This window comes from Malurus melanocephalus, unplaced genomic scaffold (genome assembly GCF_030028575.1).
Source record: "Malurus melanocephalus ecotype Western Australia unplaced genomic scaffold, MMel_1.1 scaffold_17, whole genome shotgun sequence".
Classification (NCBI taxonomy): Eukaryota; Metazoa; Chordata; class Aves; order Passeriformes; family Maluridae; genus Malurus; species Malurus melanocephalus.
Genome location: NW_026623249.1, coordinates 3,335,482 through 3,407,570, shown reverse-complemented (window position 1 = coordinate 3,407,570; position 72,089 = coordinate 3,335,482). Strand labels below are relative to the sequence as shown.

General features: G+C 40.9%; 2 protein-coding genes across 3 annotated transcripts in view; both read right to left on the bottom strand.

Annotated features, from left to right (window-relative positions):
- The window catches only part of FAM83F (family with sequence similarity 83 member F), a 20,959-nt gene extending 20,647 nt beyond the window's left edge, over positions 1-312 (bottom strand). The window contains exon 1 of the mRNA XM_057388792.1: positions 1-312. This exon is cut by the window's left edge and continues 217 nt beyond it. Within this exon, the coding sequence (XP_057244775.1) occupies positions 1-239 (239 nt within the window). The 5' untranslated portion in view covers positions 240-312.
- Positions 313-20,586: 20,274 nt separating this feature from the next.
- GRAP2 (GRB2 related adaptor protein 2) lies at positions 20,587-60,359 on the bottom strand. Of its 2 annotated transcripts, XM_057388775.1 has the most exons (8): positions 60,282-60,359; positions 34,744-34,910; positions 31,547-31,638; positions 29,160-29,279; positions 27,247-27,415; positions 25,487-25,618; positions 23,980-24,099; positions 20,587-21,801 (listed from the first exon to the last, which is right to left on the bottom strand). In XM_057388775.1, exons 2-8 carry the CDS (start codon positions 34,819-34,821, stop codon positions 21,628-21,630), a joined length of 885 nt encoding a protein of 294 aa, XP_057244758.1. In that variant the 5' UTR covers positions 34,822-34,910; positions 60,282-60,359; the 3' UTR covers positions 20,587-21,627. The 2 variants fall into 2 exon arrangements, with proteins under 2 accessions (XP_057244758.1, XP_057244765.1); XM_057388782.1 differs by lacking the exons at positions 34,744-34,910; positions 60,282-60,359 and adding an exon at positions 32,833-32,954.
- Positions 60,360-72,089: the final 11,730 nt, after the last annotated feature.

Below are 72,089 nucleotides of genomic sequence, written 5' to 3'. Positions count from 1 at the left end.
CCCTCACGGGGGTCGTCGTAGCCCCGCCAGCCGCCCCTCAGGTCCTGCAGCTCCCGGCCGGAGAGGAAATCGCGGAGCTGCTCCTTCCTCAGCGCCTCCCGGTACGCGGCCTCGCCGCGGGTCACCAGCGCCTCCAGGGCTCGGCGCTGCTCCTCGCTGTAGTAGAAGCGGGCCTGGGCCTCTGTCACCTTTTCGTTGACGTGCAGCTCGTCCAGCAGSAGCACCTGGGACTCCGCCATGCCGCCGGCAGCCCCAGCGCAGCGCCGGCCGGGAGCGAGGGCAGGAGCTGCGGCAGGAGGGAGAGGCAGGGCCGGGACCGCCTCACCTGGCCTGCCCGAGCCCGCCCCGACGGGTGGGGCGGCCGCTCCCCCGGGCCCTGGGGACACGGCTGTCACCGCCGCCCTTCCCCTCTCCCAGACCCCTGCGTGGCCCCGGCACGTACCCACAGGGATACGAGTTGCGGAGAGAAGAATTTCTGGGAAAAAAAGAGTAGCCTGACCTAAGMGGTGCAGAATGCGATGGAAGGGGAACAGTGGGATAAAGGGAAGAGAGTGGTTGTGTGGCGGCCTAAATCAGCTTCGGAGGGATGTGGGTTAGAGATCTTTAACTAACTTTGGAAATTGTATCCTCGGAGTGAACTTGGTGAATTGAAATGGGAAAACCGCACCTCTGAGGAAAGACCCTCACCCACTGAACACATGAATTTGGAGTGCCCTGTACCTTTAAACCGAGGCAGGGAAAGAGAAGGCAGTAGTAGCTTAGCCAGCTAGTGATGTAGATTCATTATGCAAATGTTGCTTGAATAGGATTGTATAAATATGCTTGCATATGTATACATTGTACATGTATGTATAAATATACTTCCTAGCTTTGTGGATTTACCACTTTGCACCCATCTCTGCACAGACATTAAATAAAATTGACTATTTCAATTTCTGTGTGGATCAGCTTCCCCACCAGGTGAAGGAACTCAGACTTGGGACAACACCCTGGCATGGCTGGCACCAGCATCCTGACTACAGTGCTTGGAGGAGAGCCTGGGCCATAGGTGTATTTTGGGGTACAAATGCCAAAATCTATTGAAACCTTCCCCCCCCCCCCCTTCCCCCCCCATATTTTAGTCTTGGCAGCCACCTTGGCAGCACATGAGGTGGTGGGTGGGGGCTGAGGGGAGGGGACACGACTGGGGCCAGGGAGGTGGGCAGAGCACCATGGTGGCCACAGGCAGTGAGTGGCCTGTTGGCTGCAGTCAGCTGGTTGCCAGCCCTCTCCTAATTCTCTCAGAATCCACTGGCAGCTCACTGACTCCAGAAAAGCAGGTGGTGTGGAGTACCGAGGTTGCAGAAGGGAAGATGACAGAGTGATGTGCCAGAGGCCACCCAGCAGGCTGGTGTCAAAGCTGGCAATAAAACAGCCCTGCTTCCCGTCTCTGGCTGGGAGCGTGAATAAACRCCCACACACATCCCATCGGAGGGACTGGGGGCTGCAATGATAAATTATGATTTTTGTGAGGTGTGTGATCGTTGCTAGGGGTGCTAATCAAGATTCCAGTCCCACTGCAGTTTGCATACACAAAGGATAAAAAGCAGCACATCCCCACTGCAGCCCAGGGAGGGACAGAGCTGGCAGGGAATGTGCAAGGAGACAAGGATAAAGTCAAARGCAGTGATGAAATACATTCAGAGGCATTTGCAGTGCTTTACATGTGTGATTAGCCCTAAGTGCTCACATGCACAAAAAACTATAGGGACAGAGCTGCTGGAGCTGCTCTTTGTTTCCTCTCTCTGAGCAATCACCTGCCCTCAGTGTTAGTTGAAAAAAACAAGAATCAGGTGGGCCACCATACTCATCCCATGCTGTTCCTCTCCTTTCAGGAAAAGGGATACTTTTAATATTCCAGAATGTCTTCGGTGGCTTTTCCTAGCATGAAATTCACTTAAAATTTGAAATTACACTTTGCAAAGGTCTACTCCTCTGCCTATCAAGTCTCCTTTAAAAATTCATTTCCATGTAAGTTCTTTTAGCCTTATTTCTGATGGAAATAAGACTTATGCGGTCATGGTGCCTGCATCTGTCTGCCTGTCTGTCCTTGTCTCTAATAACTTTTGAGCTCACTGATTTCAAACAAGTTTGGCAGAAGTGTAATTACATCCCTACAGATTTTGTGAAAAATAATCGGTCTAATAGCAAAAAGAGACTCTATCGCAGTCCCCAACAGTGAAAGCTACAACATGGGTTCATGCCTTATTAGATTTCAGATATTCCATAAAATTGAGAATGCTAATAAGTGCCTGATCTGTAGGAAGAGCTTCAAATTAATTTTATGCCATTTTAGACACCATACTCAATCAACCACAATATACAAACACACAGGAGATGTGACTTTCTTAGTTCCAGTGCTCACTAAATTACTTGTTGATTGTGTTTTTTTGTTTGTTTTTTTTTTTTTTCTGTACCAGAGGCTGCCATCAGATCTGCTATTTCATGTAGGGCTAAATAAAATCTCTTTACTCCTGGATGCTCTATTCATTTGTAGCTGCACAATGTAATCTTTTGTGTTCACATAAGGCTCCCACATGAAAGCAGCAGTAGGTTCGCAAATATATGTGTAGTTTTGTATTTAAAAGCAAGTGAATATTTCCCACATCCAAGTAAAWGCAGCAGAGATTATTTTCACTTTGTTGTGATGAAATGTTTAGCCCCCACCTTTCACTCTAGAAGACAAAGTGTTGTCTGTGTGTCAATATGATAAATAGGGAAAGGAGTTTTGCAAAAGCTGAGAGAGACCCCTTCCCAAAGCAAGCATGTGTCCCATCTCATCCCCCCCCCCGCCCCCCCATTCTCACAGCAATACATTCTAACCAAGTCTATTCTTGATATGGAGTTTTGATAAGATTGGATGATTCAGTTCCTTTTGATTTCCCCTGACCCTCTGGCTGACACCCTCAATTCAGAGTGGCAAAAAGGGCTGTGCAAAACCCAATTGCCCTCTCTGCTACAGAGTCAATCCAACCCTTTGGGACCAGAGAAGAAGATACTTGGCAGGCAGAGTAGGGGGAAAGTCTTGTACCTGGTGCTGCTCCTCTGGGATCAAGGAGTAAATTCTAGTTTCCACTCTAAACGAGAATCATTGTTTGAGCTCAGATTTTCCTCTCTGCCCATAGCACTGGCTCAAAAGAAACAAGAAAGGGGAAGGCCGATTTTGAATTGGGCTGAAACAGCTRCAAATCCGCACAGAACTGTGCTATCCATCACTGGATTTGTTTTGTTCCTGGGGATTACTTGCTGGAGGGGCTGCATGAGCAGAGGCAGGGTTGGGTCTCTTTACTTTTTGCCTCTGTTTGGGTGTTGTCCTAGGCCAAGTCCTGGTTAAGGTCTTGCTTACTTTTCTGGTCTGGTTCCAGAATGTTTTCCAAAGGATGTAAASTAACCTATCAGGAAATATTACCTGTTGTTGTAACCCTCCCCCAACACTATTACAGTGTTTTAGATCTGCCTTTAAACACCTCCCACGTATAATCTGGTTATTTGGGCCTAATTGCTTAACTTTCCTTTGCAAGGCAGTGCTGGCTGTGCATTAGATAAAGATATGACACCTTATATTTAGCATTAATTGCAACTGTGCTTGTCCTGAGTGCACATCTCTCTTGGTAGTCTTTCCTATGTAATTTCAGTCCCTAAATAGCCCACCTCCTGATATATTCTTTGATAAATTTCCCAGCAGTGTTTTTTCGTGTGGCATAAACTGCTACAAGCTCTTGTTATAAACCTTTGAGTGCTCAGCTCTTTAGGAACGAAATTCTGATGCTTTCCCCCTCACCTACATCTTATTTCGCCCAAAACCAGTTGCCATCACATTCAAAATGGGAGTAAAAATGGGCAGATATTGAAAGTATCAATTGTGATAAAGTGATTAAGAGCTGTATAGTAGAAGGTTTYTTTTGAGAGGTGCTACCCTCCAAAACAAAACAACATGATTTACCAAAATGTCTGTGATTCAACCATACTAATTTTTGGGTTTGTTTTTGTTTTGTTTTGGTTTTATTTGTTTGAGGAGTTCTTTTACCTCCATAAAAATGTTTAAGCAATTTCTTAAACATTAATTTTGCAAAGACAGCTTGTTGTTTATGTGATGCAGGATACAAGAGAGTGTTTTTCATTTCTCACTGTTTCAGCTGCAGGTTAGTCTGAGGTGRCAGGGCTTTGCTGTCTTGAAATAGAACAGTAAATGAATAGGTGCCTGTGCCATGGTTGTTATTAAACACTACACTCCTTCCCTATGCTGGCTGGCACCACGGCAAGACTCACAAAGGTTTGATGGAGATTGCACCTTCTTGACTCTCTTCTCTGGATCAGGATCCAGGAGTTTGTGGGGAGACTGCTACGTGCACAGTGAGCTCCGCTTGTCCTGAGTCTGACATTTCATTTACCAGGGCTGCCAAGCCAGCACAGGAATGGGTGCATTAGTCATGTCCAAGTACTGGCAGAGCTAAAAAGCCTGAAACAAGGTGATTTCAGGGTGGAGAGGAAAAAGCTCTGGCCTTCCCCACTCACCCTCCAGCAACCCAAAGAGCTGCAGGCGGTGGAAGGCAGGTGTGTCACTTCTGCAGCAGCAGTGACAGACTGCAATACCGAGAATGAAGAAATGCTTTCAGATACTTCCTTTCTGTCACATTACACTGCCTCGGGGAGAAAACCTAGCTGCTGAATTGGAGAATTGCCGCAAATGAGTCAAGTGCTTCTRGCCTCCCACTCACACGTTTCCATGTGAGAGTAAATAGGTAAGAGAGTCCTCTGAAGAGTGCAGAAAGGAGCAACTGCGTTCACAAGCTCATGTCTTGCAGCAAGGTATTTGCTGACTGAGCACGCACAMAAAGACCTTTAGCCATTTTCCCTGGCTGCTCCTCTTCACAGGGCAGTACTTTTAGACAGTTTCCTGTAAGAAACAGTGCTGACCTTGGTCTCTTCTCTTTCAGCACCCATACAGGTTGCAGTTCAGCTGAGCTACCCTGAGGGGCCTTGGCTAAGTTGTCTGCTGCGCCTCAGTTCCCATTCTCTAAAATGAGGAAAATACTACTCTACTTCACAGGGCTGTTAGAGAGAAGAGCTTAAAAAAACCCCACCCCAAACCAACATCACCCACATTTACTTTGGTTTTTCCTGCAGGGGGAGGGGGGAAGAAATGAAAAAAAACACAGTTATAGAGTCTCTTTATACATGGTCCAAATCCCGAATGGAAGCTCTTTGTAAAGAAAAATAGTGAGAAATCAGCAATGCAGCCTCTGAATAGGATGCTTAATTGCAGCTGTATTTATGTAGCTCTCAAATTAAAGTGTGCTTTATGGACAAAGGAACACCAGGAATGGGAGCAGTGAAATATTAAGATAGCAACATGTCTGCAGCACCATGCACTTACTGGCCACCTACCAGTGTGCATTGCTGTCAGCTCTCTGGGGAAGAAAATGCTCAGGTGAGAGCTAACAGGAAGAGGAGTGGAGCAGACAGGGAAGTCTGGGATGGGTGTCCCAGGCAGAGGCTGGAGGGAGGAGTAACAGACTGGCAGRAAGTGATTAATGAAACTATCTGGATATTGTGGAGCAGACCTCCAGCCAGGCAGCAGGAGCAGGTGGGAGATGGAGTCACGTGCTGATGATGATGGTGACATGTGCCAATGTTATGTGGTGGGTAAGTCAGTGGAAGGGATTCAAGAGATACATGAGGTGTTCAAGAGTGAACAAATTCATTTGAAAAGCTGCATATTCAGTGGAGGAAAGGAAAGCAGCTGGAAGCAGAGATGAGGCTCCAGTAACTACAAAGTTTTAGACATTCTGGAAGATGGCTAAAAAAAGCCATGGCAAAATAGGAAACTGTTTTTTATAAGGAGGGGGAAATAATATAACTGCGAGGATTGAATAAGGGGGAAAGAAGTTAGAAGTTGGCCCTAAAAATACAAAAATTAACAGTTAGGAAGCAGTTTGGCCCCCACAATAAATGCAAAGCTGTGTGAAAGGAGTGGCCCAAGAAAGAAAAAGGGAGATGCAGAAGGCTGAAGCATAGGCTTAGACCTGGAGATGGAACAAATCAGTCTGTGATTCATGAATATAAAGATACAGCTAGATTTCAAGATGTGGTAGARATGTGTTTATTTGGTTTTGAAGATACCCTTTACTGATCAGCATAAATGGGACTCTGATGTGCATTTAGCTTAAAAGCATCCAAAGAAGTAATGCAAAAGAGAAATCAGCTGCTCATGACCTCACCAGAAGCACTGCAAGCTCCAGAAGATCCCCACCTTTTCACTTGCCARTGCTTCTGTCCAGCAGTGCCACAGAGCAGGCGGATCGAGTGGGTGCGAGTGACTCCCGTGAGTCAGAAAGCAAATAAAAGGAGCCGACCAAACCTCCCTCGGGAAAGGCCCTTTCCAGACAGACATGTTGGAGGTGTGAAAGCAAAACTTTACAGGGAGTCATGTTCAAAATTTGCTGTTTATTTTTTTTGCTTTATAAATGCAAAGAACTAAGGTAATARAAAAAGTACCAGACCACATTCGCTGCCTCTGTTCCAGCTGCTTTTTGTGTGGCCAAACCACCGTGTGGTTTGACTGAGAAATTGCACAGCAGCATCTATCCCAGGCCATAGCACTGCTCCAAGTAGGGGGTGCACTCTGGGCATCCCAAAGCCACACCATGAGAAACCAGCATGACACCTTCATTTTGATACAGGATGTACATTACTGCTTGGACTTAGCAGGGAAGATCTTCTCAGAAGTTTGGCCAGCCAACCAGAGGCACAATGATGGTCCTGGTCCTGAGATGGTGTCACAGGAACAGTGACCCAGGCTGTCCCTCCCTGGGTCTGTGGACACCTGAATTCAGGCTTGGAATATTTTAATTTCAGATCAGCACTGGCAATAACATCTGGTTTTGAATTCTTCCAAAAGCAAAAACCAAATGCATAATGCACTCATGTTCCTCCAGTGCCTGTTTTAGATCAATTTCTTTTGCAACTCAATTAATCGAGATTTTGCTGCTCATTTTAAAATAAATGGCATTTCTCTTAGGAAGGTTTACATCTTTCAGTCTTAGAGATTTAAAAATAATCAGATGGATTCTGAGCTAATCCAGATTCATAAACCAKTCTCATCTGATAATATCTGAAAACTTTGATCATAATATTTAAGAGATTCTTTTTCAGCAGAGGGGTGTTTTTCTGATAGATTGTCCCCCACTACTCTATTTTGAGGCTGTGGCAGGTTACTGTGCTGCATCCTCTTGCAAAGCACACAGGAGGAAAGGAGAGGGAGGAGAAGCTGCAGCAGAAATAAGCCACAGCTCTGAATTTATCCATGTTCCTTTTCCCCCTTTCTCCTGATGATGAAGAATCCTTATCTCTCTCCTTGTGTTTAGCTTATCCTACTCACCCACTGTTTTCTATTTGCCCTGTCATGCCTAGGTGGAATCTTTTAAAATTCTTCCCTTGAGAGTGACCCCAGACATTTTTCCTTTTACTCTTCCAGCATGGCTGGCTCAGGAACAGTTTTCTGTGTGACAGACCCCCACACCTTCTTCCTACCCTCCTGTATTCCTTCTGKACAAGCAGCTGCATCCCCCAGGGAAGAGTGCAGCCTGTGGCAGATYCCCATCCCTACCATAGCATTTCTGCTCTGACAAGCAGAATGAGAGAGTCCAGTGTTCATGGCTCTAATTCCACTTTGTTGAGGCTGTCAGTTAGCAGAGGAAGCAATGATTGGATTTTTTTTTTTCCCCTGATGCTGGCAATTGACCTAAGTAACAGTAAATGCTATTAGACAGCAGATGATCTTGGGAAGGACTGMAACCAAAGGCTTAGCATTTTGCATTTCTCACAAGTATTTAATTTATCCTTCTACTCTTCCTGCAAGCTGCATATAGGATGTAGTGGGGTCATTGAATACCAGTCAGGTATTGAGGTCATTGAGCTCAGGTGAGATAAATTACCTTGTGAACTTATTCCAACACTGCGGAGAAATGTGAAAAGCAAATCACAGCTCAGCTATCACTCACATCACTGCCCAGGGTAACACTGTGACAAGCCATGTGGGGGATGTACTGGTGGCCTTGGTCACCAGGTAGCACAGTGGCTTTCTAGCTTCTGAGGGGCATTAGCTGCAGCAAGGCTTCTTTGAGCTTGAGGATAAATCTACCACGGCAGCCTCTACAACACTCCAGCCTCTGTCCACCATCTCCAGGATGCTGCGGCTGGCACTCGGCATCATGGAACGAGAAGATCCATATGTAAATCCCAGCATAGGAGACTGGGAAGCCTGACATTTAGGATGAGAAGCATCTGGCTCTGAGTGTCCAGGACATGCTGCTCTCCACTGCTATGGAACTACACAGCAGTGCTGGCGAATTGATTCACTTGTCTGAGGGACAGTGAGGTTGGATTGGGTTGTTTGCCTGCAGCACAAGGTAACCTACTTCTGTGAACACTGACTTGACAAATTAGTTAGATCATGGTGATTCCCTGCCTTTATCTCCTCATAGGCCTGCCAGTCCTTTTTGTTCTGAGTTCATCTGTGTTTGGAAGGTAAACACATGCTACAACTCATGGTGACCTTTAGAACTAGGACTTTTACAGTTTGCATAACACTGCAGATACATATGCCATGATAATACATAAGCTAGAGCAATTATGGAACAAATCCTTGCCCCAAAGAGATACCCAGATGCAAAGGGTAGAGCATGCTGCCAAACACCATATGGCTCAACAAGAGAAACCATACTTTATTTTTGGTTRCAAACACCCAGATTTTTCAAGAGGAGGGAAGAAAGGCTAGCCAACATGAGTAGGCTCTGAGGGTAAGCTGAAAGAAGTCAGAAAGCCAGAGCATATGAGAAAGAAAGCAAAGGAGATGTTTAACCACTGTGTGAGGGCCCAAAGACAGGAGYTGAAAGAGGTGATGAGAAATGCCATGCTGGCATGAAGGAAGTAATGGAAGAGAGGCTTTGAGTCTGACACCTACAACTCTGCCACTGCCCTGCTGGGCTACCTGTAGCTAACTTCACCTTCATCTAACTTCCCTTCTCCTCTTTCCACATTGTGGCACTCTGACTTGCAAATTCTTTGGAGTAAGACTATAATTTCTACAGGTACAGGAAGTGCCCAGTGCAAATAGGCTCTGAACTCAGATGGTGCAGCTCTGTGGTGAAGGACAGGAAAATCCAGTAGAAGATGAAAAGCTTTTGCATGGGCTTGGGCACGGCAYGGCTTGGCTGTTAGCAGGGATCAACAGCCTGCACTGAGGGGATGAAGGAGAACAGGGTACTGGAGCAGAGAGGGCAGCACTACTGAGAGCACAGCTTGCTCATGGCAGTGGGATAAGTGAAAGAGCAATGAGGAGAAAGGAATGTTAAAATCATGGTATGTGGGTGGAGGTGGGGAAGAGACAGGCATTGGTTCGGTAGAAAAGGCAGGTGCTATTTTAGTCAGACTGTGTTAATTTCAGCTCTGATGTAACTCCATTTACGTCAGTTTCAGTCAGTTGAATTACACAAAAGATTAATTTAGGCCAATGAGTTAAGAGTGATTCAGCCCGAAATAAGTTTTGGGGTGCAAGGAAGAGATGTGAAAGAAGGTGATGAACTGGAGCCATTGTGGATTTGGAGAGACGTTGCAGTAAGGAGGGCGGGGATGAGAAAAGGCAAACCAGAGGGAGTGAAAGCAAATAGGCCATAGGACCCTGCAAGGATGTTCATTGTAATCCAGGACAATTTGCAAAGAAAGGCAGTCTGCTCCCTGAACATTGCATGTGCTGGTTATTTACACATTTCTCATGTTCCACCTCCCCTTGCCACTCCTCTGAGCAGCCTGCACACCAACATACCATACTCAGAGTGTCCGTAACAATTAAGCTTTTGTTTCRTTATTTTGGTTTAATCACAAAACATTCTGGGTTTAACCTGAAATACACTTTGGATCAGGGTTTCATAGGGCAACAGCTACATTTAGCAGTGAGAGTGTCTCTGATTCACTTGCAGTGTAGCTTCACTGGACTCGATGGAAATGAACTTGTTCCATTAATTCTCCAGAGACAGCATGAAAGCCAAATGAAACCAGACAAGGCCATTCTCACACTGCCAAATGCATCCACACCTTAACTCTTGACAGCCTGCCCATGGAACGCATGCAAAAAGCGTCTGAAATACTTGGCAACATCCTGATTTGCAAAGAAGTGTCTCCCAACAACGCACAGGAAATAAAAGAATTATGCCATTACGCTTAAGAAAATGAAGACAAAAAACAATTAAGCACATCTCTTGCTTCCTTCCCATTTCAGTCATTTTTTTCTCTGCATATGCTTTTCATCTATTGTTTCTGATGCCTTTTTTAAATTGGTGTTTACTTGCTCATAATTCCATGTATTGAGAAAATGTAACACCCTGAATCCTTGAGGTTTTTTTCCTTTCCTCTGTCCTCATTTCCCCTAGCTTTTATTTTTCCATTCTTTTTTACATTTTTTTCTTTGAAATCATGATCTTCAATTGCATTTTGTTTTCTTTCCCTTCCTCTCTAGCTTGCCCACATTTTCATCCCTCTGTTCTCTTGTCCCTTGTTCAGCATTAGATTTGCTTGAGAGAAGAAAGTCAGTAGGCTGTAAGGTTAAAGAGGAACTTTGACCATTTTTTTAACACCTACCCCAAACTTGGCTCCACCAGTTTTTCACTGAGCTTGCAGTACTGCACAAGAAATAAACACTTACAAAGTTGCTTTCAACTCATATTCAATCACCATAATAAATACAAACTCTCTTCTGTAACATTCAATCATTATATTTAGTCTTAATATCATGCTTTTCATCTGCAAACACCCACACAAGTATTGGTTAATTTGTCCTCACAGCAGCCCTGCAAGGTAGGTAATTACGTGTTATTATCTCCCTTTTACACATATGGAAACTCAGGGAGAAATTATGAAATTCCTAACAAGCACATATACCCACAAATCTAAGCAGGCACTAACTGCATCTTCTACAGACACACACATAACACAATAGTCCACAAACATTTGAGTGTACACCGAAAATTAGGGACCCACAAGCTCGGTGTAGGACAGGAGAGGGATGCTTGGCACATTGCACCCAAGAAAAAGGAAACTCTCAGACTGTTCAGAAGAGGAGAGGTGCAGGAAGCAAACTGCCATCTCTCCACAGCGCACTCTGTGTTTTCTGGGTAGCATTTCATGACCTCCCAGTCCTGCAGGTGAGCAAACGTGCAAGGTGAGTTCCTCCTTGCCCCCAAGCATTACCAAGATCTGATTTCATGTTTCTTGTTTCATCACTGGTGACTGCCCTTGCTCTTATCAACACTTGTTTCTGACAAGAAGTTGGGAAAACACTGCCATGCAAAACCCCCAAGTGAGCTCCTGACCTATTTGAATGCTAATAACTTTTCAGTGCTATATCCCACTGGTTCTGCTGCCTATCAAGATGTCAGGATGGGAAGATAATAGACCTCCTGGACCACAGGCAGCTGCACACACAAAACCACAGAAATAGGGAAGAAACATCAGTGAGAAAATCAGAGAACGAAAACAAAGACCTGAGTAATTACCTTTGGCCCAGGATGTCAGCAGAGCATCCTGTGTGCAGCAACCACAGGCACAGGATGCTCTGTTCCCATCCCACGTGGTGCTCTCCCCACAGCAGCCCTTGCACAGCAGAGGCTCCAGAGACACCACAGATCTGGCACAGTCTATTTTGGAGGGTCAGATCTCAAGCACAGCTAAACATTGAATTCCCACTTATGCAAGGAAGTTCTGCTGCAACTATTAAGCATTAGATACCATTAATGGGTATTAGATGCCATTAATATAAAGAAATTTGATGTGAAAATAAAGACCATGTAAGGATTTGGGCCTTTTTGACCTCCCATTTCATTGCCCTCCCTTCAGTGTGACACTCTCATGACCTTGAAGTCATGGTTTAATGAAAAATACCTTCTTTCCCCTTTGCTGGTCCTCCTGTCTTCTTTTCTGAACCTGTCACAACCTCTCTCACCATAGAGATGTCCAGGAAAATGATTTCCATATTGTCTTYCTTTCACCCCAGGTGTTTTGGGTGTGATGAGAGACAAAGCTATAGGACAAGATTAACATACATTGCTTACTCCATAAAAACTGACTCAAGGCCTTATGTCTTCCCTGTTTCAATTAAAATGTTGTTAAGTCTGTACCATTGCWAGAATTATTCCTATTCCAAATTTTCTTAAAATCCTTTACTGTTTTTAGGTTTTCCAGTCGGAATTATTTCCTTGACATATTTGGTTTCCTGTGTCAGTTTTCTGCATTTTTTAATTTCAGCCTTAAAACAATTGTGGTCCTTTTTTTTTTTTGTTCCTCCCTGGTTGACATATTTTACTTTTTAATTTCAAATTGTTGCCTAAACTCTGCCACTATGCCAGCACAGGCTGCTACTTCCTAAAACTTAGACACTGATCAGCCTTCATAAGGCTGAATCTGCACAGAGTTCTGCCAAAAGCTTCTGGATTCCTGCATCTCATGGGTTCTCTCTGCTTCATCCCTTATTGTTGGGATCAAGCATTCACACCACAGCAGTGACTTGGGCTTCCAGGCTAGTTTATGACCTGAGCATCCGTGCAGATGTTGAGGGCAGGCCAGCCTCGTATTGCAAACTACAGCTTGATGAGGGGAGACAAAATGATTGCTTCGGGTAAGACTTGTGGTCCTACAATTGTGCTGTTCCTTCCACTTGCCTGTCCACCTCTTATCACCAGCTGGAAACTGCAAGAGCTCTGGGGCACAGCCATGGGTCTTGGCCTGGATTTAGCATTCCCAAGTGTTTACAGCAACTTTGAGACAGTAAGAATGAATACTAAAATAGTATTTACAAAATTTAAAAAAACAAAACACACAAAAAGAGAGAGCACATGTCTATGACAGGTGTAAGAAATGGAAAGCAAATCTACAAATCTACAWACTCTTGAGAAAGGAAGTGATTGGGATGGTGAACTTTGGGAACACTGTAGAATGAATTTAAGAATCATAATAGAGCATTTAAGCTGTGGATGCAGGATGAAGGAAGGTATCAGAAGCTACAGTGATGAAGASGAGAAGTCCCAGCTGATGTGGGAGTGCAAAGGAGAGACAGTGGCAYGATGCAAACAGGAGGCTGATGTGACAGCAGTGCTGAGCCACTCAGGCCTTGTCCTTACAAGGAGTAAACATCCTGCGAGAAAGAGTTCTGCAGCCACGCTCAAAGTAACAGGATGGTCAACAGAAATGTGAATTTATCATATACCAAAGACAGCTGCATTAAATCAAATGTAACAAAATGAAATTACATGAAATCTCAAAATTTTATTTCCTTTCATTAAATGAATTTGCATCACATTAAAGGAAATGACATGAAAAATCAAGGAATGAAATGAAACTTAACAAAATGAATTGCAACGAAATGAAGTGCAATGAAATGAAAATTAACACAAAAGAACTAAATGAAACATCAAAAAATGAAATTAAAAGAAACATCACAAAATAAAGGAATTTTCATCAAGAAATGAAGTGAAAGGAAATGAAATTCCATGTAGTAAAAGGAAAATAAATGAAAGAAAAAAAAAGAAAAAATGAAAGGCAACATAGCAGAATGAAATCAAATTAAATTAGCAATGTCATTTAATTGCCTTTTATTAAATGAAATCTAGAGGTTTCATTTAATTTTGTTTCTTTTTATTTTTTGTACTTTCATTTATTTTTATTATATTAAGTTTCATTTCATCATTCTTTACTTTGTCATTTCATCTCCTGTCATGAAATCTTGAGGTGATTTCATTTAATTTCATTTTGTTACATTTAGTTTCTTTTCCTTTCTTTTCATTTCATGAAATTAATTTAATTTCACTTCATTCCTTGACAAAAATTTCCTTTTATTTTGTGAATAAAATAAAAATTTTATTTTTATTTTGTGAATTTTCCTTTTAATTTCAGTTTTTGATATTTCATTTCATTGGCTGTCAAAAAATGAAAATTCATTTAATGAAAGGAAATTATTTCATTTAATCTCAGTTTGTTACATTCCCTTTATTTTATTTTTTGTATTTTTAATTTCATTTTATTATGTGAAGTTTAATTTMATTTAATTTCATGATTTGCCATTTCACTTCCTTTCTTAAACTGATGACACATTTCATGAAAGGAAATGAAATCTCGAGATTTTATGTAACTTCATTTTTTATGTTTCATTTCACTGCATTTCAATCCATGAAGTTTCAATTTATTTCATTTCATTCCCTGATTTTTCATTTAATTTCCATTTATGAATTGAAAAATCATTTCATGAAAGGAAAAATGAAATATTGAGATTGCATTTAATTAATTTCCTTTWAAAAAATTCTTTCATTTCATTTGATTTCATTTCCTTCAAGTTTCCTTTCATTTGACTTCATTCATTGATATCTTTTTTATTCCTTAAAGGAAAATTCATTTCATGAAAGGAAATGAAATGTCCAGATTGTTGCATTTCACTTTATTTCATTTCATTCCATTCCTTGAAGTTTTATTTCATTTATACTTGATTCCTTGATTTTTGACTTCACTTCCAGAAATGAAATCCCGACATAACATTTAATTTCGTGTAATTTCATTCAGTGAAGTTTAATTTAATTTAATTTCACTTCCTTTGTTTGATTTTTTTATGTAATTTTGCTTCCTTTCCTGGAAATGCAAACCACCCATTTTTGTGTCTTGAAGCCCTACCTCTTATTTTTGGAGCCCTGAATTCCAAGTGTGTGTGAGTGGCGTTCAGAGTGTTTGTGAAATGCCTGTGCTCAACAAGTCATGCACATTTTAGATGAGAATACGCGGCTATTATTGTGGTCAGCTGATGCTGAAGGTTTAAACTGGTGAGCGCTGGCGTGCTCTCCAACCCGATAAACGTGACTAATAGCTGCACCTCACCCAGAAAGGGAAGCATCAGCAACAAGTGGCACTAATAATGAATGCAGGGGTTTCTCAGGGCAGCGAGGTGGCTCTCGTTTTTATTTTACTCCTGAAAACTGTTTGCGTATGATGCAATCTCCTCAGAGTTAATGTTGATTATAGCATGAATGACTGAGAGTTTGACTATTGTCAAATTATTTCCCCTGCTCTAATTCACAGTTCAGAAAAAAAAAAAAAAAAACCAAACAAACCCAAAAACCCAAACCCAACCCAAAATAAAATAATAAAAAACAAACAAAAACCAACCCAAAGTTCTTAGAGCTTTGCTGCTTAACTGGAACTTCAGTAAGCTTCCATGCAGGAGAGGTGCTGTTTGCAGCAGATGTGAGTTCTTTCCCCTTTCCTGCCTGCACTCCGATCTCCCTAACGAGCTTTAAAGAAAGGATCCCCTACTCATGCAAAGGCTTTTTGGCAACCTCACTGCCAGGTGAGTTTTCATTTTGCTGAGTCCGCAGCGTAAGACGAGGTGATCTAAGAGCTCCTGCTGCCAGGACGGGGAGGTTCCGAGTTACCCTTTCCCCCGCTGGCTGTGCATTCCCACAGCTCACCCTGCGCTGGCTCTGGGCCTCTTTGTGCTGCGGTCGGTGAGCTGGGACTGCAATGACTCAGCTCATTATCCCGGCCGAAAAGAAGCGGCTGCCTTTGTGCAGGGCGGCAGCGCGCTGCTGGACTGACTCACCCGCTCTCATGTAATCACGGCCATTGTCATTCGCGGACCCTCTCCGTCCGATAAAGCACAAGTAGCTGCCATCACAATGGCAAGCTCCGATACACRGATACACCGTGTAAAGCTGATTCTCTGCTGGCACACATCCCTCTTTATTCACACCTCCGCCAGGTGGGTGCGGAAAGCTGCTAATTCAGAGCGAGCTACAGGCGCGCTCAGCTCTGATGAAAGTGACTCTCGAAAGGGCAGAGCAAAGGGCAGTTTCCCAATACCTTAGTGCTGGTAGTAAACTTGCAGTTGATTTTTTTTTTCTCTATAAATTCTGACAAGACAAAAAAAAAAAATCAAAACCAATATGTTGGTGCAGTCTACTACTAATTCAGCATTTTGCAACCAAACTTTTGGTGTGCTGCAAAAAACATCAGCCACCCTCCTGCTCCCAACCCAAACAAAAGACCCAACAACACAACCCTGGCAGAAAACATTCAGTCATAAGAAGGGGCACCAAGCACTGATTCCTGCTGTTTGTTATTGCCTGTTGGTACTGCAGTAGTACTCTTGGCATTTGACCAGGGAGAAGGACTGCTTAGTAGCACAAGGAAGTTATGACACACTCAGTACGGCACAGACATAAAAGATACATTGCAAATGACCTCTTTTTTTTCCTTTCCCTTATCTGTGGCTAGATATAGGACCATAGAATTTATATATATATGAATCATAGATTTCACTGAAAGGTTTCCTGGAAGAGCCACTTAAACAGAGTCTCAAACTTCAGTCATGGTGTCAGGGCACTGTCACCATTTCATAGCTTTATGTGCACAGTGGTAGACTCATGTTCTAAACTGCCTTTTTTCCCCCATTTTTGTTCTCATTTTTGTTTGTGACAAACAAATTGCCATGGCTGTATCTTTCATAAATCCTGGTGGAAATGAGCCACTTGGACTAGCAGGGAGAAGCCACGAGATACCTAGGGATCTTTTAATTTGYTTGTTTCTTCTTCCTCCCTTTGTTGCCTGAGCTCATTTTATTTCTGCAGGTCTACAAGGACCCCTGCACGCCTGCTATTTGTGAAATTTTGCATTTTCACGTTGGTAGGCTGGACATGGGCCAAACACCTCGCACTTGCACAATGGCAGCAGACAATGTGCATTGAATTTTCTCTGCACACAAGGGTCAGTGACCTTTCTCATTCACTTGCCTATTTCCCTGCTACCCTGTAGCTCACAGATAAGTCATTGACTGTTTTCTGCTGGCAGTGCTGCTTATGTAAGAAACTTCGTCCGTGTTTGATGTGAATTAAGGCTTATGAATTCKGTCACATGAAAGTTTCCTCTAAAAAATTGGAGAAATTGGCAATGCTCTGCCCTCTTCTTCAGTGCTATTAAAGGCTTTATCATGCATTCAGTTCATGGYTCCCCACTGAAATGCAAAGTTTTCAGCAGCAAGCACTGGCTGAGTGTCAGAAGCTCTTTAGTTCATGCCTGTGTTTTAGCCAGTAAATGTAACTGCCTGGATCATCTAGGGAACACTAATGGTTTTGACTGACCTCTACGGGGTTTCATTTAAAAGTACCTGAACCAATTGCTTTGAGCAAATACTTGAAATGAGGTGTCTCCAGAGCATTTTCTCTCAGCTCAGAAGCCAAAGCTGGGCCATGGGCCCAGAGGGGCACGCAGGGGCAGCAAGGTGATGGRCTGCAGCTGCAAAGAGGTGCATGGTAGCTTCTGGGGCGGCACTGGGCAGGGACAGGCAGCATTGCCAAATACTTCTCACACCTAGTCTGGTATAACCCAGTGTCCTTGGCAAAGAACTGCAGCAGCAGAGTCTGTGCACAGTCCCAGCCTAGATGGCTACAGTTCTGTCCCACCAGACATCCTTGTTGTCCCTGTGACTGATAKTGATATAACGAAAACCCACTGCTTCCCACTCAGGGTAGAGATGACCCTTCACCTCAGTGCTGGACAACACCTGCTGGGGCATTGCTCCTGCAGTGCAAAACGTTCCAGCTGATGCCACATTGCTGCTCAAGGCTGTTCAAGTCATGTGGTCCTGACTGCTGGATCTTTCACTTCTGACATCTTTGCTTGCTCTCCACAAGGGCTGAAGGCAAAATGGCCTTTCAAGAGCCTGCAGTATTGGGATCCTGTTGGGGGAGGAAGGATGAGAGGTGCAGCTAAAGAGAAAAAAACATATTGTGAAAAGCTTCAAATTTCCTGCACAGCCCACTGAAACTGAGAACTACTTTCCATTTAAAAAACAACAACCCCTGATGAACTTGTTCCTCTGGCATAGGAAGCTGGCCTAGCAGCCCGAGCAGGTGTTGACTTTGTGGCAGCTTAAGATCATCTCTCCAGYGCTCTTACCTGAGAGGAGTCTGATGGGAACCAGCCATGATCCTATGGCTTCTGCAGCGTGCTCCAGCAAGCACAGCTGTTACAGTAAACATGTACACCAATGCAGAGAGACCTCTTTTTTGTGGCAGAGAAAACGGCCTGCACATCTTTCACATGAAAAGAAATTTCCATTTGCTCTTTTTAGATCACCCTTATTAATCACCGAGMTATTTCTAAACAAGATATGGATTTGCAGCATAACATAGGCAGAAAGTTCATGCAGACAAGAGAAAGCACAGCTCAGCTGTGCTCATCAAACTTTTCTGTGTTCAGGTCCAGCTTCCTCTGTTTCATTTGTTGTAATAATGCTTGCCTTCCCACATACTTTTCCTATTTTTATCTCTGTTTACAATCTCTTTTCTCATGAACTGTCTTTCTTGCTTAAGAAAATTAAGGAACAAAATGCTCCTCTGGTTTCCCTCTTTATTCCTTCCAATATGGTTTCACAGTGGACTCTTTTGGGATATGTTCCAGAGGTTTAGTTCTTTGCAAAGTATTGACACATGTCAGGTAAGCTCCGTGCACCACACTGTCACCTTAAGGCTCCAGTCCTAGGCTGCAAATATGTGTCTCTTGCATAGGCAATAGACCCTGAGGTTTTCACAGCACAGGTGTATCACCTGTACCACCACAATATTAACAAGGATTGTGTTGCAACTAAAACCTGTTGGAAGAAGGAGCAGGAAGGTTGGCAAGGTGTATGGTGTCCTTATTAAGTGGCCTGATCTATGGGAAAGAATTTCATAGGCAGGAAATTATATGGGGCACAGAAAATGTCTGTATCCTACAGCCCTTTCTATCCCCCCCAAATTCCCCACTTYGCCCACACCTCCCCTTGTACCTGGAATCTCCATTGACTTGGAAATAGCCACGATCCTTAGTGCTGTTGTTTTGCTGGGAGGAAAACAGCTTTTCCTGTGGAAGTGTACAAAAATGCAAACTGACACCTGTGCCCCCCAGGCACTGCCATGTGCAGTAAATAGAGGCAGCATTGCCTCTGCTGGGGAAACAGGCGAGGGACACTGGGCATGGCAGCCCCGAGTTTGGCCCCTGTGCAGGGCAGCAGAGCAGGGCACTGGTGGAGTTGTCACAGATRCCGTGAGGCAGTCACCTCCTGGTAATTTTGCTGTCATTAGGTGCTGCTCATAATGAGAAATCATGATTTTACTGTGGTTCTGGTATGTTGTCCATAATTAGCGTGCAGTCCTGTAATACTAATTACCTTAAGTATTAATTCCTTAAACATCAATTTAAAAAATCACGTGAAAATTTACCTCTTCCTCAAATGAATCATGAGTTAACATGGGGGTACTTACAATGCACTACTTAGACTTGCTTAATTAGTTAATCTCTGTAAAGGGGTTTCAAATGTGTGAAGAGCTATCAAACTGCTAAGTGCCTTATCTTCAATTAATTTTGTGCAACTACATCTTCACTACCGAGAGGGTCTTTAGAGTGCTGAGGAAAGGAAAAGGAGACATTGCTTCTAATTTTAAAAGTAACTAATGCAGAATAAAAGGAGTTAATTGAAAGATGATTTGACATAATGGGAATAATTGTGAATACACAATTTCTTTTGTTTCAGCTAGTGCTGAATAAGAAAGATTAATCATTTTTATCCCTCCTTTGCCTTTGTTAGTCTCTGGTTTCTTGGTTTCCGTCTCCTCCTGGCCTTAATCCTCTCTCAGTATTAACCCTCTCTCTTCCAAATGTGTTACTACCTTAGCAAAAAACAAACCAACAAAAAAAAGGTTTAAAAAAGGCAAAAAACACCAAAACACTCTTCAAGCTGGAGTCAYGGAGGTTCCACCCTCATGCAAATGATAGGGGATCTTGTTCCAAAAGAAGCCTCATGGACTTCCATTCAAAAGAAGACACTAAAAGACCAGAGCAGAACTCCTGCAGGAGAACAGGGCCAAGTCCAGCCCAGGCAGTCATTTCCCTGGATCACCGTGGTAGCAAATAAGTTCTTAATGTGTCTTTCAAAGTTTTCTATTCTCTTTAGAGCTTATATGCCGTGTTAAATATTCTCATTTTACTTCACCCATTAAWAATCTGCTTTTGGTGGAATTCTCAAAATGGGTTCTTTGTGCTAATACTCTGTCTAGCTGGAAGCTTTATTCACGACAGCTACATTGAATTGGACTTCACCAAGAACCTGTTTCCTGGGTTCTTTTTCTCCCACTGTGACTAACAAAGGGTAAGATTTTTTTGTTGTTGTTGCTGAGTCTGATTTGTGTTCAGAGGTTTTCACTTGCCTTTTCTTTCTTTATCAATAATGATTAATCCTCACTTCTCTTGGCTGACTGCTGAGCTCCCACATGTTGTGAAAAATTCAGGCAGCTTGTTTAATATCAACTTGACTAAGCAGTGGTTATGTAGCTGAGTCCCCTTCAGAGGGTTTGGATCACTTTTAATGTGCATTTGCAGTAAATTTCTTTCACATCTGGGCATTCACTCAGCAATTATTTGAAAACCTATTCATTTACCTTATTTTATCCAAAAGAAACTGGAACAGAGAACAAACTATTTGATGGCTACAGCTTTATTTTCTGGATACTGTAAAGTAACAGCTTAAYCTGTTGGATGAGGTATTTCTCTAGTAAGGCAGATTTGTATACACAGTGATCCTCAACACAGCAAGTTCTCAGGGAAATAATTTCTGACACGAAACTGGAAAAACATCTTCTTTCCAACCCTCCCCAATTCAGTTTTACAAAATTAACCACTGAGGGATATTGACTGTTATCCAATCCAGTGGATAATAATTCAGCTGAAGGCCCTGATCAGCTCTAATCAGGCTATCTAAGCAGAAGTGTAGGTACCTAAGAGAGCAGCTTGAAAATGGGGTAAGTTGTTACAAGGTGCRGAAAGAAGGGCAGGACTATCAGCAGAAGCAAAGGAAGTAGCTTCTTGCCCTCCCATACCTTCATCACTTGTATGTTTGTACAAAAGCTTACAGTATTCTCTCCCTTCATCTGGTATATCCATACAGTCCATACACACAGTGTGAGATGGGTAAGCCTCAACTTCAACCTAAAGCTCCATCACTTTCCTTCCCTAACTGAAGGATTAATGTGGTTACCAATGACCATTTAATTCACGTGGGTGTTCATCCTGCCTCTGAAAGAAAGGTGGAATGGAGCCCRAAGAGACAAGGAGTGCTACAAGACCCAAAATGGTGGGATAGGACTACCTGAATACTGAACTTGAAGTTAACCTGAAGCCTGACTTTTCTGAGGTGCATTTCCACAGAACAAGCTAATTGCAGGAACTTATCAGCAGTTAGCCAAAGAGGTGAAAGAGCAGGGAGGATCCAGCAAGGTCTCAATGAACCATCCAAGATTTTTGCTCCCTCCCCTTCATCAGAGAGAAAAAATAAGGGAAAAAATTCTTAATCTTCTTCAAAAGGGTTCTCTTTCATACCAACATTCCAAAAGATGAATTGCCAATAAATTAAGACAAAACAAAAACCAATGTATGTCCTGGTGGCAAGGGAAGATGCACTCCTCTGTCCCTGTCATGTCAGAAGAGCAGCTGCAGCACACCCCTCTGGGCCACACTGTGCCCTCACAGGAATGTGACATAGTTAGCAGGGAAGAGACCCAGTTCCCCATGCAGGCGTCCTTTCCACCAGGATGGGTTGGAGCTGTCCAGGACCTCTATGATGTCTCCACTGCGGAAGCCCAGCTCATCGTGCTCCATAGCATCAAAGTCGTACAAGGCACAGACCCACAGCGTTCGCTGGAGAGGAGAGACAGGCAGGGAACAAGGAGTCAGAGTCCCTAAGATCATCTTCCTGTCACCCCTCTTACACTCCAGTAAATATGTCCACTAAGCAAGGGCAAGCAGTCCTGAAATTTAGACCAACTTACAATTAAACCAGGATGTGGCCAAGATGCCAGGAAGGAGGGACCAATTTACTGGGACACCCAAGGGACTGTGTTTGGTTTCTCAGCAGCCTCAGTGTATTTGTGGTTATTTGCACCATAAGGTGAAAAGCCAGATCTGTAGGAAATAGTGGCTCTGTCGCCTCCACCCTGTAAGGGCAGCCAGGACAGCCATATCTGAAGTTATGGGAGTACAGAAGGGCTCCTGCCTGAGTCCTGTTGGGCTGTAACTATAAGACAATCGCTCTGGGGAGCTGGCCTGATATCAAAATGTGTCCTTGGCCAGCAGAGGACTGAGAGAGCCAGCACACAGGAGAGAGTAGAGAGCATTGTAAAGAAGGGCAAGAAGGATACTTGCTCTTTCAGGCACTTCTGGGGCATRGGGGAAGGTCATAAACATTCTTCAGATTCTCACCAAGGTCAGGCCCACAAGATCAAAAGGATCTGGGATCTGTTTGGGTACATCAGTTTATTTGGGGTATGCACTGTAATGCGCACTTTGGTTAGATGTTTTTCTTATGAGAGTTTAATCATAAGAGACTTTGCAGTCAATCTCCCATTTTGGCCAGAAATCGTATTTTAAAGGACATAGCTTGGGCTTCTTTCTGGGAAATTGTTGTGYCCACACCACAGGGCATAGATAATTTAGGAGGTATATCTGGCAGGGACAGATGGAGATCTGTTTGAAGACAGATTTTGATAAATCTTCCATTCAGGGCCCTGCTTAAACCTGGCKCCTAGTTATTTGGTTGGACATACAGACCTTCCTATAATTGGATTTGTGGCTTTTAGATCACTGATGAGATGTGGCAGGCAAAAGCATGTTGTTATTCACTGCCACAGCCTGTGAGAGATGAAAACCATTGTATTTTGAGCTGGATTGCAACAAACATTTGAGACTTTTGCCAAAAGAAAGGGGCATGCCCCTATTTTTCAGCATGTTCCAAATCTCCTAATTCAATCTGCTCTCTTTCTCTCACACTTGACAAAGGTCTGCTGTCCTTCCCTTCTCTCCTTGGACCTAGGTTCTCTGGTTGCGGGCTAAGCTGTACATTTCCTCAAGGAAGAGGAGYATGCCTTAGGTCACACTTAGCTGGTGGGGAAATACTTTGGAGCTGGCAGTGGAATCACAGGCTGAGGCAGAGAAAGACACCATATTCTCTGTGAGCATTCACAAAGTGGGAATTTGCAGAGCAGGTAGTCACTTAAGGTCAACTGCCTGGTATGGATCCAGGTAAGGGAGTGGTCTGGGGTGTCTGCAGAGACACATTTGGATCATGCCCACATCCACTGTGCTAAGAGGCTCTGACACACAAGTGGGGTTTCAGGTAGGTGAGCTCTGCTTTGACAGCAGAGTAGGTCTGAGAGGATGAGCCAGGCACAGACAAGTACAGCTGAGTGATCTCAGGCCTTCTCAGGATTGCAGCAAAAATTAGTGGAAGAGACAGTATGACTACAAATGCATTGCAAGACAGAAAGAGAACTGTAGCATGGTACAGCATCATGAGGCAGATCTCCATAGAATTTTAAAAATGTACTGCAGATCTAGCTACTGATGTCAGTCACTGCCTGCTGTTGGTGGCAAAGACAATTCAAAGTCCTCTGCATTAATGGGCATGAAGCTGTCATAGAAGAGATCATTAGGCTTTCAAAAATGTATTCTGCTGGATGGGACTCATGCTTGATCAAAATCCATGGGTGAGCTTGTGCTTATTGCAAAGTCCCAGATGCCTGTTTTGTTGGGTTCATGCTTATCTCTCTCTTCCACTGAGACTGCATAAGACAGCTGAGAGCAGCTACCAGAACTATGCTCATACAACACTGCCGTCTTACCCTCAGAGTGCCTCAGAAGTAGATTCAAGAGACTGGGATAGAGACTTGAGACTCAAATGTTTTGTAAGACATGTGCTGGCAGGCATAATATGCTCCTCCTTATGCAACCTCCATGTAGGTGACATTGTCCAGACTGCTTGGCCATTACTAAGGGACCCACTGACTTGGGCAGATGAGGCCTTCCAGGCTCATCACCTACCGGTGTCTGTTGGTGCAGTGGGTCTGTGTGTCTCCGTTGCATAGCGCCTGCACTTCCTTGGCCATGATCCCTTAGTCCATGCAGCACATCTTTCCTGTCCAGACTCCCACCATATCTTTCCTAGAAAGAAAACAACAAGAGAAAAGTCATGTTGTGGTTTCGGCTGGAGTAGAGTTAATTTTCTTTGTAGTAGCTGGTATAGTGCTGTGTTTTGGATTTAGTATGCAAATACTGCTGATAACGCACTGATGTTTCAGTTGTTGCTAAGTAATGTCTCACTCTAAATCAAGGACTTTTCAGTGTCTGATCAAAGGAATATTCCATACTTTAGAACATCATATCCAGTTTATAAACAGGGGGGAGTTGGCCAGAAGGGGCCAATAACTTGCCAGGGACTGACATCAGTCAGTGGGTGATGAGCAATTGTATTGTGCATCACTTTTTCTCAAGTTTTATTCTTCTCTCTCTTTTTGTTATCTCCTTAAAAAAAAAACACCCACAAAAAATCAGAAAATAATAATAGCTATTATTATTATTATTATTATTATTATTATTATTATTATTATTATTATTATTAACTTTATTTCAATTATTAATCTGTTCTTAGCCCACGAGTTTTACCTTTTTTTCCTGAATCTCTCTCCACTCATATCAGTAGAAGGAGGAGTGATTGAGTGGCTGCATGGTACTTGCCAGCTGAGATTAAACCATGACACATGTATATACTGAGATGTATAAATGAGGGGATTTAAGAGTCATTAGTGGGCAAGAAGTCAGGGGCAAGCCCCCAAGTAAATCATTTAAATGTCTGCTTCCAATAGAGTCCCTGTGCTCCAGTTCTGCAAGCAATGACCCTCATGGAAGAGGTCAGCTTAAACTGTTCTATTTTGGATTTTACTTGTTAGAAGTTGAAAGTGGACTGGCCTCAGCTGTGTTTCAYAGCTGCTGGGAAAAAATGGCCAGAGAGGGGCTTTTTTTGGTCTCTGAGACTTTTGGAGAAAAACTAAGGTTGTTCTGACGCACAGATGAAAAGCTATGCTTGCCACGCTTGCCAAGGGGACTTTGGCCAATCTGTAGTTATTATAACCAAGCCCTGCCCACTCCTTGCCCTTCCTCTGTTCCATATATTGGTGGAATATCAGTGATGCTGATGGAACTGACTCTACTTCACCTTTTCTTGGGCTGCTCCATAGTGTAAAGGACAGTAAATAAGCCTATAAATCTATTAGCCAAATTAACCAAAGAATGAGACAAAATCAAGTTTAAAGAAAAGCAGCCACATCTGAAGATATATCACAYATCTGAAGACACAGACCACACATACAAAGTCATATCAACACAAATTGACCCAGGCAGATGGAGAGAGGAAGTAGGAAACATCTGGGAAGCAAGTTCTCTTTTGTGTGCACCGCTGAGAGGTGCAGATTTTTGACAAAGTGACTGTTTACTTGCTATCAAGCAGCAAAAATCTGGGCTTGATGTCCCAGCCCCTTTTTCCTGGTAGTACCTGTTGCTGCTGCAGTATGGGGATAGGATGCTCTACATATCTCTTGGACAYAGAAGAATGATCCTCTCCAGCTGCTCCTCCCAGGTGGAATCCTTCCTGACCTATCCGTTCTAGGCTCCCACCACACCTCTCCTGATGGAAGAAAGATCACAATGAGGTCAGGTTTTGCTTCCTACCACATCCTTGACTAAAGCTGTGTGATCATTGCACACTGATCACTACCACTACCCTCTATTCTGKCCACTCTTTCAAATAAAAGATCCCACCCTTCCAAACAGAGGGACAAATCAAKAATCCTGTATTTAAGATGCTTGTCATAGCCACTCTCCATCTGAAGTCAGGGTAGTACTGGGAGGTGCTGGGCTGAAAATAAGGCGACTGATCTGAGGATCAGCACAGGACCCAAGCTCTTTCTTGAAATACATCCCTTTGAATTCATTTGTCTCTGCAATGAAATCTATATATTACAATCATTTTATCTTATGGCTGTAGCTAGAAATTTGAATTGTGAACAGAATTCCCCACTGTGATGAATGCTAAACATACCCTGCTGTGCCCATCACCATAACAAATGTACAGAAAGTTTGCCAAAGCAAACTTGACTTCTGTTCTTTCATTTGCCTGTCTGCATCTTGGAGCAAAAMCATGTCTTTTCCTTCCTGCTCACAGTCAGCCCAAACAGGTTGTTTTACTGAYTATACATGCATACAATCTTTCTTTCCTTCCCCAGATTATTCATCACTGTGATCTTTCTCTTATAGGTCCCAGAGCTTCTATTTTAATACATTACTAGTGCATTTTAAAGGGCACACACATCTGATAAGTGGTCTAGAAAGAGACAACAACCCAAACCCCTTCTTCAGACTGAAAAATGTATCATCTCTCATTYTGAGCCAGCAAGAATGACCCAAATGCAGCCTATAAAACTTTACTGCTGTAATCAGCACGTCACATACCTCCTACCTTGCTTCTACCTGCACATCCTGGTAATTTAATACCAGAATCCGTTCCCAGTAAAGCAGGACTTCGGTAACTGTAGTGACCAGCCATGTTCACTCCCAGTACAGTGAGTGTAATGTGTAGCAATCTCTGGTCTGTTATTTGCTTGTTCCCCTGGCACAAAACCAGGCATTCATCGGCCAGGGATTTCTCTGCCTTCTCTAACATGGACTATACCTTCCCTTGAAGGCACATCTTGTTCCCATWTCTGCTATGTTCTTCTCAGTAGTACTTTCCAGTTCCTAACAGCCTGGTTAACTGCTCCAGGTTCTRCCCTCTGTTCCTCCACATTTCTGTTACTGTGTTTGCTCCGTGGCAGAAGATGGATAATTCTTCTGAGCAAATAAACTTGCAGTTGCAGTTGCATTATGGGTGTGAGCAAACACGCTAAGAAACCAGACTCAGATTCTTCTCAGTCACAACCCAGCAGTCAGCTYTATACCTTAGGAAATCTAGGCATTTCAACAAGGTAAATCCTGCTTCTCTTGGCATCTTACAATTTCTGCTCTGAGGTCCTAGCGCAGCTATAGCAAAGCACCTCTATGCAGATTGGAAGAATCAAAAAGTTCTGCTCAATTATATGACTCTACATCCCACTGAATCCACTAAAATCTGCATCTCAGGCCCCACCAGTGTAGTGATGTGGGTGGGTTTCCAGGGACTGAYTCTTCTCATCACCATCCTGAAACATTGTCATGGGATGAACTCCTTCTACAGAAAGGTTTCTGTCTGAGAAACTCCTAAGGACCGTTTATGTTTACCTTCTCGTCTTGGCTGTTGTCCCTGAGGAGGATTTGCTTCTGCCTGGAGATAGAAGTTGTCTTGTAGTAGTCCACTAGCTTGTTTAGCGAGTGAAATTTCTCTGTCCACAAGTAATAGTTACCCTTTGAATCCCTCATCACTTTGAAGTGTTGCACATCATCTTCATGCCTGGATCCCATTGGAAAAGTAAGAGATCATCAAACAGATTGAACATTTACCTTTTTTGGGAAAAAAAGTCTTTTCCAGAGGGGTGCCAAAACTTCTTGCTTGGCTAAATCTAGACTTCTGGAAAGTCATGCAATGGCTGTCCTTGTGCATAGCCAGATGTGGCTCTATTTCAGAAGACTCATCATTTGCAAACACAGAGTGCCCCAGGGCTGCCCAGTCACAAAGCACTATCAGAACAAAGCATAGAGTTTTAATGTCTCTCCTTTGAAATAAAGGCCATGGGAGCTTCTAGGGTGAAAAAGTGCAGTTGTTGTCTACCCAMTTGCCTCTGCAGGTCCTGTTAACATCCAGTCTGCACTGACTATAAGACATGTATTACACCTTTACACACCACGGGGAACACCACTACATGCAGACAGAGTCATGTGAAAACACACACAAAGTGGTATTTTATACAAATAATYGTATAAAATCTAGTGTATCATCATTACTATGGGTCACCTGCCCTATCTAAAAAGAAAAAAAAAGAAAAAAAAAGGAATTTTCCAATGCAGTTACAAGCCAAATAAACAGTCTCAACCTTCCGCTCCTTACTCCTCCTGCACCTCCCCTCCTCTCGCCTCTTGTCTGATGCGTACAATTTCTCTTTGCACCAGATGTGATCCSTTTTTGGTACTCACCACCTTGCTCTGTGCAACTCTAGGAACTCAAAATACTCTTCTCAGAGGCTACATCTGCACAGATAAACTAAATGGGGATAGGCAGGGTCTGAATGCTATYCTTGACTGCCACAGTCCCAAGCTGTTAAAATGTGAGCATGGTTGTGGTTTAAATGGAAAAGTTCTCCCTCAGATGGTGCTGGGCCATAGTTAGGAAGATAGAATAGGCCAGGAACTGTCTGACAGTTGAATTTGACAGTTGCTTGAATACAGCTCTTCTGTTTGGTGGGGTGAAGAGGGTTTAGCCATGGAGATCTGACCTCTGCCACACTGCTTGACTTTAGGGCCAGAAAAAGAGCCTGGCTTAATTTGTTAATGTTTATAGGTGCAAAKGTAACCCGAATGTTTTCCTGCATTCTGCCTGGACACTTTTTGAGCTGCCTGAATCAGCAAGTACACACCACTTGTAAAAGACTTTGTTAATCATGACTCTAACTTAAAACTGGTTATCGACTGTTTGACTATTTGACTGTTTGAAAATTGGGAAACCAATCATCATTTAAATTCTCTGCTTAGAAGCAAATGCTCTGAGAAATGCTGGGCTACAGCAAGTGGCTGAAATGCAGCTGGGCTGCAAGCAGTGAAAACCCATTCCTTGTCCAATGGCTGTTTAGTGACCTGAAGAAGTTCACATCATAATAGTAATCTCTTATTAGGTGGTAGTTGAATTATTGGATTCAGTAACCAGAGCTGTCAGGGAATTAAAAGAAATGGAAGACACATGTTAAGCACTGTGGGAGACTTTCCATGTACCACTCTGCTTTGCTGCAGCTCTTTCAGAGAAGGAGGTCACCAGGGGATGCAGCTTTGGAATGGGGCATTCAATGTGTCACTTGAAAAGAGGCAGAAACATTTGGGAATCAGATGCCTAATTTGTTCTCATTCACAACACAGCAGCACTACCAGTGACTGGCAGTATAAAAACTTCCCAAGAGGCTACTTCACATTTGGAATCCTGTCAAGGGGAGGCTAGGGACACCATTAAACAGGAAAAGAAGCAGGAATATGCTGYGAGAAGAAGATACCTGACAGAGATGGAAAAGTCACCATGAGAGTTCTGACTGGCTCGGACAATGAAGCAGCCAACTCCTTTGCTCATGAGAAAGTTCTCTGCTTCGTGGCGGGATATCTTCTCATCAAACCAGCTGTCAAGTGGGAAAATCATGGAGATGTGAATAAGGATGTGAATTAAAGTGAGGGACAAAAAAGTTGGGGGCAAGGAGAATGTGAATAAGCAGGATGGAGGAAGAAAACAATAGCATCAAAGGAGCCCATATGGCTACTCCCAATGGCCATGTTATGCTAAGGTACAGGGTTTGATGGGTGCAGACCATTCTTTTTTTGAGCAGTAAAAGCACATAGATGCAAAGAGAACAATGTAAGCTTTGGTCTGCTAAGAAGCAACTCTCTGCTGAAACTGTAATTACAGGCACAGTACAATAAGGTGTTAGTCAAAAAGATTGTAAATKACAAATGTGTATGTATACATATACACACACATAATTCTCAGACATATACATCAAAATCCTTTTTGGCAAACTGATTGAAAATTACTGGGCTATGATGGATATATTGCAAGGAACACATATAAATTTTTAGCAGAAGCAAGCCATGAAAGTTTTAGTATTAATAAACTGGTTCCTGCAAGAGTTATAATACCACAAAATTGCAGAAGCACAGAATACATAAGCACACTTACGCAAATTTAGCCAGGCATAACAAACAATAGCATAAGGCACTGGACTAATAATGAGAAAGTCACCATAAATAGTAAAAGAATACAATGTCAGTGGAATTTTTTTCAGTAGAGACATAAAAATCACTACATTTGCATATGTTCACTCCATAGCTAATAAGATCGACAATCTGCAGCCTTTGCTTTTATGTAATGCTTAATTGCCTGCATAGCATTTAAATTAAGGACTGATAATTTCCTAAGATCCGTCACTTCCACTTCAAGGTTTCTTATTATCATCACAGTTTACCTATGTATTATTAGCAAAGGGAAATCGGACTTTGATGAGCCTTGATAGCCAGTCTCAATGATTACTTGACAGGAAAAAAAGATGGGTAAAATCAATCCATCAAAAATAGGAGGCAGCTTTCTTCCCTATATCTGGTTCTGTCATCTGGCCTGAACTGCTTCAAAGCGCAGACCTGGCTCTTAGAAAAGTGTCAGAGTGGAAATATTTCTTCACTGCTCTTGCACAGAGAAACCAACATGAGAAAAATGTGTGTGAAAAAGAAGCTGCCAGTGTTCCTGAGTGATATCACAGCCCCGTGAAAGAGTGAACAWGAAAAATTGACTAGAAGATCTCATCCCCCTGAGGCCCAAAAGTACAAGCCCATATTTGCACAGCAAACTAATAATGTCCTTCAGTTCAGCCAAACAGGCTGGCTTACGTCCAGAAGGCCAGTAAGTGCTACTTCCAAAGGGGACAGAGGCACTTTCTTGTAACCTCAAAATCCCCGTGTGTTCCCAGTACAACTGCTCAGGGCACAAGCACGTTATAGCCATGAGCACAGGGCTTGGTGCACACTCTGCTTTTTGGCTTCTGAAATGCTGCAGCGCTTTTGAAAAAAGAGGACAATGAGAGGTGCTTCTGGAGCATTTTTGCTATCTGAAAGATTGTAAAAATCCCATGCACTGGCATATTTATGGCATAGGGCTGAAGAGCACATTTAACACACATTCCAACACACATCTGTCCTTTCTGAAAGTGCAGTGCCAGCTCCTCAGCGGGAACAGAGAAATGCAGGTACACCTGTCCTCTGACAGATCTATTTGGGGATGTGTGTGAGTGTGTGTGAGAGCAGGGCCTCATGTCTGGTCTATCAACTCTGCCGATCCATGAGTAACACCAGCTGTCACAGTCGTGCAGCATTGCACTGACCTCTAGTGCACCGAGAGAAACTCACACTTGGCATGGGGGAGGGAATGCGGATGGCAGGGTGGGAAAAGGGACTCAATGCAGTTAAGAGTCGAAGGGGGAGGGAATTTCTTTTTTATAATTCGTTTTCAGAAAGATCTCTTGCTTTTCCTTTTGTGCTTTGCCTCTGTTGCCAAGACTTCACATAACGATTATTCTCCTTCTCTCTGAGGACATCTAAATGCAATTCCTGCCACATCCCAGCGACATTCCTCTGAGCAGCAGTAACACGGGTCCCTTGGGAGTGACAGCGATCATCGAGATCCATTTAGCTCCGAAAGAACAGAGGATGCTTTGGAGTAGAAACATGCTGTGCTGGCAGAACTGTGTGTAGCATTATAGCAACCCTTGCCAGACCCAAAGTGTAGGATGTTATACCCAGCACTTCCCCTGTTCTGTCCTTCTCTGTGTCTGCACATGTGCTCCGGACAGCACGCGGCAGGAAAGCGCTATGATGGTGACACCATTCCTGTCACACTTACGGGGGTACATGGAAATCAATGAAGTTCTTAGGAACGTAGCCCTCGTGACTTCTGAGCTCAGCCTTGTACCACTCTTCCTGGGAGCTCAAGATCTGCAATGGAGAGATGGATGGAATAAATGTGTCTCCTGAGAAAGGCAAAAGTAACCAAGAGTCTGGTAGAAACCTAGAATATCTTGTAAGAATAAAAGAAAATGCTACACGTGCTCTGCTTCCCACCCACGGTGCAACAAGGTTAGTGGCTGATGACCACTTCAGAACAAACAAGCAATAAAAGATCTGAGCACAATTAGACAGATTGCTTGTTAACTTTTGCCTTTGACTACATGTCCAGGCAGCCAGGGATATTGTCTGTGTGTCTCTGATGCCTGTGAAATGAAAAGAAAAAAAAAAAAAAAACCAACCAGCTTTGAAAGATTTAATAAGGATTTAAGTTATCCTCTCTCTTTAATAGTTGGTATTGGAGCATCTCAGATTCACCAGGGAAGAAGAAAATACCTGTGAAAACTCCTCTGACATATGGGTATGGAGGGATATGTAGCTCTATCTGGGTATGTTACGACTGCACAGATGTTACCATGCACTCTCACATGTCATTTCACAAGAGATTCTTTAGTGGGTTAAGTCTTCAGCTGCCCTGAGCTTTGCCAAGATAGATARAAGTAGGAAGCACAAAGTATTTTCAAGACACTATTATACATAGGAGATTATAGGTTAGCAGGAAGTGAGTCCACATCACACACTGGAGCAGCTTCAAGTGTGCTCATATTATTGAGAATAATGGTTCTTAGGAACTTCACTGCTGACCAGGGAGGGCCCAAATTCACAACACCCTGGCTGATGGCCCAAGATACAGCCCTAAGTTSAGAAGAGAGGACAGGAATACAACCATGCTGGGCTTTTACTGCATATGTTGTTGTTTTTGGTGTTTTGCCTGACATTTCAGCTCCTGGGACAGATTCTGCTGTATGTAATAGACCATGTTTCTGCTCTTTTTGATTTTGKAGAGGAGTCTAAAAGCATGAGCCATGACAGTTTTAAAAGGAGAAAGCAAGTRGAAAAGACACAATTTAAAATCTATTGTTAACAGTAATAATACTTATAATGTGAGCCAATCTCATGGTTTTAGGAGCCTAAGGCACATTCTAACTGCTTCATATTGGCAACAGGACGTTACTGTCTCTGCAGCCAATTCTTCATTGCCTTCCCTGCCACATAGACCTTTTTTTTTTTTTATGCATTTGGATTCAGAAAACGCAAGGAATAGAAAAATGCGGAATTCCCTACTTGTATAGTCACTGCTGTCCTCTTGCCTGGGTGGATCTTTTTTTCCTGCCGTGGCCAAACACAGGGGATGACAGTTACTTCAGGCTCATGCTCAGGCACTTCTCTGTTGGAAGGGGAGTTTCTGGAAAGATGCACCTGCTGTTTGCCACTGCAGGGCAGGCAGGTTTCTCTCAGTGTGTCATCCTCTCAGAGAAGGATGTGGGGGGGCTGTAAGAGAGTGGATTTCCTGCTGTCACTGCTGGTTGAGGGCCTCATGTTTCCTGTTTTCTAATCTCTACATCAATACTTCATCTTATCTCCTTTATAAATCACCAGGTTGTTACAGGCAGCACGAGGGTGCTCATGATGGGCCATGAATATATGTGTGCCTATGCCAGAACAGAGTTGTTATTCAGGTTAATTTACTGCTACTATGGYTCGGGTGGCTAAGGTGTTATTTTGTTTACCTCAGCGACATTAAAGCAAGAGGCARTTTGATTTTTCTGGCAATGAATTCTCCATGACAACTAATAATAATAATAATAAAACTGGCGTGTAGTGTTGACACTTTTCATCAGTAGCTTCCATCGTACTTTGAATGGAAGTTCTAGCTTATAATGATTTTACAGGAAGGGAAACTGAGGAACAGAAAGAAAAGTGATCTGGCCAACACCAACATCCCAGCCAGAACTTGATGSAAGTCTCTGGAGAATGACTTCCTGAGAAAAAAAAACTGTCAGTAAAGGTCATGGGATAGCAGGGACTGACTGGGGAAGAATTAGGAAGAAGTGTTTATCTGTGGTGAAGAGAGACAGTGATTTCTCCAGAACCTTCTCACAGCTCTTTGGAAAAATTTGGTATTAATGAGTTCTGGGTGCTATCAACTTTGTCTAAGTRCCAAGAATTAAAAGGCCAGTAAAATAAAAAATGATGGTGACGGAAAAGGCAAGGCTGAGATCCAGTATCTGATTATTAACTGGAATAYGTGGGACTGCACAGAGAGGTAGCAAAGCCTCCCTGGCCAAACAAGGGTTTACATCCTGTTGTTGTACAACATCTCTTTGGACAGTGGCAGAGTTAAGGCCTTCGAAAGGAGTAATACGCCGGCATTTTCAACTGAAACAGAACATCTGGGGCTGAGAAGTGGATAAATAATTAGGGTGAGTTCATCTGTTGGACTTTGGTAGCATTAACAAGAACTGTTCTACTATAACATATACAAATCAACTCTAAAGAGATTTCCAGATGCTCTGTGTTGTATATGATCAACTCAACTTCTGCCATTGTCCCATAGCTAAATTCCTGCAAGGGTGTATATTACATTATGAAACCAGGAACTCTTAAACCCTTCCATTATGTGTGTGACAGACTGTCTCATGGACTTTTCTATTTGCAATTGCCTAAAAACCCTGCAGCATCTAACAATAATTATTAACAGTGAAAAGTTAGATATAAATTTTATAATGGATAATAGTTATCTTTTGAACAGCTTAAGAGCTGGAAATAAGGAAGTCAGCAATCTCTCTGGACAGCACTCATCTTGCCTGCCTTTAGACAAAGTCATCATAAGGTAGTCACTGTGGACTATTTACACAGTCAGTGAAAACAGCCAGAACCCTCAAAAGCTATCAAAGATCTTGATCTCTGCCCCAGCTAAGGTACTTAACCTTCCCTGCTGACTACTGGMGGACTGCAGGGCAACTAAATCCATAGTTTATGGACATAAAATCAAGAAAAGTGGACACAGACTCAAGTAACATGGGAATTGTTGGTTGACCTATTTCAAACCCTAGAGATAGCCATCCTGCATTTGTATCCTAGTTTATAGATGTCTGCCTTCATCTGTTTTGTCAAGGCAAATGGAAGCACAGAAAGACCTGTCAGCAGACTTCTTAAAAAATGCTGTTTAGTCAAGTCTGGGAGTGTACTTACCTTCAACATATCCCCAGCCTGGAAGCTCAACTCATCTTCTCCAGAAGCAGTGAAATCAAACTTAGCAATGGCTTCCATACTATGTCTCAGGGGCAGAGCGAAGCTGGAAGAAGCATACACTTGTCAACATCTATGAGCTACTGGAGTAGCTTGTGGAGTCCAGCCTCCTGAAATTAGACAGGCCGTGCTGTAAGTGGTATGTGGAGAAGSATGCATCAACCATTGGCAGCCATTAGTTACTAGACATGGAAAGAAAGGTAGAAGAGAAGGCTTGGCTGAGGCCCTAATTAGCTGAAGTCAGAAGTACAAACAAGCTGTAGTGTAGGATTATTCCAACAGATCATTTTCTCTAGAGCAATCTCATGGGAAAAACTTGTGTAGACCAACCACAGCTGCCATAGCTCCTAATAAAGCGAGTGACTCTGTCTTGCAATAGAAAAATGCATTTGYCCCCTGCAGTGACTTACTCTTTACCTCAGGAGTGAGGTAAATTGTGGATAAAACAAACAGGGCTGCAATAAAATTTTTTTCTTGGACAATACTGAAGGTTGAAAGTTTTTCCTTTGTGATGGCTTAGCATGGGTGACCACAACTTTCAGCTAGGAAAAGCTATTTGGAGAAAGGCTGTATTCCCTATTTTGAAGCAGGCAGAGTTCGCCTATGTTGGTGTTGGTAACCCAGGAGCCTGAAATGTATCAGACAGCCTGCAAACCAAAGCCTGCTTTTCAGCACCAAAGCAATGTGGCAGGGGAAGTGGCAAGATGAGCTTTGCTCCTTCACCACTTCCTGCTCATATAACTCGGATGTACCCCAGCAGGACCATTTTGGTAATCAAGAAGTACCAATTTCCCATGGCTAGCTCATGCACCCCACAGCTCACCTGGGGCTGCCAGGGACAAGAAACAGACAGGCAGGTGCTCTTGCAGCACGGCTTGTGAAGATTATCTGACAGCTCCAATATAGAAGTAATTTTCGGCTAGATTTTTCACCTAGATTCATCTGGGAACAAAGATCTTAAAGCTGCAAGTTCACTATCTAACCTTAATTCTCACAAAAACACCCAGTCTTTATGGCCTGAGAGGAAGTGCCATCATGCGTAATCCAAAACATTCTTAACCAGAAAGCTCTAGAAAGACACCGTATGAACAAACAATCCTACYTTATATTTCTTGTGTATTGGAACTGACACAAGATCCCCAAAATATAAAGTGGTTATACRGAGCAAGTTCCAGAACTTTGCCACTTTAAAAGCAAAACACTAGTGTAACCCTCCTGCTCAATACATGCAGTAATATTCCTCCTTTGACACATGGCCCAGGGATTTAATGACCTGTGTAACATGGATCCAGTGCCCAGCTCTGATACAGTGCAACTTAAATTGCTGGGAATCAGCTGGGAGAAAGTCTGCAGGACAAAAACTATAGAGGTAGGGCTGTTGGGACTGCACCAGCATGAGTCCAGAGATTKCAGAAGAAAACCACCAATATGGGAAGATATAAAACCTCAGAGGAAAAACAAAATCACAGTTTAGTTGGGATAGTCAGTCTGACTGAGGACCTGTCATGAATGATTGAGGTCACTGAGCTCAGTTGCCAGTGCCATCAGTCCTGACCCAGTTGGTGGCAGGTGGCAACCACACAGGATAACYCTTCACTTCTGATTAATGCCTATAAAGAATTTTTGGGTGCCTTTACACAGGTGAAGAGTAGGCTAATGTTTAGCAAAATATTTCATTAAATCCTATTCAGGTTCTGTGGGTGTACACTGTATAAAGCAGTTATTTGTTGGCTAAATTGTCTATTTCTTGCTTGCAGAGTCCCTTTCCACTTGACTTAAAGATGCCTGAATAAAGTGATCCACAAGAGGGGCCATAACATCCCTGGATATTAGTTCTGAGATATGTTACAATCACTTCTAACTATAAAAAGATGTTTATATGCTTCCTAGCAGATTCTGGTACCATTCTCTTTTTTGCTGCTTACAGGTGAATTTATATTGATGTGACTGATGAAAGGTATACAGCACCAAAGCAAATTTTTTGGCAGTCCATAGAGAGTTCTGCTTATTCAGCATGAGTCTGTTCTAAAGCAACTGGGGTTGCTTCAGTGTCAGGCCTCCCACGTAGGTTTGAGTACCCTACTGCTGAGATCCACCTTACACGTGCTATTTCAGCCTGCTGCCTCAGGCTTTCAATACTCTTCAATACTAAACTGTAACAGCCCCAAGCACATTGATACCTTATTTTCAGGCTTCGGTTTCACAGCTCTTCCAAACACTTTCACCTCCTATTCTCTCTGTCAACCTACTGATGCTCTTTACTTCTTAATTTTGATACCTTTTGCAGATTAGAGTCACCCTCTGATCACCCTACTGTTATTCCAAGGCATTGGTGTTACTCTGCAGGTGTACTTCAGGCCTTATTTGAGAACTGTCTTCTTCCATAGATGTTTTTGGATCTTTAGTCCATAACCCCCCACAAGCAGTGTCAGCCCCATTGTGTGTAAATAGAAGATAGGAGTATTAAATTGGAGAGGACTTAACCCTTAAGTGAACTGGCTAAACAATAATACTCTTTCATGGAAGAGAACTGAAGAAAAAGACTACAGGAGAATTACTTTAATAAGGGTTGTTTTTCAGTGTTTTATCTTGCAGTGGTTGCYTGCTGCAGAGAGATCAGAGCCAACAACGCAGATGGATCCTGGAACTCCAAAGTGCAGACCATTAAACCCAGCTAGAAAAAAAGAACATGCTTAAAAACAATAAATTATTTAAACAAAAATCCTGTCTTTGATTTCTGTCCCTTATTCACAAACGAGACAGTGAGGGTTCTCTCTTCAGGGGGCAAGAGAATAGAAAACCTTTAATTTTTCAATATCCCAAATATTAAAGGTGCTATTGGAATGTGGCCCTCTCTAAAGCAGAAGAGTTTGTGAAACAGTTAAAATCTTCTCTCTCACTTCCTTTTCAATTTCAGCAATCCCCGCCTTGGGGAGAGACTGGGAGACAGATACCTCTTCAAACAACCTAACACAAGGATTAAATGTGCCTTTCATTGCCAGCGGCTGGATTTAGAAGTGGCTCAAACACTGTCTACAGTGTTGGCTGTTGATAAATCAGCAATGCAGTAATGCWCTGGCCTTAAGCTCTTCCCCCACCAACTACTAAAGCAACACTAGCCAATAATCCTATCTTTGAACTCCAACCTACCACTTTTCAGCACCTGAACTTCAAACCAGTTCTGGCTTTCTGATCCTGTGCCTCGCTCCATCTGTAACTTAGAAAATCCCCACTCCACATGGGTCAGTGCTGGGCCTCCCCTGCCATAAGCCCATTCTTTTCCTCTCTGCATGTGTGTGACTGAGCACCACCCCACAACAGAGACAGGAATTTTTTTGCTATTATCACAACTTACATTTCTCAAGCACCTTTTATCCCAAAGGACAGTGSTGCAGTTTGCAGAGAGAGCGACAAATTCAGCTTTTAACTGCTTGGTACAACTCCTTTAAGCTTTTGATAACCAAGGACAATTTTAGATTGTGMGTAATGTTCTCTGTGAAAATCACCTTTGTAGACAGTTTAGCATGAAACATATGCAATGTTCAAAGAGGGATTTTTCAGTTCTGAATGTGAGTTGACCAGTACCCTTCATTTTGTGCTGGCTTTCTGCACACAGGTGAATTTTTTCTGTGGCTCCCCATCATAACAGGGTGGATTCAAGCGGCATAATGCTACAGCAATTCTCTGGGATTGGTACAACAGAAAGTTCACAAAAGGAAAGTGAAAAGCAGCATGGCTTTCTGACCACAAGGTAGGCATTTTAGTTTGGCGTAACACATTCCGTGAGCAAGAACATCAGTGAGTCTGTTAATAAAAAGTGCCAAGGCCTAAAACATGTCCGCAAGCAACAGAGTCTGCCAGCAGAGTCCCAGAGAGTTTAACACCATTACCCTACACCATGTTAGTTCCAAATTCAGCAGTAATAATGCCAGGGAAGGTCACCACCTATGAAGAATTTATCACTCAGGGACTGCCCAGCCTCAGCCTTAGCCTTCCTCAATTTCACATATTTACATCAGAAGGAGAGCAAAATTACAACAATGCTCTCTTTTAATAGAGCTTTATGAAAACTAGTTTTTACTTGTACACCTGTGGCATAAAAAAAATGCACACATATCCAGTCTGAAGGTTCATCCAGTGAGGTTTTGCACCAAGATATACAGCACGAGCTACTGTGTCTTTGTTCAGCTCTGCAAGAACAAGCTATTGGACTGATGAGCAACCAGGGACAGGATTCAACCCTGAACATCTGTACAGAAACTCCAGATGACATTTCAGCAGAAACAATGGAGAAGGAACCTGTAATCTAGAAGAGCTGTGGCAGATAACAGCTTTGTTTTCACCAGCTAAGCCACAGACAAGTGTCATGGGAATATTTAGTTCCAAAAACACAAACCTCTTGCTACGGAGTTAACAGTGCAGCTTTCCTGACTGTCACTGATAAGAGGGTAAAATTTATAAGGGAGAACAAGTCACTAAAACACTCAGAATTGTCGCATTTAAGTTTTGGCTATTCTGCCACCCAGRGCAATGGATAGTGTTTTGGCTGAACCTGCGTGCAAACAAAATAAGCTTCCTAGGAATTGGATTCACAGAACAAACAAACTTTCAGGACTCAATAACCAACAGCAATTGATAAGAAATGCCCCAAATGAGGATGGTGCTTAATCTCTCCAGGGAACCCAAGTCTTCTGTGCTACTTCCCATCACGACAGAGTAGAGTTGTGCAGCATYATGGGAAGCTGATCAACAGTAGGCCCAAAGTAAATAGCACAGCACCACACGATAGTGTGCGATTATAAAATCCCAAATCTTTGCTGTGCTGGAAAGATTGGTGTGGGGGACTGATGTGGTGGGAAGACACCTCCATCTGTTTGCCTACCTCCCCCCTCTGATTCCAGCTGGTCAGATTTGGCAGAGGCATAGGGATTTGCCCAAAAGCACTGCCCTGTTGTGAAAGCTGATAAACAAGATGGCCCTGATATCCCATGCTCTTCCCCTACCATGCAGTACTTCACCTTTCCTTCCAAAACCCCTCTTTCCTCCCTTGTATCTTGTCCCACCCAGCTTCCCCCACTCCAGTCTCAGAGCCATGCTCAGCCCATACCTTACAGCAGCTCTGCTCTCCGCTGGCACTTTGCTGCAAAGTAGGAGGTGCATTACCACCTACGGCATGGAAGAGACGGAGAGCTGCATCAGGCTCCTCCCTGCAGCGCCAGTGTAACACGTCAGTAATGGGTCCACGTGTATGGACAGGGATAGTCAAGAGTGGCCATGGGGGACAGAGGAACAGAATTGTGTCTAYCACACGACAGAGTGGGCACGGACAATTACCAGTCTCTGACATCAGAAATATTTGGTACCCTGCATATTTAAAATGGTGGTGTCAGTTCAAACTGAATTGCCTTTTGCTGCTGCTTCAGCCCATCGTGGTTTAACAGATGAGTAAAGGAGGGTCCCTCAAAAAGTGCAAGTTCTACCCAAATAAGGAAAACAGAAATGAGCACAGATCTGCTAAGTTAACTGAGAAACCATAAGTACGTTGAAAAACATATCTTGAGGAACAAATAGCTAAAGACATAAAAACATGTAATAAAATTATTTCAAAGACAACAGAAGCAGGAAGCCTGCCAGAGTGTGTCTGTAGGGCTGACAGATGATTGAGGTGTAAAAAGAATGCTCAAAGAAGATAAGGATGAAACACAAACGCTAAACGAATTCTCTGCATCCATGTACCTTTCATAGGGATCTGAGGAGATCCCCACATTGGGGTTTTCTTTGCAGAGAAGACCCAGGGGAATGATTTAAAGCAGAAGAATTGGAAGAAAATATTTTAAGAAAAAAGAGTAAATGAACAAGAGTAAATTCAAGGATTCAATTATTTTAGAAGTCTTGACTGAAATCTAAACTAAACACGAAATAACAAAGGCTGAACAATTAAACTGTGGTGTACAATTCTAGACTTAACTCAGCCCCAGTACTAGGAAAAAAGTAGCAAACACAATGTCAATGTTTGAAATGTGTTTGGAGGGGATGCAAAGTGCAGGTATGGTTTCTGKATACCTGAAATGGGTAGAAAGGATAATGATGAAAAGAATTACTGGCCCTAAGTGAGAAATAACATACCAATTTCTCCTCACATAGCTTTTGTAGAAGGAAGTCATATTATACAAATCTGAATTGTGCGAATGACCTGATGAGCATGTGGATATAGGTGCTTACCTGATATAAAACTTGCATTTATACGTAATTTTTGATGAAGTCTCTCACCAAAGACTCTTAAAAAGGCCTCCTAAGTCCTCAAAGAATAGGAGGGAAGGTCCTATAGAAGATTAATAACTGATTAAAAGTTAGCAAACTATTTGCTGTTCAAAATATTCATAAATGATCTGGAAAACATGAAGTGACAAAACTTACTGATGAGAAAAAAATCCACAGTAATACAAATTAAATCTAAATGCCTTGCAGATAGTTTTAAAAATACTATTGAATCTCAGTGGTGATGACGGTGAAAGCAATGGACACGGGACTAAACAAGCGTAACTACGTGAACAAAGCAATGGACTTACAATTAGCAATTACCATTTAGGGGAGACACCTTAGAGTTGCTGTTTGAGTTCTACCAAAGTAAATCAGTTGAGTAAAAGTCACAAAAGCAGGTTAGGAAGTGTCTGGAAAGTGACAGAAAACGAACTGGAAGGCAACATCATGTCACTGTACAAATCCCTGAGGCAGTTGCTTGAATATTTGTCACTTGAATACAGCAGCTAATTCTCATCCCCCCATCTCAAACACAGAGTCAGTAGCATTAGAAATAGTAGAGAGAAAGTAACTAAAGATGACCAAAGGAATGGAAAGTTTCTGAACAAGGAAAGACAAAATCAAAGACCGGGATCATCCACCCTTATAAAAAGTTGTCAGAGGGACAAATGCAAAAGCAATGTCAGAAATAATGAGAATGATGGAAAAGGTAAACAGGAAATTTTTAACCATCATTTCTGATAACATAACTGCTAGAAGTTCATTCCAAGAGTACCAGAATCTGGGAGGCCATAGGGAAAGAAGCTTCAACATGTATTAGTCCTGTTCTTACTCTCCTTCTCCAAACAGCTGTTGCTGGGCACAGCATTATGGACTGTGAGGAACTTTAAACTGACCCAATTCAGCCTTTCCTTTGAGCTGTGGCACTTCACTAAAAAAAAATAAAAATCCACAGTGTGCYAGTCCAAGATAACCTCTAGCAGCAGGCTGGTAGGTGGTAGTTCTTACACAAACACACACAACTGCCTTTTGGGGAGGCAATAATCTCCCTGGAATAACTGTAAATTAAAATGGGGTAGCGTGCACAGGGGTAGAGTCTTAAAGATATTTTGATGAAAAAATATACAGATTCAGAAGGCAGGGGCCTAACAGAAGAGTAAAGCAGCTAACTCCTGCCATGTTGTGAAAAGTTTTACATGTGGCTATCAATACATGAGAAATACAAATTTCTGTACAGGCAGGTGGGACACCAATCCTCACGGTCTTCTTCGGTTTAAGCTCTGTGCTTTCTTGTGGTCTGTGAACAGCATGACAGATTATATTATGTTACATGCTGGAACGACCTAATTTCTCTGTTTTCTACCATGATGTGATCTAATGGGCCCCCCAGCAAGAACACTGCTGGTGTCTTGTCACTCATGCTTGCTGCCTGACAATGTCACAAAACACTGCAAGGATTCCTGTTATGTATTCAGAACTACTGCATTATAATATTAAATCTATTAAATGTCAAGCCATAAAAGATATGGTTTTCTTTACTATAAACAAAACACTCAGAACTGGCAAGCTCCCAACAATGAGAAAGGATAGGAAATAGGATAGAATAGGGAATAACTATAGTTTCTTTCTTCTCCATTTCTATATATTCCTCCTCTGTCACACTTACAGTAACACATTAACCTCTTCACCTTGCAGAACAAATCCATCACCGCTATGTTGAAAAATACAAAGAAACATCCAGATACTTCAGCCATAAGTAATGGAAACAAACTTAATGGCAAAGACATCAGACTTCATGCATCTGTGTTTTAGCCAATCTCTATTAGACAACTGGGTAAAACCCAGGCCAGGCAGACAGGTTATTCCACAACTACCTGCTGCAGACTTCTTATGTCATCCTCTACTACTGACACAATCTAGACAGGATGGCCAAACCATGGTTATGATACTGTCTGGGAAGATCTGGATCAAAAAAGCTTGATGCAGATAAACTTACGCCTGCTTTTGCACTTAAATGAGTGACCCAAAATAGATGCATCTGCAAACGTCTGAAAACTGCCTAAGAACACATTGTTTCACAAAAATTGTAAGGATTTTTTCCTAGCCTGAATTTTTCAAGAGAAGAATCCTTTCCCAAGACATTTTATTTACTTTAGTTTCTATCTGGGAAGCATAGAGCAGCCAGAAAGAAAACCAAACAGAAAAGAAAAAGCAAAGGAAAAGAAGAAAGGTTATTTCCAACAAAATATATACATCAAATATTTTGTCTACTCTGAATTATTTGAGTTGATAATATATGAAGAATTAAGTGGCCAGGGTTTGTTAGTCCTCAATATAAACTACTTCCCCATGTTCTTAGTTCACCTCCAGAAAGTAACACTGTCAACAAGGGAAACAGAAGTCAAAGTGTGGAAACTTTAGAAAGGGAGATTTCAATTGTTGTAAGTAATTGTAAGTGATAACTCAGCATCTGTGGAATTGGGAGCATCAGGACTGTAAATCCACATAAAGCTGAATGTTATGAATGGAAGCTGTCTTGTCTTTCACAATCTCCCATCGATTCCTGTTTCCACATTCAGATATGCTCCACACAGAGGAATTCATCCTCTCGCAGCTTTGCTCTCTGCAAACAGCTGCTCAGGCTGTCCACAGTGACAGGTCATTAGCGGGCAGTTATTTTTTTCAGGACTGAGTGCACAGGAGCAGCAGTGCTGTAAAAGCTTCCCTGCAGAGCTCTATGAACTGATCTGGGAAGAGCTCTTTCCCAATTTGCTGTGCTTCCTGTTAGCAAAAATTGTCTTGAAAGCTTTGTGTCTTGTTGCTCACCTGCAACAGTCTTCTTTGATCATCTCACAGGTTTTTCCATCAGCATCAGTTGAAAAGCTATTGCTATTCTGGTGCTGATCTTGTCACCATTACACTCACAAATCACATTCAGTTTAGCTGAGATGACTACAGCCTGCTTGCACATGTGGTACAATTATTTAAATTAAAGGTGTGAAGACAATTCTCTTACAGGAATAACTCTAGGAGTACTGTTCTAATTCTCTGGTTGTGTATCCACCAGGAGAGTGTACAACTTAACTGCCTGGTCCCATTAATGTAGCACCATTTATTGCAAGGAGATGTGGCTTCAATCTGGAACAACAGTGTTAATTCACTATTTAATTCATACAACGCTTCCAATCATTCTGCTAATTGATTTCCAAAGATGTCCCCTACTATTTCAGCTGAGGAGCATCTCTGTACTTCTGAGAGAATTTTTCTTGGAAATTTATGGCTATGATCCTCTACTTTTCTATTCTAAAGAAGTACTGACAAACTTCATGGTATTTAGTATTTTTGTCAAATCCTTTCAAACTTGCCAACTTCTTCTCCGTTCACTACTCCATAATTCCTGCTACTGAATTATTAGTCTCTCTAGCAGCTTCTTGATTCTAATCAGTCAGGTTCTCTACCTTCTCTATTTGTTTGATGATTACACCGAGTCAGTCTTGTGACATCCCAGATTATCATCTTGACAGCAATTACAAGACCACAAGAACTGAACTGTCACAGAATCAACTGGAGCATCAGAGGAAGGAGTAGATTACAGCAGAAAAAGGGAAGTTTGACTTATTTTTCTTCATTACTAAATAATTCTTCTGGATTTCCACAGATTTTTCTTTAACTGCTGCCCAAGAGTCCAGACAGGAGCAGCAGCCTTACAGCTTCTGTGTTGCCAGCTGCTCTTGAGGGCACATAGCCAAAGCATACCTGCTGTGTTCTGTAGTGTTCTGTGTAAGAGGTTTCCAGCTTAGGCCCACAAACAGGATTGGTTCCTGAGACCAAAGAATATTCATCTCACTGTCAAGGAGGCCTCTGTTCACCAAAATTTGTGCCTTCACTTGGAAATCTGGATGAATTTGCAAACCCAAATAAGGCTGGAGGCCATGGGAAAAGATGGACAGAAAATGTTTCTCATAACAGCACGTTTTCCAAGTCTGTCCTACATTTCTCTCATGTAAGAGCAAAAGAGGGCCAGTTACTCAGGGTGAGAGACCATAGATCTTGTAGCCTGACCTCTGCTCTGGAGCCTTCCACCAGCAGGACCAGTTTCTGATCATCCTCGGGATTGAGACAGGTCTAAAAAAACTCTCTTCTCCTTGCTGGTCTTTTTCAGAGACTCTTAAGTGTTAATCAGTTATCTCCATCATTATCTGTGAACTATACTAAATTACAACAGCAGCAAATATGGCACATCTCACTATATAACACATGGTGCTTATTATTCTTTACAGTGTTCAAATTTTAAAGCACAGAAGCGCTGCTACTAATAAAACAAAGAACCTCTTCCAAATCTTTACAATTTATTACCGCCCCTTTTGAACACGAACAAGTACCAAAATAAGTCCTAGAAGCTGTTGCAATGGTACCYTGTGCATTCCTGAATGATAAATATGACAAGAACACAGGGGTCAGAGGTCTAGGTTATTACAATGATGGCTGATTTCGAAATAACATTACTAAAATTTGAGCTACAGATAAGCTAAGCAAGGTATATCAAGTCAAAATCAATGTGGGTTGCATGAGCTGCTGATTTTCTTCTTTGCTGCATGCAAAGATGGTAGATGGAAAAAAGAAGAGAGAGAAAGAAAAAGAGTCTCTTCTTCASTGATTTAAATCTAGTGCTGGAGTGTTCAACAGAACATTCCAGGATTTAAATTTTCATTTGATGAGCACCTTTTGACTCAGTGGGATTTGCAAAGCTTGCATTTGAAGCTAGAGAAAAGTAATCTCACTCTTTATTTCTTCCCCCTCCCTGCACTACACCCCTCTAATCATGATTAATATATCTAAACATGCCTGATTAAGACAGACAGATGATGGGCCCCTAATCTGAACTGATCAGAGCTCTGGAGCTGCCAGAATGAACCTGCTGTTTCTCTATCAGACAGAGCAATAAGGGGTCGGTAATGCAGCTCCATTAACTGCTTCCCACAGAATGAATTTTCCCTGACTGCTCCTTAAGAATAGACACTTGAGGAATGCCGCCTGATGGGAAGTTGCTTTGAATTGTTTTTTTTAGCACAACTGTCGAGCAGCTCCTTCTCAAGCCCTCCAGACAAACAACTGAAGTATGAAAAATGTAGCCACTTCCTTCTATGTGACTTTCTTTTAAATCTCCTCATACCTTATCTTGCTAACTGCCTCTCAGTTTCTCTCATCTTTTCTTGGTAAGCTTCATCACTAACTGAGACATGGTACACTGCAAGCCTGTTGTTATCAGAARACCAATCCTGGTTCCACCTGCCTCTGTGTGCAAGCAAGGGATCCACTTCTATGTATGGAGCTTGCACTTTGTAAATTCATAAAATTTAGGGCCACAACAGACCACTATGATCAATGAACCATTATCAATATATCAATGAACTGTCTGCATTTAGCGTATTAGCGCTCATATTGAAGGCTCACTGAAGGATAAATGGATACAGGGATAAAGGGCAGAAAAAGAGCAAAATGTATACCTTTGAATTTGTTCTGGAATCTGCACATGTTCATACACCTGCTTTTAGGCAGGTGTAGCCCTTTACAATCTTTATCCCCTGAGAAGATCTACTTTAGTAAAAGACTGCAGTCAAGAAGGACCCAAGTGGGCATCAGACCATGTTTGGGCTCTGTGAAATCCTCGGACTACTTATCCTAAAACTGTTTTTTGGTATAATAATTTCAAATACCTTCAAAGCCTCTCTGAATCACATCAGCTGTGAACAGCTCTGGGGAATTCTGCTAGCTGCCATTCAGATGGAGAATTATACTTCTCAAATTGATCATACAAGAGACTGGGATGAAGAGTGATGATATATTTCATACATTTATGCCATAAGGGAGGACTTTTTAAAAGTCACTTCCAAAGTAAAAGAGTCAAAACAGAAACAAGAATCTGGTACTATCAGACTTGATTAAAAACAACCAACCACAGCCAATAAAACCCACCTACAATTAGATACAGATATTCCAAGGCTCTTTCCTTACATTTGGGTTTCAAAATATGGGGAAGAATACTCAAGATTAATTATTTCCAACCTTTAGAGAGAGGATTCTATAAAACATAGTTTCTAGCATGCTTTTGATAAATCTGAGCTCCTTCATCGTAACTAAGAACTGAGGAATTCTGGTGTTTATGCAGATTTGCAAACGAATACACTCTGCATGTGCACATGAATGTTGTTCTATGCTCAATCTCACACTTTGCAATGTGAAATGGAAATCTAGGGAGACAACCTGTAAATATCTGTGCTAAAATAGGAGTAAGTTTACCTTATGCCATTGGTTCATTTCTACAATATTTACAAAACTCCTCTTTTCTATGTAAAAGATGAAAGATKCAACAGAAAGCTATAATTTCTTTGTTTCTGGGCATAGCAGAGCCTAGAGAATTCATTACACTAAGGCATTAATCCAATCTAGTAAAAAACAATTTTAAATTTTATATTGGACTCTGCACTGAAGCAATATATTTGAATGGCATATGTGAACAAAATGTTATGAAAATATGCTAGTATATACAGCTGGGTACATAATACTATGTTTCCAGTCAGCTACTGCATGRTTCTTTGATAGGGCCAGCTGATAAAAAATTGTGTAAAATGGGAAGAAGGAGAGAATCAATGATGAAACTGCTATTTGTTTTGCTTTTTTGTGTGTGTGCGTAAGATTAGTCCTGCCAACATAGACAATTGTGCAAAATCTGGTACTCTAGTAATGAAATTAAATTGTGTGCCAAAATATACAGTTTTGCACAAAGGTAAAACTACAGTTAGCTCAATAAGAAAAAGTAAAGTTTGTCTTTTAAAGCATAAACCCATTTTTGTACAAAATTTAATCTGACTGCACAATTTGTGAAGACTTTTAGTGAAAAGTTTGCCTTGCCTCTTTTCCTTTGTATATTTTTCCTCTTCTCTTGTGTTTTCTGGAAGAATGAAATACAAAAGTCTAGTTMAGCATACATTTAGCTATGATATTGTAAACACAAATATAGAAAATCTGATAACTAGGTTTTCATGGTCCTCTTATCTTGGACATGCTATACATAATTGCAGCTCACAGCCGCCTTTATTCTGAGAAGAACTGACAAACTGATACACATACAAAGCTTCACATTTAGGTAAGGTCAGAGAAACTGAAATGCTACTAGTAGAATCTGTGTTATGATATAATGAGCAAGGTTGTGATACCTTCATTGCAWAATGGAACCACTTCCATATTTACCTTTGGAGCCCCTTTGTTATATTAACTGTATTTTTTCTGCTTAATGGGTCTTCACAGTTCAACTTCCATTTAAACACAGAACCTCTTTTACAAGGCCTAAGTGCTAGAAAACTGCCTTTCTATAAATTAAAGTCAGCCCATTTGCATCTGCTTTTGGGAACAGTTCTGAAAGGGTTTTAAAAGAAATCAATTACAATAATTCATAYATATAAAGATGCAACTGCAACAGTCAATCCAACTTTTATTCTCATTATAAGGTAAGTGTGAATGCCAGCTTGTTACTATTCCTGGGGTTTTCTCTGCACAGTGATCATACCATTTTAAGTAGAAGTGTGGAACATATTTCATGTTTGTCAATGTATTTTTTAGTTCACTTGGATTATGATACCTCTGAAATTAAAGTGCAGCAGCAGCAGTTCCTGAATGATTTAACATGTTCTTGTTCATCTTAATCCAAAATTGAATTATACCAAATTGGAATGGGTTCTCATTATCTGGAATAAAACCACCTGGGTCATACCATGATGCAAGAATATTGGTTACTGAATTAACACATAGACTGAAACTTAATTAAACATAAGAAGTTCCTTATAGGTAGATCAAGACTGACATCCTATGTTTCCCCTTCCCACAGCGTGGGCACCATCATGGCAAGGAGGCTCATTGGAACCTCTCTGTATAACCCTTGTACACCCTGCAAAAATAATCATGGTTCCAGTCCTTTAGTGAGCAAGTAATCAATWGCTGCTCTGCAGCAGAGAGCCACACAGCCTTCAGACTACTCAATAGATTGCATGTGGCAAAAAGGGAACACTGCGCAAAGGGTGTGAATGAGTCATTCGACATTTCAGGTTGACTGAAGTCATTCTGCTACATTTTTCTCTAATCTTGATGTGCTATCCACATTTGCATATTAAGCAGGATGGGAAGAAAGAGATTTAAATTATTTGCTACAATACATGCATGGAAAACAGCAGACTACATGTGTGTGAGAATGAGAGATTACATGCAGGAGTGGGTGAACACAGCATCACATCAAGTGCCTTTACTAGCCTCATACAGGAGCAGGCATTCTACATGCAAGACTGAATGCATCTCAGCAGAAGTATGTTTGAACTTGTGTACCTCTAGGGAACTGATTATAAATCAAAGTTGTTCATTTGCAGAATGCCTGAACAGAGGRATAGAGGTCCCATGAGTATACTTCAGGTGATGTGTGTGTTGTGTTTTCTTTGGCAAATACAAATCTGAACGAGCTGGTCTGTGTACACTTGAATGGTAGGTATGTGTGCTGTGCTCATGTGGGTGACAAGAAGCATCCAAGAGCATGAACAGGTGTCAGCTGAAGCCGGAATTTATACTTTAGTCAAACACCATTAGCAGTGAAACACCTACTTAAAGATTTCTACAGAAAGAATATGTGGCAACCTCTCCACCTGTGATCTGGCCTAACACTATGCTCCTTCACTCCTGCTCAAGCTTCCAGTTTAAAGCACAAGTTCACAGGTATATGATTTCTTATAGCTCACCCTCAAGTTTGTTTGATCCTTGCATATTTAGCAACTTTAAGCATTAAGCCTTGAAAGAACAGGCTCACCTCTGAGGCTTAGGAGGTCCAGTTCAAACACTCAGGTTTGAAACTCTCGACAAAGACACTGATTCAGTTCTGATTTAAGAAAAATGTACCTATCCATATGGAGACAGAATCTGGTGGAATGCCTCAAAGGAAACATTTTCCAAGGACCCAGAGGCAAATATGAGATACTTCATGAAACATTCAAGTCCATGTGATATGGACTCAGTGCTTTAAATTGAAGATAATCTCACTGTGAATATGGAATCAGTGGGCCAGACATGAACTAATTCTTGAGAAGATTAARTATTAGCTGTGTGGGGCAAGTAAAGTGGTGAAATCTTGCTTCAAGCTAGAAACAGTCTGCTTTGGTTTTGTACAGAACTAATGATACATTTACATCTAGAGGAACAGACTTGCAGCATACTGCATAGGAAAAGAGCACCACCAAGATCTGAATTGGGTTTTTTTAAAAAAATGTCCAAATTATTGTGTCCTTGAAGTTGTTAAGATTTGCTAACTGCATCAAGTTCTGCAGATCCACCCCCCACTACTCTGCAAGTTATTGATACTACACTCAATTAACCTTGGTGAGAGAATACAGAGAGGACATTGTCTCTCTGAGTTTCACTCATTTTTGCTCAGTGACACAGTTTGCATACAAACCACTGAGGAGCGGTACTTAAATCTCCAAGTAAAAGTGCTTTAATAAAAACAAAAGTGAACATTCATGACATTTGTATTCATATTAAGCCTTSTATGCTCCGTTATCTGAAAGCCTAAATGTTGGACCAAATCATTGCAGATGACGTCTCTTTAAGCAGTGGGTGCAATCCTAATTCAAAAAGTTTAGAGAAAATGTACTCTTAAAATTGTCTGGGTGATAATTGCAGGCATATTATGTAATTCCAACTTACCCACTGTGTTTGTATTGGCTTTGTACAGAAGATAAAATGGAATGAGATGAAAATCCAATTTTTATTAGGGAGTCCACTTCAAAGCACGATTCCAGAGGTAAAGGCCTAGCAAGCATTGGAACTGGTGATGCAGTTCAGGGAGACTCCACACAAAAAAAATGCTGTAAACCCCATAAGGGTCTTGGGCAGCAGTGGCAATTCCAGATGTGCTAAGGATATAATAGGTTAGGTAATCAGGGCAGAGGCACAACATAATCTATGACAGCTACAAACCAGTTCACAGATCTCCTGAGAACTGGCTTTGTCCCTATCAGCTCATTTAAGCATGAGAGTATGATTGTTTTACCTTGGTTTTATTCTCAGACTGAGAAATGGGTATGTACATACTTAAAGAATCCAGGTGCTACATTCAACATCACGTTATGGTCCATGAGGGGAGGAAAATATGCTATTTCTTCCACAACCCAACAAAACATCACGAACAGTTATTCCTACAGATACACTCCAGAATACACTATATTGATATCAGTGTTGTCATCTAAGAATCATCTCATGAAGAAGAGTTGAAAGAAAAAAAAAATCAGAGAATTGATTATTTGTTGAACATTCTTATATAGTGTGTTTGACTACTTAGTGTAACTTTGCATTACATCTTTTGTCCTATGCCCTTCACTGTCTTTCCTATCCATAAGGTAAATTACTTGAAGCAAATGGCATTTTTCCATGTGGTACTCTGTAACAAAAACCAGTGGGTCAAAGCTGTCTATAGAATCTGATAATAAGTAGATTAAAAGGGATTTGTGGCAATTCCAGTCCCTGAACACAGCAGARTTAACTTTGAAATCATACAAAATGAGAATGCAACCTCATTTTCTTACAGTGGCTACTCTAATGAAACACAAGCTTCATTCAGGCAATGATATAAATYATATACATACCTAGATCAAAGACATATGGAAATCATTTAGGTAGAAGAGCTGCATTAAATGATTTGAGATTTCCTTTCAATATGCAGTCATAAGATGATATTGACTTCAGCGTTAGACTCCAATTATACCACTGCATATTATCAAAGCACACACTAAAATGAGTCTATTATTTCCTGACATTTTTGAGCTGAAGACTCTCATGTAGYTTCAAAAATCTGATTATTTGTAGATGGAATTCAGGAAACAATGCAAAAGAGGAAAGTAGGGAAACATTCCAAACTGGAAAAAAGTTACTTTACTAAGCACAGTGGAAAACATGTCATATACTTCATACAGCCATCAATGTGTTCTTCTACATACTTAAGAAGTCTGCAGAAGAAAGTTTTGAGAATCACAAACTATAGGAACTGTGCATCTCTTGCCCTTCAAGATGCTTTGTGAACATGGTAAGGGCTCTGCAGTGAGAAAACTGCTAGCGACATCAATTACTCATCACAAGATGTAAACAAGGCCCATGCACCTCTACAGGGAGATTTAACCCCACAAAACAGAGATTCATGTGATTACTTCCATGATGAATGAGATTAATTTTGTCCAAATTAAATACATCTAAAAACTTTATCAACAATGCAATTCTGCTTTCATACAAAAAAAAAAATCAAAACCCTATTATGCTCACTACACTTCCATTTTCTGCTCCAGTCKCCATCAGTTTCTTGTACTTTTATCTACTTTACTTGCATTCAGATTTAAGGATTACAGTGTTCGAATTCATTAGTATTGCATATCTTGCTATATTTGGTTATGGTAGGCTGTCTCTTCTGTCTTGACAGATGAGCCTTGCTTTTTAGTTTAGCTTTACAAAAATGATTATATTTAATAAAGTGATCATCTTTGTAAAAGAAGCCAATCCACAAATATTCACAAAGCATTCACCGAATTTTGAGAGACTGTTTTCTTGGTTGCTCTGACAGCGGCTGGACTTAGCTCATCTCTATAACTTACAAAGGAAAGCTGTAGATGCTTAGCCCTTCTGAAGCTTGAGTTAATTAAGYATCTAAGATTGCAGAGCAGAAGTTGATGCATTCGAAACCACTTCCTAAAAAATGTCATGCCAGGATTTGGACTGAAAAGGACAATAATATTTCAAAAGAACATTCTGCTCAAAAGTTAAAAAATATTTCAAGCATAAAAGTTAAATTAAACATCTAAACAAAAYTGTTCAGAACAACAGCAATACATTAGAAAAATAACCACTGCTCATTCCAAGAGATTCCCAATGCATTTCACAAATCAAGAATTACATTCAGACTCACTTTGTACATCTGGTATCCTGATAGGCTTCATCGGGTTGGGGATGCAGCAGTGCTGGGCACACACCACACACTACTGTTGCTTCTCCCTGGTGTGTTTTAAAGCTTTGATTACAGTTGTTCCTTTGCTTGCTAAAACTACCCAGCACTTTATTAAGAAACCCTATTAAAACCCTATAAACTGAAAATAACACTTCTCTGGACATGTCTGGTATGGGTTAGCTGAACTGGTAAGTCTGAATGTTAAAATGTGATGACTGTGTCCATTGACCCCAGMTTTACCCTGGAGGGCACCTCTAGTTTGGCTGTTGCTTTCCCTGACTCTATTCCTTCACCTAACAATGAAATCCATCCTCCAATGCTTTTCAGCAGTGCACAGCAGGTTAGGAGCAGAAGCAACAGCTGTCCAATTAAAACGGAAATGTCACATATGCAGAAGGCAAACTGTAATGAAACTGACCTGCCTGGGCTATCAGGGCAAAATACCTTTAGGCTTATGCAATTAGCTGAAGGATAATTGATGACTACAGGCAACCAACCTACAGATGCGAGTCTCATGTGCAAGAAATGTGCTCAGGCACATCATTCAGTATTGACTCAGAGAAAAGTCTTGACTCGATGTCACTAACACCATCTCCTGAAGCACTGAGGGTTTCCTTAGAAATCTCCCTGAAATTAGTTGCTGAAATCACAAAGTGCTTAGAAGACTCAAAGCTGTGGCTACAAGAGTACTACCATTCCCAGTGTCTCTGTAAGTTACRGTATGCAAGGAGTGGTAAAAAACTGTCTAGCTGGTTGTGGAGAGGAAAGGATCCTTCAGTTGAGGGTGGTACCCTGATGATTCATTAGAGTGAGAAGATACTTAAAAGCAGTTGTGGCGAGCTTTAAGGCACTACCAAAGAGACAGAAATCAAGCCAGAAAAAGGAATTTTTATTCTGGAGTACTAATGGCTACTGGAACAACTGTCCCGTAACAATTGCCCAGGGATAACTGGGAGAGGTCCTCATCCAAACAAGCCCTTCATCTTTCCTCCCTTCTACTTCCCACTCTTCCTTTACCTGTCTCTTTAGAATGAGAGCTTGATGAGGCCAGGGTTTTTTTCTGCTGTGACTCTGTCTGCACTTCAAGAACTGATGTGTTTTGTTGATTTTCTTTTTTTTTTACACCAAGACAGCTATTACTTATTAAATTCCCAATGGAATTACTGCCTTGATGTAGCTGTTTAGAGGTTCACCTCCAAGAAGGCATATTGCATTGACCACAGCTAGCCACAATGCCATAAAATCACCTGTGCCTTCTCTTTGCTGAGATTCCATATTGAGGAATACACCTGGAGTAAACCACTTGACTACTAAAGCACTGCTTGTTTTTGGCAATGAAGACATAATCTCTATGAGTACAGAGCATCCAATGTCAACAGTGTCTGAAAGTCAGCTGAAGCCTTTCTGTAAAAGAACTAATTAATAATAAAGCTCAGGATGCTTAAAGAACTGACCCTCAAAAGCCCTGGATATTTAAAAAATTTCTAAACCCATTCTGCAGTTGCAGATATTAATGAACGATTAATTTCTACAGATACCATCTTGTGCTTGCTTCAACCCTGTTTGCTCCAATGACTTCAACAGTCAAGGCGAACAGTCAAAACAATGCGGAAAACTAATTAAAAAAAATTAATTAGCATGTACTATGGAAGTGCTTGCCGTGTCTGTGTACCTTCAGATGATCTGAGCTTTGAACTTAAAATACAGATTCAGTGGTTTTGCTATGTATGAGAAGCATAGTGTATATTAAGAATTACAGCACTAACAGTAAGGGCACATAATGAATTTCCTGAGACATTACAAGTAAATTTATAAATTAATTTACTAAGTAAAATTATTCTTAAATATAGGTTCTTTAAGAAATGTGACACTTTGGGTTTGATCCTTCATTTGTTTTTAGACCCACAATAACAGATCAATTAATCCAGATTTTTATTCTACTGTGATCTGAAGATCACAGAAATATTGTGTAAACAATAGATACATGAAAATTAAAAAAAAATTACCTTTATGATACTTCTAATTAAAAAATTTCCCTTAAACCCCCCCCCCCCCATTTAATTGCTCCTTCAAATGATGCTACAAATGGAGCTTTTAATACACATGAGCTGCCCACAGTTGGAATGGCCCTCTCAAATTGTTCTCCACTTCACACTGGGATTCTCASTAGACAGTAGAACCTCCACCAATCTTTCAGAAGAAACAGGTGGCTTCATTTCTGTTGGAAACAGAGTAAAGCAGCTGCTGCTCGGAATGAGGAAACTCTAACTGTGAACAGCAGCATCAGCCCCATTGAGACCTGCCTTGCTGTGATGTCATGGGAAAGGAAAAATATTTTCTCGAAGATCATTTAAAGTTAATTTGACAACACAAACATGCAGAGATTTTCATTATTGAATGGGCTCATTACAGCAAATGGAGAAGAGAACATTAAACCATTTAGGCACGTAGTACAGGTCTCATTGCTYGGGGTACAGGAGATTGCAATATATGCTATGTCAAATCAGTAGGCAAAGGATGCAAGTGCTGCATGTGGCCTCTGCAGAAGGTATTGATATGATTATGACAACACTGATGTAATTTTTTACAATGGAACATTGCATGTTGTTCATACCCTTCTGTAAAGAATGTGGCAGTAGTTGATGGCCTCAATGAATTAAGATTCACCTTCTGTCGAAGACAGGCAAGTATTTATAGACTAGACTCGGTTCTCTTTGAGACTTGAATAAATTGGGAGGTTTTTTTTTTTTTTTGTTTGGATGGATTTAGTCAAGAAAGTACAGTCCAAGCAGTGTAATGACAATACAGCTTGAAACTTGATAATGCTGCTTGAAATGGTAAACTAATCTCCATGACAGAGTTAGCAAGCTTTTGTTCCATTCCCTTGTAGAGCTCTGCACACTTTGGTCACCTTTCTTAGAATCCATATTTTTGACCAATACTAGGGAAGGGTACTAGATGTGACAGACAAATAGTCTGATATGGTACAGCAAAGGCCACATGCAAACAGTGAGAGAGAAGCTTCCAGTGTCCTGGTTTTAGACACAATACACTTTGGCACAAAAACAATTACCAGAGTCCGATTATGCACAATTTCAGAAATTGGTCCACATCCTATGATAATCCCTGTTTATATTGCAGAGTTATGGAGAGTACCTCCTGTTGCAGAACTCAGTTGTATCTTGGAGTGCCTATAATTTGGAAACATGTTACTTATGTWGCTAGATTTTAAAAACAACAAAAAACGAAGCCACAGCTCCAAGGGTTTAAGTTTGTACTCAGTGAGTTACTGTTGGATGTTTTATTATGAGATAATAATAAAAAAAATTAGGTAACTGGAAAGGAAAGACTAGAGAATGTAAGGCATAGAGTGCCTCGGGGGAAAAATTGGTATGTCATTAGTACTGCACAGTGCTCCGAAAAGATAAAGCCATACATAAAAAAAGATTCAGTTGGGGAGAGGGAAGAAGGATGGATCTTAGAGTTCCAAGAGAGGTAAAAAAAGAATTTCATCATGTGTTCGCACACAATGTTCATTTAGGCATTCAACTAATTTTCTTTTATCTCATAGTATTTTGCAGTACTGACCACTGATCTTAGTGCCAGGATACCGTGTCCATTGGTTGCAACCTTATTCCTCAAAGATTAGTCCCTTCTGCTTAGATATTATTTAAATGATACTTTAGCATGGTTCTTCAATTAGCAAAAAAAATTGAAAAAATTAAGGCTACAGGAAGAAATCAGACTCTTCCAAAACAATTTTGATTTTATTTTTATCTATCTGAAATCCTTCTAGAAACAGTATTTACAGCAACAATGCSTCAAAGATAGCATTCTGGACTAAAGTAAAAAGAAAAGAAAGATGCCCTTCCTCTCCACCAGATTACCCAGATGGGTAAATTCAACATCCCTGAGACAGTAATGARCAAACACCAAAAGGTTTTGAGTACAATATCAGCCCACTAGAATGGCTGTACCATAGGGATTAGTTTGTATCTTGAACCATGAAAACTATAGTACACACATTTGTTAGCCTAGCTGATGTCACTACCAATTCTACTCACGTTTTTGCAAGTCTCTCTCCCTCCCCCCCTTTAGAAAAAGTGCTCATTCGAAATCATATTCAAAATTAAATTATCACTATAAAATGTGGAAACAAGTCATCCTTTTGTAGTGGTGAAAAAAGAAGAGTAGGAATCCATTTTCCAAGTCCAGCTCAGCTAAAGATTTGCTGTGCAGTCCTGGACAAGTCACTTCACCTCTCTGTAATGTAGGACACATTTTAAAAATGCAGTGCAGCCATACATGGAGATATTTCAATGGAATGGGGTGCCAAAATCYATAATATTGCCTTCTCAGGAGGGCAGTTTATTTTTGCAGATTGTCAAGTTAGGCTGGTACAGCTTTAGTGCTTCTGTCATCTCAATGTCATCACATTCATTTACATGGGCCTGATTATATTTATAAAGTGAGAGCATTCACACTCACCTGTCTTAGAGACTGGGCAAAATGCCCATCAATAGGCAAAAATGTGTGTAGACATTAAGATGAAAGGCTTGTACAAGAGAGACAGAATTACTGATGGTAATATACTTCCTTTCCTGCTGGTCAAATATACAAAGAATAGTGGAAAGCTAAGCCAAAAAGACTAAAAAGATTAATTCAAGGGAGCTACAAAATAAAGATTTTTGAAAGATACCAAGGGACTTACGGATAACATTTGCACTGACTAGAATATGGCTGATAATCAGCCCTGAGCTTTCGATCAAGTGTGTTGCAACCATTATATTGAATATACAYGTGGCATTTTGGGACATGGTTTAGCAGTGAACGTGGCAGTGCTGGGTTAATGGACAGACTTGACTTTAGAAGGCTTTTCTGACTTTAATGATTCTATGATTCTATATAGCAATTTGAGGAACTGAAAAAAGACAGAATTGGTACATTCTTCTTAGACCAAAACCAGACTCTGGAGAAGAAAAAAGGTGGACAAAATCAGGGCCTTATAATATTATAAAAATCTAAGAAATCAAAAATGAGCCCCAAAGACACAGGCATATAAACTAACTGTTGGTTAGCAATATTGCCTTACTTATCAAACATATGGCATTTTGTCAGCCACAGTGGGTAGGTTCTTCTAACTAATACCAGAGATTGAACTTGCCAGTGACTGTATTTTATCGTGTGTGTGTATATATATATAAATATATATATATATACATACATATATATATGCACATATATCTTACAGCTCCACTAAGAGAATTTCAAATGAAAACACTGYTTATGGAAGAAACATAGGGAAGAAAATGAAGATAATTTTCATTATGTCAGACCAATCAAAATAAACCAAAAGAGACTGCCTACAGCACTAGTTCCAGATCTGTGACTTAATAGCCACCTCTTGCCTGCCAAACTTTCAGATATTGCTTGTGGCTAAAGAGAGCTGCTGTCAAGCTGCAGGTTGATTGGGAAGGCAAAGTGCAACATTGTGCAGAGGACATTACAACTGCACTGCTGGCCCTTGAATCAGCAAAACGGAGGGCACTGGTGCATGGTGGCAAGAGTAAACGTAATCGTGAGGAAAGAAAAAGAAATTCCACGTGACCAAGCAAAGGAAGACAAAGTTTGAAGAGGAAAGTGATGTCTCTTATTAGAGTAATGGCTATAACTTACAGAAACCAGAGAAGCTTGCCGACCCACTATACCTTATGCAAACTAAAGCAAGAAGGCATAAGAGATAAGGACTAACAGCATAYGTGAGCAGCAGAGCCCAGGTTTTCTGGAAGGTGCCTGTTTTGCTCAGGCAGATCCTTCAGTCTTAACTATTTTAGGAGATGTGTRCAGAAGAGTGTGGTAGAGATGAAAGCAAATCCATAATCCAGACAACAAAACTAAGCTAAATTTAGCTGTGTACATTTCACATTGCATATCCATCCATCTCCAGGTTATTCTCCTTTCTTGATAAAAATGGGAATGACAGTGCTGTTTTGTGTTTAATCTCTTATCTGTGGGATTGTCAAATAAAAATGCAAGAAAGAAAGGAAAATAAATGTAACCAAAAAGGAAAGTAAAGGGAATTGTTTCACTGTGAGAGCAACAGCATTTATTCACTGAGCCGCTGCTAAGGAAACAGGCTTTCTCCCTATCTGTTCCACAACTCGTTTTGCCATCACATCATCACCAGAGGTTTTGTCCTATTTAGAAACCTTGAAGGGGAGGCTAAAGCATGAGCCTTTCTCTTTTCCACATCCAAGTGGATGACTGGCACTGCTGGCTGCATCACCTATGGTCTTCCATGTCAAAACGTAACTGGTAGGCAACTCTTTCTCATCTCAAAACCCAGCTCCTCCTGTCATGCCCATTTACAAAAAGGTCAATCATTATAAAACCTTTCTTCATCAGACAATTATAAATGTGACAAGCTGTGCTGCTGCTGAAGAGAGTTTAGATTATTTCTGTTTCTAAGAAAATTTTGTACAGATAGGATATTACTAAATCATGTTTTAGAGACAGATGTCCTTTTGCTTCKACAAGTATTATGAACTTTATGCACACAAACACACATGAAACACATGCAAGACCTTGCCACACAGCTCTATAGCACTCAAGTCTAAAGATATGTCTCACAACAATATTTCATGTTATACTTACAATGCATCAAAAAGCTTTACAACAACACTAAAAAGCGATTGAGGAAAAATTACACTCATGYCTGACCCCTTGAGAAAGCACCACTTTTCACAGAAGACATCAAAAGAAGGGTCAACGATGCCAGATCTCCAGTTACCAGAAGCATTTTTCTTTCTAGGCATCTTGCCCCTTTTGTTATGACCACAGTGGGTGTCTCAGAGACACAATAGTCTGATCTCTGCCAGAGCAACCTTAAAGTTTCTGGGAAAACTGGATATCTCTTTGCTTTGTGCTCCTGGCTAATGAAAAAAAAAATTTCACCATTCATTATTTTCTTTGCTCTGTTCCAATAAATACACTCCTCCTGAGCACAGCCCTGATCCCCCACTGACAAGGACAAAAACCTGATGCACCTGCGGTGGAAAAGAAAATACACTGAATCTCAAGCCTTACAGTTAAGACATTACTTGTTTAACTCTAGAAAATGTGATTCTAATTTAGCCAGTGCATCTACCCGTAAAACTTYATAGAAAAAGACGCAAGCAGCCAAGTAGATCTGTACCTTTGTGGCAGGTGGTTACACTCTGGTCTTTCAGGATCTGTGATGAGACAAACCAGTGAGAGAAYGGCACAAGTCTCATAACAACCTGTCTTCAGCACAAATGCTTACTTAGCACGGGCCAGAGTCTGCAGAGCCATGCAGGACACACAAGCCTTCAGCCCAGCATCTCAGCCTCTCCCTCATGAAGCGCAGCCAATCAAGCTGGTAGGGTGCAAACCACAAACCACGCGGGAACTCACAGGCACAGCAGCTTATTGAGCCGGGTGTGGGACTCAGCTTAGTGTGGTTTTACTCTCTTACTGCGAGGGAAACTGCTCTAGAGCAGTTTCTCTGAATGCTACAGCTGTGCTGGGGCACCTCATAACTTGCTCAATGCTCTGTTATATAATACAYCCGTCTGGAAAGCACTAGCCTATTTGCATATTAGCAGCAATCCCCAAGGGCRAGCCATCAAAGGTGTCCTAAAATGCACCCTCCTCTCTATCATGGGGTGACAAGCAGTGGCCATAAGCTACCAGCACGTGTCTTTGTGGAGCACCTCTCCTGCCACACATCCCCTGTGACGTGACAGAGTCCATGGGTGTATATGCACAAAGCACCCACACGTGAATATGTGCTTGGATCTCCATAAGCAAATGCAGGCAAAAGCAAGGACTATCTTGTGCCTGTGTAGGCACAGGCCAAGAGGGAGTCGATATGAGAAACCAGGATTTCACCAGATTCCACAGTAAGTGTGAACCAGGGGGCTGTCTTCAGGCTGTGAGAAAAAGAGCTATAAAAATGTGATTCTTACAAGAACACAAAAAGGGCACATTTGCTTATTTAGTTGTTGCATCTGTTTGATTGCTAGCAGGAGTGTATTGCAGAGGCCTGAACAAGAGTGACTATTGCCTGCCCAGAATATTAACGGTTTGTCTGGCCTGTCTTTGCCATCTTTCCGATGGTAAAATACTTATGGCTATAAAATAAAACTTGCTTCTGCTCAGGTGAGAGCAGCTGCATAGACACCACCGGGTTACCGTGCCAAACGCGCCCCTCACAACCCTACCAAGGACGGAAGCAGCCTCACAGCCCTCACAGCTGGGGCTCGACGGCGGGGGGCGGGGCCTAGTGAGTGATTGACAGCCCCTCTGACTGCAGAGACCCTATGGGGGAAGGGAGTGCTGGTTAGCAGCGTTCTGATTGGCCTAGAAGAGAAAGGGGCGGGGTCTGTGCAGGTGATTGGCAGCAGTTTGAATCTCCCGGGGAAAAGGGGCGGGATAAAGCCAGGGTGGTCCTGGTGTTGTGAGTCCGCCGACATCTACCCCGTGGTTAAGTAACGCCGATCATTAATTACACAGGGGCAAGAGTTACCCTTACCCTACACTCATCCTGCTTCTGCTGGGACTTGGCCCCTGAATGGCAGTATCCCTCCCACCTTTTCTTCTTTGCCCTCTCTGCTCCAGTTCTTCTTCCTGAAGGCAGCCTGAGGGCTGCCAGGGGTCAGCAGGACGCCAGAGGGAAAAGGACCATCGGTGGTTGGAAAAATGATTGCAACTGGAGAGCAGAAATACGCCTTAGGAAACGCCAGCCCCTGCCCTGGTCCTGCCTGTTGCAATTCTGCAGTGAAGCATTTCAGAGGAAACAAAAAGGAGTTGACATCAACTGAAATTTCCCTCTTCAGCCACCAGTCTAGGACCTCTCAAAATCGTAGCCTAAAAACATCATCTAAATTCCGCCGGGTAGCTGTAAGCCGTGAAAGGGCCATTTGCTGCAGCTGAATTAGATTCATAAATTACCAAGTTCCTGAGCCAGTGAGATCCACATGCCCTGAGTTCTTGAGGCCGTTTTTCTTTGTACCATTTCCTTTGATATGGCTGAGAGCCTGGCCAAATGGTCTGTGCCTTTTCCAGCCTGTTGCTCAAAAGCAGAACAAAAAAAATTATTTTAACTCCTAATTATTGTTGACTTTGTAGAACAAGCAGCCAGGTTGCTTGAGGTTCCATCTGTGTTCTTCAAAAGAGCACAGGTGTTACAAACAGAAATGGGCAAAATTTTATTGGTAATACTGAACCATCTAGTATTGGAAAATGTATTCTTAATTACATCTTTCGTTCAAAAAGTTAGAGACCAATTAAGGTGTTTTATAATTGCTATTAAATTACTCTTTTGCCATTGTTAATAGTCCAAGTACTTCAAATATGAAATGTTCTGAGTTTTCATCCTAAAACAGCTATCTCACAATTTACTTTGGTTTGAGTGAAAATATAAAAACACATTAAACAATAAAAAATGCTTTTGGGCAAAGCACAACTTTCCATTTGGCTTAAGATAAAAATACTTTTTGCTATTCAGCCAAAAATTTTTTTTGTTTTGCATTAGAAATGTCAATCTTGCCAGCAAACTAAAAGTCAGATATAGGCACCGTTGTAGCATTAGTCAAATGGAGCTGGCTCAAGAACAGAGACACRAAATGCAACATTCAAATGCTGATGTGTTGTCTACTAACATTAAGATCTATACATTGTTCAACCTCATTTATATGGCATGATTTGTCTGACATTAACTGACAAATAAAAGCAAAATTCTAGAAATTAATTCATGGCTATATCCAGGCTTCAGACTCTTATAGTCTTAATGGCTCAATTTGAATTACTTAATTACAATACAGTTACTTAAAAGCAGACATTTACCAATTTTTATATTTCAGGATTTTTTTTTTAAATTTTATTTTCAGAGGAAGATCTTTTAGGCTAATAACTTCTTTTAATTATGATTCAACTATTTTGATATATTGCCACCAAAATACTGATATTATAATGCTATGTGAGTTAGTATGTTGTTTTTACACCTCTGAAATATTCCTGAGATCCTAAAGTGAGGAGGAGGGGTATGCTGGCATTGTTCATGTTGTTCCTTTTGTTTGTGTACAGACCTTCAAGCTGTCACTCTTGAAGTTGTCACCATTTACTAAAAACAAAGAAACAGAAGGAAGTATGGCATACACATCAAAATCCTAGACCTACAAAAATCAAACCATCTGTGGACTGAGCTAAGGAAAACATGGGTACCAAAGTTTTTGTAAAGCAAGACTTGATTGCAGGAGGATTAGCTAATGAACTTGTAAAGCAAAGCATTTCAATCTTTCCTGCCATATAACCAGTATCACAGAGGAACTCTGACAGAGAGAGAGAGAGAAACATACAAAGGGAAAAGAGGAATCTCATGACTGAAGTTTTTTAATAGCTTCATTGAAACACATGATAAAATCAGATTCTCTCAGCAGGAGACAGATAAAAATGGACTCCATTTGAAGTGCAAACAACAAGAAAACACAGGGAGTTGTAAAGTATACAGCACCTTCCTCATAAACATCGTGCTTTCTCTCTGTTCCAAGTGTTTGCAACTGTCTSTCCCTGTGAAATCTTAATTAAACCATATATTTCCCATTTAAGTTACTTGCAAATGTGTGTAGTTTGATAAAAAAGTTAATTAGCTCTACTCTAGAAAACTGAAAAGGTACCATTTTGATCTTTTGCTTGAAATTCATGCCAATCCTTGCATTAGAAATATCACTCAATCTGGACTGTGGTAGGTAGCACACAGGAGAAGCATGTCCATAAGGGGGGCTGTGGGAAGGGGACTCAGATGGAAAACAAAATTTATTATGAGGTTTTTTTACTTTTTGTTTTTACAAATTATATTACAGATTATCTCCCTTATTGATGCTGGGTGTTTGTCAGGGCTTGAAATCAAATTGATACTTGATGGAAATGGACCTTCTCTGGTGACCCAGCAGGGAATTGCACAGAAATCTACTCAGCCTTATGCTAACCAATAAAAGGAAGGGATAGGAACAGGAACATCTCATAAAGCTGTGAAATAACATCATTTAAATCATTTGGAGGCTGAATTCCTTTTTTATGCTACTGCTGCACTGACCAAAATGCACCTCCTATTGAGTATATGAGCTGGGAAAGCTGATGGATCCCAGCTGATTGGTCAAGAAAAACTGGTGTTACCATTTAAGCAGAGCAATTCAATGATAAATAGAAGCTCTTGTTTTAATTCCCTAACCTCTTTGCTTTTTTTTTAGAGCCTTTCAACAATTCTGTAAATAGAAGGGTTGCAATGAACTGACATGAGACATTTCGTCCCATTCTCCCTAGTTGCAGATATTGTTCTTTTGYTGTAATGTAACTTTCACTGACTGACATTTGCATTTGGATCTTGTTAAAGGTGTGWTCAAAATGCTAACTACATTAGCACTCTAAGTCAGTTGAAGCAGTGGTTTAACAGTTGAAGGTGTTAGGCTGCGTTTAAACAAACTGGATAATAAAATTATCCATTTTTTCTTTTACTTGCCAGYGCTCTCTACATGCTTTCAATTGACTTTTCATTGTGAAACACTGGAATGTCGTGTTTTCAACCTGTGTCAAAGCACTTAATTATTGAGTAGAACCAAGCCACTTTCCTTCTAGTTTGGTATCTAACTGTAGTCTTGCCAAAAGGAGAGGCTAGACATATTCTCTCTTTTTTTTCCCCTGGTTGCTGTATTTTTGGTTAAGGACAGTTGAATTSGACCAAAAGGTTATTGCAGAAAGCAATATCCAGTTCTCCTGTTCATTAATTTTGCTACTATGGGATCATGATTTTGGCTTTCTTATGCAGATGAAAAATTGAGGGTGAAATTATTTCTGCCCCTGCTTCTTTCCCATAATTTTAAGTAAATTATATCATTGTGGATATCATGAGCATTTCTGCCAGCTTCTTTACTATCCTTGGGTGGATCCCATCCAGCCCCACAGACTTGAGTGTGTGTCTAARTGATGTAGCAGGTCACTGACCATTTTCCCTTGGGTTATGGGGGCTTCATTCTGCTCTCTGTCCCTTGTCTTCCAGCTCAGGGGTATGAGAACCCCCAGAAAAACTGGTCTTACTATTAAAGATGAGGGCAAGATGGCATCAAGTACCTCAGCTTTTTCCTTATCCTTTGTCACTATGTTTCCCTCTATATCAAATAAAGTATGGAGATTCTCCATGGCCCTCCTTTTGCTGCTGAGCATTTATAAACATCTTTTACTATCTTTTATGGCAGCAGCCAGATTAAGTTCTAGTTGGTTTTTGGCCCTTCTAATTTTCTCTCTGCATAACCTCACAACATCCTTGTAATCCTCCTGAGCTGACTGCCCCTTCTTCCAAAGATCATAAACTCTCCTTTTTTTTCCTGCGTTSCAGTCAAAGCTCTCCATTCAGCCCAACCAGTCTTTGCTCCTCAATGTATGGATAACACTGAAAGGAATCAAGGATGACTTGAGAAGGCATGTCAATTAAAATTAGTAAATTTAGAGTTGATTATTTAAATTAATTGCACAAGGGAAAATTAGTAAGTAATTACAGCTGAGCATTATAAAAGTGTAAGAAAAACAACTTTTCCATATTATTTTCAGAAAAAAATACTTAAAAATACCAACCCCTTTACAAGTAAGAACTTAGGAAAAATGCTGGTTTTAGGCTTACATATCAGTGGAAGTATTTTTGCGTATAAAGACAGATGAACTGAAATGCTGAAAATTGAAGATAAATTAGCATCCATTTAGAACTTTTGAAAATTAGTGGCCTGAAAGTAAGCAAGACAAACTATTATTTTCTGACTCTGGAACACACATTAAAATAGATTGGTCATTGTATTACCCTCCCATAGCTGTATTTTCCTAGAGTAATGAAAGGAATTGGACCAAAGGCAGCTGAAGGAATTTTTGTATACAAATTCCTAGTTACATAAGTACTGATATGAGAATAGGATAATTAATGTGGCTGCTCAGTGCAATGAGAGCCCAGTTAACTCAGGTTACTAAAGCAGCACCCCAGGTGTCTGTCAACTGGGAAGCAAGTGCTGAAGCAGTTTCAGCCAGCAGGTTTGCAGYTCTGACAGATGCCACCGGTAGAAACAAGTCTGTTTTGAAGCAAATGTGATTTTGCCAGGAAATCATACTGAAGATGCCATAATGCACATAAGAGCATCACAGTGGTGTACAGAGTCAGACAAAAGGCCTCTGTGTCCTCTATCTGGGAGTGCCAATATGACCTATTTACTGAAAATGAGAAGGAAGAAATGTATCAAAGCAAGCCTTCTTGATATTCCTTCCAGGAATTCTTCACTGCAACAAGCCTGGCTTGACTTGTTGAGCCAGAAATTGTATCTGAACAATTATTTTAAARAGCCATTTATTTTCTGTAAATTTGTCTATGTTTTTGTCCTTCATTACATTCTGTGGTAAATTGTGCAACAATTTACTTAATGCACTTCCTTTTTTTTATTTAAAAATTCTGTCTGGTAATTTTGATAAGTTTGTTTGTCCTACAGAAGTTAGGTTATGATAACTTAATGGACTTCAAAGTGGTAATCCAATGAAGTTTACAGTTAAAGACAATACTCAGTGTTTACTACWCAAACATCCTTACCATTGACAATTAAGTAACTTCTACTTTATAATTAAAAAAATTGGTTGAGGAATGTGGTAGTTTAGGAAATCTGTATCAGTATTTAAAAGCTGTTGTCTTCAGCATAGTACAATAGTAGTTTTAGTATAATATCTAGACCTTGATTTTAACTCTCAACCTGCAAGAAATTCTTGACAATTMTAAACATCTTTATGAGAGAAAAGAAATGGAAATACCAAACAATTAATAGTAGAAATATATCCACACTACAAAAACAAGTTTCCAATTTACATAATTTATTCCAGTTGCTGGAGAACCTCATAGAGAATATGAACCTAAGAGGGCCATGGAAAGTAAACTTCCTCTTGTTCATCCTACTGTGGAGTGTTTCTTCTTACCCATTACTAACACACTGATGGRAAAACAATTCGTGTTCTATTGTTGCTACCATAAGAATTGGTATCTACTTGCTAGAGGAATGGTGTGTTTTAGATATTGTCATCTGGCATGTTGTATCAGAACCAAATTTCGAAAACTTTCTGAAGACATTTTTTTTTAAGAAAAGGGGAGAATGAAGCAGAAGTAGAGCATCAGAGTTTTGTTAAATAAGAAATCTAGTTAGCTGTTGCCTAGATTTTCTATATGATAGATTAAAAAATGTAAACAAAATATCCTGCAACAACTATCAGAAAGTCAAAGACAGAGACAATCTTCTTTTCCCCCTTACCTTCACTGAAAATACAGCACTCTCAATTAGAAGTAGGGTTGTTTACATAGGACATGGAATTGCTTATCAAGTCAATTTGCATTCTGGGGAACAAATAGATGGATCAGAGTATTATGTATAAAACTTACTCCAGCTGTAGTGATCCATGAAATTGCAGTTAATTTTGCTGAAATGGAACATTATATTTTTAAGCAGAAGTGAAAGAAAATGAGAAGGAGGAGGTAARCCATAGGAACTGAACTTCGAATACAAGATTAAATTATTAGTAAGAACATAGCACTGCTGGGAACAGCATGAGCTGCTACATGAAACCACTGACCTGTTGACTTTCAGACACAATCAAGTATCCTCCTTGCCACAGTMAATGAGATGAATTATGGGTAGTGATGGGCCTGTCACATTGCACATTCCTGTCCTCAAGTGATGTATGTGAAAGTGAATTCCTGCTGATACAAACTCCATGCAGCTCCTATTGGCTCTGACATGCCAGCAGCATACATCTGCTCTGTGCAATGAAATTATTGCATTGTGATGCTTCTACAGTACAGCTGCACATAATGATTTTGCTTGGTTTTATACTGATGAGATAAATTCAACACTGTTTAGTGATTGTATAAAAATCTTGGAGCTAGGAGATTAAACTAAGGAAAACTCTAACTGTACCATRAGAATTTGCATTTCAAGGCCTTTTYCCCCCTCTTTCAGCAAAAGAAGGCACGTGTTTCCACCTCCACCGCTTAACTTGAAAGCAGTTTGTGGTTTAATATGGTTTCAGAGCAAGTCAGAAAAAAATAAAACCTAACATTTGGTCACTCAGTTTTAAGAAGCTATCACTGTCTGAAACCAATACTGCATTCACACCTGAATTCTGTTAACTGACAATACATGCTGTTCTATTCCAGCCTATTTGTGAACTAAAATATCCCAACTTCAATATCCCTCTGAAAAGCATTTTGAGAGCCCTGTACTCATCAGTGATGGAAATAACCACCTGAATTACCAGCTATGAACTCATTATGTTTGTCCATCATGTCATTGTATTTAGCTCATCCCAGACTGGAATTCATTACTGTTGTCAGATTCAGTGCTTGCAAAACTTAACAACAGAAACYAGAAATGAAAGAGGGAAAGTAAAGTTACACAGAGAAGGAGATCATAGTACTGAATTTTCAGGCTTTCAGTTCCAAGAGAAGAGGGAATCAGAGGTCTTTCAGTGTCTGCAACCTGTCTCTTGAGGCATTTCATAGCATATGTTAATGTCTTTGCTCAGCATGCCAAACCCAGGGAAAATCTGCCTTATCTTTCCTTTCCAGTGGTTTCTGACAGCATCAGAAGTAGTAATATGACAAACAGGCATCAAGATAATGAAAATAAATAGATGTAGCTCCTATGTTATGCTGTCCCCCTATCAAAGGCTGCTCACCAATATTTAATTTCTTTTTGCTCCTAACAGACTTTCTCGCTACAAACTTCAGGCTGAACAACTCAAGCTTATATTTTAAGACTACATTTGTTAAAAGTTTAATTGATTAAAAATGAAAAATCTTTCCATGCTAAGAAAAGCGATATTTGTAAAAATAAAGGTGAAAACCCCCCATAATAAAAGAAGTAAAAATGATAGGTCAATGGCTTTAGAAAAAAGGAAAAAAATAAAGTCTTTAGGAATAAAGTAATAGGCCTGCTAKAGTACCCTTTTGTCACAAATGGGGTTGTGTTGTGTGTGTTTAAATCTAGCAAACATTTCTCTGTCTCAAAATATTTTTCTATTATCTTAGTCCCTATTCGATAAAGCTTGGTTTCACAAAAGGTTTAATTAAAAACATGGATAGCAGGGTCTGTTGATGGTTGGTCTTAAAAATAGCTTGACAGAAAGTGCACTGGGATCCCACAACCAAGAAGACAAAATCTAGCTTTGGGTCAAGACTGAGGTGCCTGTGCAGAACTAGGAAGAAACCATCAGCTGGGAATAACAAATAATCAATGTAATGGACTCTTGTTCAAAGCATGCAATAGCACTGGGACTGAAAAGTACTAGAAGAACAGACATGCTGTAGAAAACATAGATTAAATGCTCTGAAAAGGTGGGTAAAGATCAATAGAGTGGCTACAGCAGCATTGCAACACAGCTTTCTTTATGCCTTATTCCAGCTACAGATATCTTATATAATTTAGACTACTGGTATTCACACAAACTATACAGGATATATAGGTAAAGGGGGACAAATTAATTCTTAGGGCTTTAGGCTGGATTAAAAAAAAAGTCATCCACTTTTCAGGTTGATCATTACTTTTAGAATAAAATGCCAGATGATACTGGGGAATAACATGGGAATAGATGGGATGTCTGTGTTAATAGGATGCTAGTGCTGGCTAAATCAGTATGGCTCTGTGCCACAGAACAAAGAGAAATTGCTTGCTTGTAGCATATTTTCAGTTATTTTTTTGCAGCTTTTACATATATGGGATACTACAGAAGCCTAAAAAACATCAAGGCTATTTACKAATGAGTAAATAATTCTACATAACATTTAAACTGTAAAATGGAAGAAGGAGAAGCTTGTGAATATTTAGTATTAGTAGGAGTTAGTTTTGTTTGGATGTTCTTCTAAAATGCTGTAAATTTCAGTTGAGCTGAAGTTGCAGTAGGAAACTTCACGAAACAATCCAGTGTTTGATATCAGARAAAAAATTACTCAGAATTTTTGGCTTGATTTTCTAAGACTGAAATGCCAGATATTGAATACAAAGTTACAGGACATGACTATTCAAGTTGACATACCGTCCAAACCAACCAAAGTCACTGTGTACAGCATTTAGTCTGTTGCTGCACTTTTGAGCCTGACCCATCAGTCCTAAATATTTTTGTATTTCAGATGCAGTCAGTATAAGATAAAGATTGTAATGTTGTCTAGTTTCATCAAGAGAAAACCAGAACTGCTGCAATTTTTGGACAGGGTGAAAACAAATCTTTTGTGATGTGACAAACTCATTTCAAACAGAAGATTATATCTGTTTTTATTGGTGGGGGATGTACAGCGCACTTGCTGCATCTATTGTGAAGAGAAGTACTTGAAGTCCTTGTTCCTCTTAGCAGGGCCTTCCTCTGCAGTAACATTTAAGATTTATCTGTGTAGCAAATCCAGGTGCAGGAAAGCAGGAGGCAGCTCCATGTTTGTGTCAGCTGTAGCGTATGGTCACCAGTTGGCCGGCATGCTGTGTTTAGGTGTTGTGAGGTCTTCAAACACCGCTTAATGTTTCCATACCATATGTACTGTAATGCATAATCACCATGGGAGTAGAGTCCAATGTTTCAGCAATATTTGTTGGCTGAYAAAAAATTATCTAACACTCAAAATGCTATTCGTTATTAGTCTTTTTTCTTTCTTTTTTCTTTTTTTTTTTTTAATCAGACTGAGAGAACCAGTATAATCTGCAGCTTTTCTGCCTTCTGCCTCCCCGAGTTGCTTTCTTCTCACTAGACATGAGCTGCAACCTTTTCCCTCTTCCAGGAAACAAACATTTTTACTCAAGTAGTTTCAGCTGATCTGTTTCTCAAATATTTGGAACACTACATAGCTCCTAACACAAGAAACTTCAGAAATGCATTTTCTATGGGAGATTAAATCCTGATATAAAARAAATTTCCAACATCTTATGTCCTTTTTTTGTTGTTTCATTTTAGTAGTTCCACATTGCAATAATAACTTCAAACAGACTTGCTTGGGAATCACCATAATTTTGAAAATTATTAGATTTTTTCCCCCACACTGAATTCTGTTTGCAGTTAACTTAGGAAAAACAATAATATTCCAAAAATAAGAAAGCTAAGAATCAGAGTGCCTTCTGTGTATGTTCCACAATTATGCTCCACAATGTCTTAAAGAATATGTCTATCTCACTCATAGCCCTGTGACTTTCTTCTTTCCAAAACAAATTGATGCTGAAAGATACACCTCTGCCCTTCTCAACCCAGTAGAGAGAGGTTTTTTTTTTTTCCCCATTGTGATTCCTATGACTACATGGAATAATCCAAATATATTAAAATTTCCAAAGGGAATCATCCCAATCCTTCCTCTCAGCTCCAGCTATGCACCTGTGCAGGAGGTTGTACTCATATAATGCCAGTGGACAACCTAATAACTTTTAGAAGAAGGAATTATTTTTTTCCAATAGTGTTTTAATCTCATAGTTGAAATTCAAGGGAAAGCTGCACAGGAATCCGTGTTGGGGAAGAGGAGAAGGGAAGTTGTGAGATTGTCCACTTCAACAATGTCAAACATTGAATGCATTTAGCTGTAGTGCTACATGCACTGCTGTGCTAAGTGCACCCTTTTACACAGCTCTAGCACTGATGAAACACTTTAAAGTGTTTGTAGACGGCATTGCCTTTGCATGCACTCTAAGAATATTTTACATTGCCAGACGCATGTTAAAAACTACAGTGCAAATTAGAAGTAGACCAAATACATGCACTATTGATTTCAGTTACCAAGATCTTCCTCTGATCAGCTGTCTCTATGGAAAATGTGCTGGATAATAACAGTTCTATTCTAGGACTTAGAAATCCTAGAAGGTAGTGAATTTAAACTTTTTTGATCAGTGGAGTCCTAACGATTGCACAGTTAAGTTGCAGTCTTCTGCYCAGAAAAAGTATGATA